Genomic DNA, 72089 nt, shown 5'->3' on the forward strand with positions numbered 1-72089 from the left:
GAATATTTTCTAGATTTGCATTTCATAAAAATCAGAAGTAATGCTAGATTTTTACTATGCAATATGTCTATAGGAAATTTAGAAAATTCAAAATTCAAAATAATACAGAGAAAAGAAAAATGATCTTTAATGTTATAGCTGAGATGTACAATTTCAAATGTTATAGGATTCTCTTCTCAATATATTTGCAGGGGTTTTATATGTTTGCTTGTTGTTTGGGAGGTTAAAGGTAGAGTTGTGTTCATGCTAGCCCTCTACCACTGGGCTACATCTTCAGTCATTCTTTTCTTTTCTTTTTTTTTTTTTGGGTCCAGTCGTGGGGCCTGAACTCTGGGTCTGGGCGCTGTCCCTCAGCTCTTCAGCTCAAGGTTAGCACTCTACCACTTGAGCCACAGCACCACTTTCGGCTTTTTTCTTTTTGCTTATGTGGTGCTGAGGAATCGAACCCAGGGCCTCATGCATGCCAGGCAAGCGCTCTACCACTGAGCCACCCTCCCAGCCCTCAGCCATTATTTTCAATATTTATATACAATTAAAATTATAATCTTATGATACACATACTGTAATTTTCATTGTACCGTATTATATTACATGTTCTGCACAAACAGGAATGTTCATAGCTATGTAATAATCCATCATGTGTTTTATTTATTTTTGAATACTCTCCTACTGATATTTCCAAAGAAGAGCTAGAATATATTATGTTTATATATCACATCCTGAGAAAAAGTTTTGTGCAATGATGTGGGTAGAAATGTAGGGACATATTAATACTAGAGATATTTATTTCTTACAATAGTATCACAAAAGCTATATCTGGGAAATTTCTTTGTGCAAACATATTACATGAACATTTTATAATATGCGAGGATTTGTTCTATGTACTTTCACACATACCAGTTTTACTGTGAATTGGTGTGTTTTTTGTGTGTGTTCTGGTCCTTGAACTTGAACTCAAGGCACTGTCCCTGAGCTTCTTTGTTCAAGGCTAGCACTCTACCACTGGAGCCATGACTCTACCTGTTTCTTTTTGGTAGTTAACTGGAGATGAGTCTCATGGACTTTCCTGCCTGGCTGGCTTAGAACCTCAATCCTCAGATCTCAGCCTCCTGAGTAGCTAGGATTACAGATATGAGCCAGTAGCATCTGACTTTGGTTTTTATTGTCTGCAGTCCTCATATTCTTCAAAGTCCCCCCTAACTCTTTGTGGTAAACACTCAACTTTGTTCCTCGGGGAAATACAGGATTAAGTTCCTAAATGTCTTTGGCCCTATTTTTTCCCAAGTAAATAGTGGATTCCTTTCTTTTATGTGTGTTTCTGCTAAAAGACAACTTACAGCTTATTGCTGGTTTGTTATCTTTGAAATCATAGCCAGCAGGACTAGAGTTCCTGCCCAATGACGCTCAGCTCACACTCATACTTTCTTCATTAGCCATATCACTGCCTTCTTGTTGTAGCAGTTTAGAATTGGGCACTTTAGAATTGGGGACATTTTAAACATTTAAATTACCAACGATATAGGGGGGGAGACTAAATAGACTGGGAATTTTTTCTCATTTACATAGTAAGAGCGGGAAGGCAGAATATTGCCTTGTTTAACTTTTACCTCTGTGAACACTCAGGAATAACCAGGAAAGCTCTAGAAGTACTGATTGTAGGTTTATAAATAAATGTTATTGAGTAGGCAGATTCACAAACACGAAATCTGGGGAAAACAAGAATCAGCTGCTCCAGGAAAAGTAAGTTCCCAGTGGTGAAAGAAAACAGTGTGGTAAAATTCTCTGTCATCTGATCAGATTGATCATTTCTGATACCCTCATAATACAGAGCACACACTTAAAGTTTGCATATTTTCAAATCTCTTTGGCTCAAAGTAGAGAGAAATCTACTCTCCCCTTGTGGGCCAACATTATCGATCTTTATCTTACAGGTGGCCAATAACATCCATTGAACTTGTCTAGCAGGAAGCTTGAGAGAGAATCTGGAAGGGGAATTCACTATTCTGGCCAAAATAACCAGAGAAAGCAGCGGTATTTAACTCCAGTGCCTGTTTGTGACTGTGTATATTACTTGCAAATCATTTTTCTCCTAGTACTATGACAGCCTCAAGGAGAAACAGAGGAGAACAGCAGCTCCTTCGCTGCAGCTAAAGCAGCACTGGTGGACGGTCAGTGCTGGGCCCTGAGCATTGCTCCAGGCAGTGATCGTCTCCAGACCCAACCCTCAGTGCAACCAGCAAACAGCCTGGAAAAGCACATTGAGTGACATCTGGAAAATAAACAATAAGCACAGTGTTACTTGGGGAAGGGTGCTGAAGTTATTGATATTATTACTGAAATCATAAGTACTTTACCTCCTAAGAAGTAATCTGAAAATGTCCCGTAACAATTTTCTTCTTCGGAATGTTAGGATACTTTTAGAAGAAATACATTTTCCCCATCATTCCAGAATAAGCACTCATCTTTATTTTATTTATTTTTGTGTAGAGCTTGAACTCATGGCTCACGACCTGGGCACTGTCTTGAGCTGTTTTCTGCTCCCTCTTCCACTTTGAGCCACAGCTCCACTTCGAATTTTTTTGGTGGTTCATTGGAAATGACAGTCTTACAGACTTTCCTACTAGGACTGGCTTTGAGCCATGATGCTTAGATCTCAGCCTTCTGAGGAGCTAGGTTGACAGGCGTGAGCCATCAGTGTTGCTATTCACACAGTGAGACCTGGGAACGCAGTGTCTGGTAGGCAGAGTGGACTACACCATGCAGGTAGAGACAAAGCTTATTAGGAACACTAAGGACTTATATATGGCATACACACAAAGAAAGTAAATCTTATGGTGAGCACGTGGCAGTTTCCCAAGGCCATAGGTTTATGTGGCCAAAAGGTTACCAGAGACATACAAGGCACAAACGTTTACCTAGGGGAAGTCTAGAGGGATGGCTGATGTGTTTTGTGTATATGGTGCTACTGGAAGGTGTATGAAGGGGTATGAAGAGCACATCTGGTGCCTTCCTCCAAGGTTGTGGCCGGGACTTCCTGACCGGCGCCCAGACTTGGAAGGAGTTTTCTCCTTCCCTGGAGGCTGCAGCTGGGTATCCCGAGCACTGCCAGGACTATGGAGGAGCTTTCTCCTTGTTTACCAGCACACATAAACCTTACACAGCACATGAATTCTCAGGCGGGGGTCACGGGAGTCTGCGTCTCAGACACACCAGTGCCTGGCTGCATTAATCATTAAAAAAATGATTTGAAGGGCTACTTTTCCCAATGTATTTGTGTGTCTTCACCTTGACTTGAATGAACGTATGACAGTCCCGAAAGTGTGTGTCTCTCTTGGCAAAACCCACTGTCTTCCTCCAAGCCATAACAACATGCGAACTCAGGGTAGATAGCGGTGCTGTCACCAGCCCCAAGGCTCTGAAAGAATGATTGCTTTCCATGGTCAGCTTCCCAACTGCACTTGAGAGGCTGGTACTTAAAACAAGAAATAAAAGATGCTGGAGTTGTTTTCACATTGTAACGTATGTGCACACGTTTAACAACATATTTTCCAATAAGGCTCTTACTAAGTTTTTTACTATAAGAAGAAAAGAGTAGGTGCAGGAAACCAGCTGTGTCCTGGGAGCAGGAACACCGTGCAAATACTTACTTGTTGCTGGTGGACAGGGAAGGAGAAGGCTCAGAGGAAGGGCAGCCCTTGGGACCAGTCAGACTTTTCAGCCCAAGACAGAAAACCTATCTCTGACAGGGCTGGTCCACAGGACAAACCAAAACTCAGGAGCTGGCTTCAAACACAGTTGGCATTGGCATGCCATCCCTCCATCCCCAACAGGCCTATCAGCAGCTCCAGTTTTGTTCCATCTCTTAGTTTTCCTGCTCAGTGATGACTCACAGCTACAATGCAGCCCAAGCAGCTTCTAGGCATGAGCTGTACTGACTGCTGGTTTCATAGTGGAAATGTGCCTGCTCTCTCTCCCTTACCTGGCCTTGCAAGAGTCTGTGGGTGTGTCTTCCTGGTGCCCTTGGGTTTGCTGCTGCAACCTGGGAACAGCTCAGGTCAGAAAGGGTTGCACAGGCATCAGGAGACCAAAGCTGCAAGACAGGACATCGGGCCGGATAGAGGGACAGACAGACATAGGGCCGGATGGAGGGAGGGACAAGCTCCAGCCATGCCACCTGGAACAAAACTGTGTAAAATCTTAGGATTCCTCTCTCAGCCTTCTCTCTTCATGGACAAAAATGCCCAGTTCATAGTGCTGTGATGATTAAAGAAAATAGCACAAATGCAATTCTGAGCAGAATGGTAGATTGCTTCTTCGTTCTTTCTTTCCTTTTTTTTTCTTTTTCTTTCTTCCTTCCCTCCCTCCATTCCTCCCTCCCTCCCTCTCTTTTTTCTTTTCTTTTTTTTTCTGACAGTCCTGGGGCTAGAGGTTTTCTTTTCTTTTTTTTGCTCTAGGCTAGCACTCTATCACTTAGCCACAGTGCTACTTCTGGCTTTTTCTGCGTATGTGGTATTGAGGAACGGAGCCCAGAGCTTCATACATGCCAGGCAAGCACTCTACCACTCAGCCACATTCCTAGTCTGTGATAGATTCTTAACGAGTTTTAAAGAGAAATTAATTCTTAGGCTTTTTTCCATTCTGGCCTTTCTGCATAAACAGCAATGACCACCAGGAACCACGAGGTGGCAGTGGTGTGCCGGCAGGCAATGGACAGAGGAAATGAAAAACTACTGGACAGACACATCTGGCAGTGGCAGGAAAGCATGGGGGACCAGGAGTCCAATTCCTGCTGTATGGAAACCAGGCCTTGGGACCTTGATCAAGGTCTGCATTGATCTGTGGCCTGAATTTTTTAAAGCAATCCTAGAGGCAGATTCCCCATTTGGCCTTTTCTTTTCTATAAAAATGAGAATCTTCTGTATTCTAGTCACCGTGACTATACTATCTCACAAACCAAAGACTACCCAACATCCTTGGTTGTTAATATATACTGTTTTAAAATATGGTTGTATGAGGCATAATCCATTCATTTATTCCTAAATGGTAGCTACCCAGGGGAGGGGCTGAAAGAGTTCATGTCATTTTGTCAGGTGACTGATGGGCCTGTGGAGATGCTATTCAGTTACATACAGCTCAGAAAATCATCCTTTGAAGTGTGCAATTTTGGAAACCTCACTATTAAAAAAAAGTCCTACTGAGCAAGCTTTAACAGTATTTCTTCATCATGTAATTATATTTTAATGTCAAGTTCTTAAAATGACTTAAAAGCAGCAGCTCAGGAGGAAAAACAAATCTCAGGTGTGAAATGAGTTAGAATATTTGGGGTAGGAAGAGGACTGGACAGGAAGTGGTGATATTTAATTGGGTTTAAGGACTAACAGGATGGCTCTCCACTTTTGCAAAAGACCCATTGAAGTTCTAAGGGGTCATCACAAATTTCTTTATTCTGTGGAGATTTCTGAATCCTTGACCTTTAATTCACAACATGCTTTCTGTCTGTCTGTCTGTCTGTCTCTGTATCTTTTTGTCATCCCAGGGTGAAGCCTACTGAATTCTTAAACCTGGAAGGTGGACCGGAGGATTTTCTGGGAGCTGTACAGCAGATGAGTTTCGCGGGTTTCCTAAATCCATACTGTGCTCTGGACAGTACCTGATGAAAAGGAAGAATAATTCACCAAGGCATTTTACTTTCATTTCTTCTGGAGAGGGACTGAATAATAATAATGAACAGTTTTGGGTTTTCCTCTGTATTATCCTTCCCTCATTTCAAAGAGGCAGCCAGGTGAACGAGGGAGCTCCTTTACCTCTGGGTCTGGGCAGTTGGTTGTGAAGTGACAGCAGAAAGCCCACATTCCATGAAGAGCCTTGGAGGGCTGAGCCACAGGACTGCACTCCCCACCCCACCCCCACCCCCAGGAGTGGAGTCACAGGGCCCAGGAGCCGCCCACCACAGGGCAGCTGCCCAACACCTGGAAACCTCCCTGGTCTTCAGGGAGCCTCAAAGCCAGTGTGTGGGAAGGAGAGCGGGTGCATTTGTTTATGGAATGGGGAAGCTGTTGAAACGGAAGGAGAAGTTCCCACAGTGAGAATGGATGTGACCAGAAGTGCTGGGCCCACAGCTCCCTCCTCAGATCATACCTGTAGGCCTGCACTCCTGACACCTGCACACCTGCACACCTGACACCTACACACCTGCACACCTGACACCTGCACACATCACACCTGACACCTGCATGCCTGACACCTGCACACGCTTACCTGACACCTGCACACCTGGCACCTGCACACCTGCACACCTGACACCTGCACACATCACACCTGACACCTGCACGCCTGCACATCTGACACTTGCACGCCTGCACACATGCTTACCTGACACCTACACACCTGCACCCCTAACACCTGCATGCCTGTACCCCTGACACCTGCACGCCTGCACACCTGCATGCCTGACACCTGCACACCTGCATGCCTGACACCTGCACACCTGCACACCTGCACACCTGATACTTGCTGGCGTCTGGCTCACTGCAGGATGTGCTTATCTCTAGACCCAATATGGCCTATCTTCCAGATTCTGTTCCTAATAAATGACAAGAACACCATTTAATAGATGTCAAGCAATATGTTTTAATTGGAGGTTTGATTGGGTACGCCTTATCAACTAGCCATAAGATTAATTAATAAGCATTTAAAGAAATGCAGATAAAATACCAACTCTTGCCCCTCATCAGGATATATGATTGGCATCAGAAATCCAACCATGAGCAAAAACAGCCAGTCCAAACAGCTCCTCTTAGTATTCTAAAGTTCCAACCTCTAGGCTCTCCTTCTTCTGGACAAGTGCTGACACTCTTCATTCAACAGTGCTTACTCATTGGCTGGTGGCACATTATTGCTTCTTCAAGACCAGCCATATCCCACACATTCCTTTGCAGCTGAAGTGAACTACAAATAGCTGAAAGGAAACCAGTGCATTTCAACAGAAAATTATCTGCCTTACCCAGTAGGGCAGAATCCCCAAGTCTCATACACTTCGATCAAAGGCTACTTGAACCCTGGTCCTGAAAGTCTCTTTGGTATGGGGACAAGTTCAAATCTTAAAAGAACGTGTTAAAATTTCCAAAGTATGCTGCTACCTTGGAAACATAATAGGGTTGAAAAATCTTTCTCTACTGAGATGCAATTTCTTTGATGGCTTGTCATCTGGTATGAAGCCTTAACACTCAACCACTGAGATACTAAAAATGTATTAGAGTAAGGACAGGAATCACACCAGGAGTCGCAGCAAGGGGACAATCCACACAAACAAAAAGGCATCTGAGACCAGCCTGAGGTGCTCGCAGTGCTGCAGGTGAGCAGCTTCAGAGATGAGATTGAGAGTGAGTGGTGTGAACTGTGGGTACTCGCAGAGGAATGAGTCACCGCTGTCATTCCTGAGCAGCTCAGCCTTGCCTCCCAGGACAGGGACTGCGTCCCAGTCCATAAAGTAAGGGTCCAGACTCCCCACCACAGATTTGCTCCATTCAATTCCACTCGACAGTCAATGAGAAAAGAACAGTTAGCTCAGTGAAAATCTGAACAATAATCAATAGGGGTAAAAGTAGAAAATGAAAGTGACTTTCAGGGAAGTTAAACTGCCCATAGAGCTGGTGTAAGAGGTAAATTCGCAAATGCAAAACCATGTTAGAGACATCTCTATTTTTGGTTTCATTCAAAAGAGCCCCTGGTATTCTCTCAAACTAGCGATGTGGGTCAATATGATCTACTTTTTAATTGTACTGTAACTTAGCTACAAAAACCATTCCACAATAAGAAAGTTTTAATAGTAAAAGTCTAGAGGTTTATAATACTGTATTAAAATACTTTAATATTTACAATTGAAACAAATATATAATTCGTCATCTCAGTGTTACTTCTTCAATTTCATCTTCTACATAATCAAATGCTTTCAGCGTTGGCTTATTATTTGCATGTTTCAATCGGTGTCTATTTGGATTAAAATTTCTTCCTTCACCAAGGAGGAAGTCTTCATCTTCATCCTGTTCTCTAACCCTGCTGTTTTTCTCCCCTGGGCAAAAATTCAGAGGGTCACAGTCCCCTCTGCTGGTAGGCAGAGAGCCTGGGTCGCTGCCCCTTGCGGAAATGGAGCTGCTGGGAGTAGTGCCAAATAGTTGCTCCATCAGGTTAGTTTTTCTCTCCTTTCCTGTGATTAAGTCCACACTGCCTTTACTGGAGTTATCTATATTGGTTTTTGGCAAATCTACAAGGCTACTTTTTTGGCTACGTGGGGTGCCAAATAGTTGCTCCATCAAGTTAGTTTTTCTCTTCTTTCTTGTGATTAAGTCCACACCATCTTTACTGGAGTTATCTGTGTTGTCTTTTGGGAAACCTACAAGGCTACTTTTTTGGTTACACGGGGTGCCAAATAGTTGCTCTATCAAGTGAGCTTTTCTCTCCTTTCTTGCCATTAAGTCCACACTGCCTTTACTGGAGTTATCCAGACTGTCTTTTGGCAAACCTACAAGGCTACTTTTTTGGCTACACAGATTGGACTTCCCTGACATTTTTACAAATGAAGGCACGTAACTCCCAAATGAAAAGTCATTTGGAGATGCTGGACTTCTAATGTTTCCTGGATTCAGAGCATCTCCTTTTGGTGTTGCAAAACCGATGTCCTGCAAATGATGCCCATTGAACGATCTCTCAGAGGGTTCAGGGGACATGTTTGCTTTAGTGCTTCTCACCAGGGCGCGCAGTTTTGTTTCCAACTCAGGGAACAAGGGTGCAGAACGATGTCTCCGGGGGGTCTGAGAATCTTGGAGTTCTTTGTTGATTTGGTCCATCTTAGCAAGGAGCATTTCCCTCTTGACTTCTTCCTCTTCTTCCAATTTGTCAACCTGTTGAAGCTGATATATTTCCATTTGGCACTGTCCAGTTTCCAACTCTGGCTTTTCTTCTGTTTCTAGTAAAGGCATCTTTTCATCTTGCTCTTTGTCAACCTCTTCTCTCTCCCATTCTATATGAAATAAAATTTCAAAGTTGGGATTTTTATAGAACTATTGCTAAAAAGGAAAACTCAATTCCTATCTTTCACAAAGTAATATTTTGAAATGTAACTTGGGTATTATAAGTACAGTGAGGATGTACACTTAATATTTCATTTTTGTACCTCATACTCTGGGATTAGGGAGTAATATTTAATACATCTTGCATTTAAGATTCACTTTTACAGAGAAAAACTTATTCTTCTATGGTAGATAGAGTCTCTTATTTTTATTTACTTATTTATTTTTACTGGTCATGGGGCCTAAACTCTGGGCCTAGGCATTGTCCCTCAGCTCTTCAGCTCAAGGCTAGCTCTCTACCACTTGAACCATAGCACCACTTCCGGCTTCTTCTGCTTATGTGGTGCTGAGGAATCGAACCCAGGGCTTCATGCATGCAAAGCAAGCGCTCTACCACTGAGCCACCTTCTTCTCAGCCTCCCCAGGTCTCTTATTTTTTTTGTTCCTTGTGGTACTTGAACTCAGGGTCTGGGTACTGTCCCTGATCCACTTTCTAGCACTCTACCACTTGAGCCACAGCCCCACATCTGTGCTGTTTTTTTGTTGTTGGTGGTCATAGAGCCTGAACTCTGGGCCTGGGTGCTATCTCTCAGCTCTTCAGCTTAAGGCTAATGCTCTACCACTTGAGCCATAGCGCCACTGCTAGCTTTTTCTGCTTATGTGGTGCTGAAGAATCGAACCCAGGGCTTCATGCTTGTAAGGCAAGCACTCTACCACTGAGCCACCTTCTCAGTTCTCTGTTTTTTTTTTTTTTAACAATAAATATAACACTGGTACATATTCTGATGGGTTGTGTGAGGGATGGATGGTTGCATGAATGGATGGATGGCTAAAGACTTTTATACTTAACTCTCTAGATGCTATATCCTGAGAAAGACATGACATTCTTTATGTAATATTCTGACAGCAGATACAGTAACTAAAATCTAACAGAAAACTTCAAACTCTAAATGCAGAACATTCTATTTTTAAACATGCATCTGAAACCATCAAAAATGTTAATCTCACAAAATAAAAATAAAAACCAAGAAACTGCTCCTAGACTACAAGCCTGGAGAGATATAAAAATGAAACATGATTTATGATATTTTCTAGGGGGGAGAAAATGCTACAAATAGCAGTATTGTGTCTACAATATGGATAATAGCTAAATGCAGTGTATCAAAGTTAAACTTCCTGAATTTGAAAATTATACTGGAATGATGGTAAGAGAATGGCTATGTTTGGGAGAACAACACATGGAAGTATTTAAGGACATGGGCACAAGTATAATTTAATTTTAAATAGTTGTGTTCTATTCTTGCCACTTTTCTATAATTTTGAAGTTATTTTCAAAAAAATTAAAAAATCGAATATGTAAATCTCCTAATGTCAGCAACTTGCAAACATTCTCACTGATGTCAGATCATTCTAGACAGTCTCCAAAAACAAAAACAAAAACAAAAAGGTTGGGCCAGGCATTAGTGGTTCATGCCTGTGATCCTAGCTACTCAGGAGGCTGAGATCTGAGGATCATGTTGAGCAAAGAAGCCCTGAGGTTAAGCACCAGGACTGGCACACACCTGGCACGCATGCACACACACACACACACACACACACACACACACACACACACACACAAACCACAAAAAGTCACTAAGCACAAAGATAAGATGGTCTTCTGCTATTTTATTCCTTTTCCTGTTGCCTAGAGGGAATTGAACATCTTTTTTGTAGTAGTGTAACACATGAAACCATCCTGCTTCACACATTAGCCAAGTGTGATAATGTAAATACATAGCTTCTATTTAAGTTATACTATGTTTAAATATACACTACCCCTCACACATACACATATATACATCTATAAAACAATGGGTCATAATTTTATGTTCCATGAACTTCAGCTCAAAACCATAATAAGCTGGGCGCTGGTAGCTCACACCTGTAATCTTAGCTACCCTGGAGGCTGAGATCTGAGGATGGCAGTTCAAAGCCAGACTGGGCAGGAAAAAAAGTCCATGAGACTCTTTTTTTTTGGGGGGGGGGGTCTGGCCGTGGGGCCTGAACTCTGGGCCTGGGTGCTGTCCCTCAGCTCTTCAGCTCAAGGCTAGCATGCTATCACTTGAGGATTAGCACCACTTCTGGCTTATTTTTTTTTTCTGCTTATGTGGTGCTGAGGAATCGAACCCAGGGCCTCATGCATGCAAGGCAAACGCTCTACCACTGAGCCATCTTCCTAGCCCTTATCTTCAATAAACCACGAGAAAACCGGAAGTGGTATTGTGGTTCAAGTAGTAGAGTGCTTGCATTGAGCTGAAGAGCTCAGGGACTACGCCCAGGCCCAGAGTTCAAGCCCCATGACCCACAAAAAGAAACAAATAACAACAAAAGATTTTTCTTTGAGCTGGATGTAGCATAGTTCTATACCACATACATTATATCTTCATATTATATACATTAATTATACACATGATAACTAACAGTCCTACTCTACTCCCTGGGTAACTAATACAGCGTAGAGTCTGGGATCCTTTGCTCATGCCTATCAGGCATTTTATCCAGACAGAAATGAGCTTAGTCCTGAACTTCATTTCCATTATCTACAAACTCTGTGAATTGGCTCACTGAATTTACATTAACTCTGAGCATATTAAAGACTTAGTTTATAAAGTAAAACCAAAGAACAATGATAGGAATGTATACAGGACAACATAACTCTCTGATGTTTCAGCTTAAGCTAGTCTGTGGACTACAGCTTCAAGGCCAAGCTCCAAACGGCAGCCGTCCTCCAATTATTTCTTCAAGTTTTACTTAAAACCAAAGCATGTTTTTCCTTTTTATCTAAGTTGTGTCTTTGTGGAATTTATCCACCTGAACTTGTCATTTTTCTTCTTTCCTTAAAAACTTTGTTTAAATGTTTGTGACTCTTGATACACTGCTTCCTACAACTGCACTTGCCTTTTTTTGTTCTGCACAAACAATTTACAGTTTAGTGGGAAGACATCAAGGGGCCCTGACCCTTCCTTTATCCAGGGACTCACACCCCGTGTAAACCAACTCTATTACGTACCACTCTCCAGCTTCTCCTCCTCCTGCTCTACGATGGGCTCTCCTTGATCTTCACCGGACTCTTCTTCCTCTACCGGTGAAGGTAGAACGGTGGGTTCATTGTGTTCCTCTTGCTCTGGGGACTCCAGATTCTATGGTGAATTTTTAAATGCAAATCCACACATAGGGGAAGAGGAAATATCAAATTAGAAATTAAAGCCAATTTTCAGTGAATAAAGCACAAATCACATGTTCTTCTGCTGCGAATCGCGCTTCTAGCTAAAAATTTAAGCATTTATGAACTACATCAGAGCCACAATAGTGGAATAAAACCAACAACCTACACAAAATTCTGAAGATAAGTTGCAGAAGAGCTGTTTCTTTAGGCAAAATAACTCAAATCTGGTTATTAATCAAGTTAACTAGAAATGGCTGAAGAGAAGCTGAAGAAACATGTAACACAGCTGGTGACAGCTGAACTGAGCTGTTCAAGTCTACATTATGTCCAAAGTCTCCTAATGAGGTTCTATACTATTTAAATCAATAAGAATGCTACATACTTAAAATTCCAGAAGGAATAGCAATTTTACCCTTATTATGGCTCCTTGCAAATATCTCTGTGTGTGATTTTCCTTAATAAAAATAAAGCATGGATTGTTAATATGTAATTGTCCCCTGGTATCCGTTTTCATTTTCTTCCTTTTAGAAACAATCCCCTGTGTGTTAAGCAGGGCACAGAGCTTCTCAGATGGAGACACTGTCAGCCACCCCTGCAGCTAGACAGGACCAGGGTGAGGCGGGTGGAAGTGCAGGTGCAACTCCAGATCACATTTGTAAGCACAGCTTGCCCGCTGCTTCCTCATTCCCTTTGTTCACTGGGAGATGAGGCCACTCCAACCACAAACATGAGGGCTACAGTCCCAAATGGAAGATCAGCACAGCAGCTCGCCAGCCCTGGACTGCACACTGATTTTATCCACTACAAGAAGAAGCGCCTTCTCTTATCTCAGCCCCATACTGGTGTCTTTCTAATTGCAGCATGAACTGGACTCTGGGCTGCCACTGGCTGAGGACTTATTCATGCAGGTTTCGGAGGAGCTTTAGAAACATCAAGGTTACTTACCACCCTTTACACATGAGGAAACTGAGGCCCCAAAAATTCATACCACTGAAATGTTGGCACCTGGATTCAATGAAAAAGCAGAGCCAACTCTAAGACCACACTCTTTCCAGCAGGGTGCTGGCTCTGAATCTTCTAGTACAAAAACCACATATTTTTAGCCTTTTAGAGTTAAGAATTACTCTCTGTTATTCTACATGATATCCTTTCAAAGACACAAATCAGCATGATTGGTTTGTTTTACACTGTGTGTGTGTGTGTGTGTGTGTGTGTGTGTGTGTGTGTATGTGCGCTGGTACTGGGGCTTGAACTCAGGGCTCAGATGCTGTCACTTAGCTTTTTCTGCTCAAGTCTGGTACAATACAACTTGAACCACACATCTAATTCTGGGTTTTTGCTGGTTAATTGTAGATAAGAGTCTCACGGATTTGTCCGTCAGGCTGACTTTGAACCATGATCCTCAGATTTCAGCCTCCTAATAGGCATGAGCCTCTGTACCCACCTGATGATTAAGTTTTAATAACAGTACAGGCAGAAACACAGAAGATAGAACTAATATATCTAAATTATAAAACAAATTAAATAATAAAAAAGAACCAAATTGTTTCTTTTTATACCATGGGATGGTCACTGAGACACTTGTAAGGTATAAAAATATTAAGCTGGATGCCCAGTGGTTCATGCCTATAATCCTAATACTCAGTAGGCTCAGATCTGAGGATTATGGTTCAAAGCCAGCCCAGACAGGAAAGCCTGCACAACTCTTCTCCAATTAATTACCAAAAATAGAGTTAGACATAGAGCCATTGCTCAAGTAGCAGAGTACTACCCTTGAACAAAAATGATCAGGAACAGAATCAAGGCCCTGAGTTCAAAGCCCCAGGACTGACACATAAATATATATATATACACATAAATATATGTGTATATATATATATATATACACATATATATATATGAGATGCATTAGGCCCTTGAAATGTTTTCTTTGGAAATTTAAACTGTAAATATTAAAGATAAAACCCTCTTTAGATAACATGAGCTTACAGTGACATGGTATTGAAACTCTTTTCAATAAATGTACAATACACAACCCTCTGAGTTTTACTCTATTTGAAATGGTACAAATTCAGATTAGCATTCATTTAATCTACAAAATTTAGCATTTATTTAACCAATAAAATTTTTCCTATGTAGAAGGCCAAAAATCTAAATCTGGGCAAATTCTTAAAAAATGATTTGAAAATGATCAGAGTTTCCTATTAAACATAAAACTTTGAGCAATATCTAAGATTTGTCTAGCTGAATAAAAGGTAACCTTTTAAGCAATTCCTGTCTTTTACCTCCAGCCTAGTAGAAAGCATAACCAGTCTCTGAAGCATCTGAAAAAATGCAACACGAACCAAAAGAGTAAATCCCAAAGAATTTAATAAAATACACAGGATATCTGCATATTCACAAAGATAAAGCACTACCTCCACTGCTGAAACTATACCAAGTCTGAGACCATTTTTAGGAATAACTTTAAACCTAGAGTTGGGTAGAAGTCATACTGCTGCACTCACCAAAGAAAGATGTTCTGATTCCTCCTCTTTGCTCATAATTGTCTGTGTTATAATGGAAAATTCTTCCTGTCCAAAATCTTCACTGGTTTGTACTCCCTTTGTACACAGGTCTGTAAAATCACTCTGGCATGCGGCTACCGTGAAAATTGAAAAAGAAGTTTTCTAATCTCATTCAACACTTCTAACATTTATTCAACTGGCATATACTTATCATCTAAATGAGATGACAGACATTTGACTCAGCTTAGTAAACACTCATTTTGTGTCTGGGATTTACTAACAGGTATATGATTTGGGAGCAATTCTTCCTGTAAATGGCCCTAAACTTTTACAAAGTTTATGTTTAAAAATTGTGCAATTCCTAGAAGGATTGTACTGTGCTAAAAATAGAGCAAGACTATCTGCATAATATAAAATATTGATGAATAAAATAATACACTCGATTTCCTCAAAAACATACTACCAAAACAAAGAAAAATAGATAAAATTGGCAAAAAGAGTATCTATTAAATCTAGGTAATGTATAAATGGAAGTTCATTACATCCTTCACTCTACTGAGTATGTTTATATATTTTCATAGGGGTTTTCAAAGTCATAGCAAGCAAATTTTTTAAGTTTTATAAAACATGGTTCTAGTAACCTTTCCTCATGTGTTAAAACTTACAAAAATTAGAAAACATCTAAAAATTATGAAAACTGAAATTAAAAAAAGTAATTTATATATTTCTATGAGATTCTGCATTCTACTTCGAAATATTAATAAATAATAGCTATAACAGTTATATTATAACAAAAACTATACTATAGTTATAATATTGGTGTTTTAATAATAGTAGCTACCATACCATTCTTTCTTGGAACAAGTTCTTTTTCTTTCTTTGGAGAGGACTTGGGTGGACGATTAGAATATATATTTTTTATATCCAATTCTGTCTCCTTTTCCTAAAAATAAATCCAATACAATGAAAGCAAGTAAAATGTTGGCTTAAAATAAATCACCTTCACTTAGTCAACTGACTGACAACTTCCTTGCCAAATGGAAATATACTGAGTTCAACTTCCCTATGTAACTACCAAACCACAGAAAGAAATATCTCCAGTACCCTTGGGTTAGGAGAGAGCGATGACTTCCCACTAAAGAAAAGCTACAAGTCCTGCCATTTTGGCGAGGGGGGAAGAAGGGGTGTTTAGAGGAGAGAGAGCAAATAAGAATAAAATAGATTTTAGTTTTCCCCACTCCTATCTGATAAAGCTAGGAACTCTGTCACCATCACCCAGGCTTAGAGACAAAGAATGAGTTAGTCTTAATGAGAGTTCTCAGTGATTGAGGATTTAAAAATGAGAGGCTGCGTGAGGTAAGTCACGTCTGATTCCAGCCAGTTACAAGAGAAGGCATAGCTGGACGGTAGTGTGAGGCTGGCTTCAGGCACAAAACTGAGACCCTTACTGGAAAAATACCTTAAGCAAAAAGTGATAGATCACTTACTTAAACAAGTATGCTTAACAAGTCTCAGGCCAAACCATAGTTCTACATACACCTCACCCCCAAGAAAAATGGCCATGCCATCAAACATTGGTGTACTTTAGCATTTGGGGGTTATGGCTTTTTCTTTTCTTTTCTTTTTTTTTTTTTTTTGGGTCTGGTCATGGGGCCTGAACTCTGGGCTTGGGCGCTGTCCCTCAGCTCTTCAGCTCAAGGCTAGCGCTCTACCACTTGAGCCACAACACCACTTCTGGTTTTTTTTCATTTTGCTTATGTGGTGGTGAGGAATTGAACCCAGGGGCTCCTGCATTCAAGGCAAGCACTCTACCACTGAGCCACCTTCCCAGTCCTGGCTATGGCTTTTTCTGAGAATTGGATTAACAGAAAGAAATCTATGGAAGACATTGGCCAGGTATAGTGGCATATATCTGTAATCCCAGCTATTGAGGAGGTAGAGGATTATAGTTTGTGGGGCATCATAGTTGGCTAGACCCTATTTCATGTCTATAATCGCAACTAGTTGGGAGGCTGAAGAAAATGACTAAAAGCAAAAGTGTGAGACTCTGTCTAAAAAGTTTTTTTTCTTTAAATTTTTTTTGGGGGGTCTGGTCGTGGGGCCTGAACTCTGGGCCTGGGCGCTGTCCTTCAGCAATTCAGCTCAAGGCTAGCGCTCTACCACTTGAGCCACAGCACCACTTCTGGCTTTTTTTCTTTTTGCTTATGTGGTGCTGGGTAATCGAACCCAGGGCCTCATGCATGCAAGGCAAGCTCTCTCCCACTGAGCCACTTTCCCAGCCCCTGTCTAAAATGTTTAAAACAAGAAGCTGAGGTGTGATTCAAGTATTAAAGTGTTTGCCTAGCCAGATACCAGTGGCTCAGGCCCGTAATCCTAGTTATTCAGGAGGCTGAGATATGAGGATCACAGTTTTGAAGCCAGCCGAGGCAGAAAAAGTCCCCATGAGACTTTTATTTCCAATAAACTACTCAGAAAAAGCAGAGTCCTAGCCTTGAGCACCGAGTCTCAGGGACAGCCCCAAGACCTGCAAAACAGAGAAAAATGTGCTTGTCTAGAAAGCACATGACCCTGAGTTCAAAATCCCATTCTGCCAAAAAGAAAACGACATAAAGTAGTGTATAACTTTGTATTAATTCTGTATGAAATTTCAACCATCAATGACCTCTAGATAAAATTAAGAATACCTGCCTTAACATAATTAGCTGATATGAATACTTTCTCTAGCAACAATGAAAATGAAGGACATTCTTAAAACAACTTTAAAAATAATCACATCTGAGGAAGAATATCAGATTATTCATTCATCCAATATAAACTCCAGTTCCTTTGAGTTTTTTTTCTGTTTATTTGTTTGCTAGTGCTTGGGCCTGAGTGTGTCTCTGAACTCTTTTGCTCAACCCTAGTGCACTATCATTTCAGCCACACTTCTGCTTCTAGCTATTTGCTGGAAATAAGACTAAGATAGATATAAAAAATAAGAATAAGATGAAAATTTTATGGACTTTCCCACAGAAGCTGGCTTTGAACCATAGTCCTCAGATCTTAGCCTCCTAAGCAGCTAGGATTATAGGTGTGAGCCACTGCCCCCAGATAGTTCCTATAATTTCCTGCAGAATTTCCCCTTACATTTGTCTTATTGCTGCATAATACTTTACTTTGTAATAGTGATTATATTAACAAATCTTTTCTTCTAAGTACCAAAGATAACATTAGAATTCTGAAAATTATATAAACTTTTCAAATGTGAATAGCGTTTTAGAATACTGGATTTCTGTTTAACTTACATGGTGGGAAAGCTATGCAATTCATCAAAGGTTTACCTTCACTTTGTGGTGCAGCCTTTGCAGCTCCTTTTGTAGAACTTTGTTTTCATCGTGAGCCGCATACGCTCTTTTCCTCTCAGCAAGCAGCTGACGTTGAAAACTGTTCGTACTCAGCTCAAGGCTTTTTGAAAGTTCCTATATGTACAAAAGACAGAAAAAAGTTAAGCCAATATAAAATATATTAAACAGTGCTAGAAAGATATTTTGGATGATGGTGCACAAGAATTACAATACAGGCTGAACTTTGTGGTCATGAACTTAAAGCCAGCCAGTAAATATGTTTACCAACCATCTAATAAGACACCAGTTTTTCATACTAGAAATACATTTTTAGGCATTTGTCTGAAACACATCTGTAGCCATTTAAATTGGGCGTCAAAGACAGCAAAAAGAAGAGCACAGGCTTTTGGAAATCATGATGTGGGTATAATTTAACAACATGACAGTTAAAACTATGTAAGTATTCAAGGTACAGAATACATTGAAAAGAACTGCCAGAAAACAAAGCAGAAATTTCCATGGTCCAAGAGGTTTATCAAAGAATTTTAAGTACTTTCTTCTAAAATCAGTTGTCAAAGCGCTGTTCTTAACTTGTGAATGAAAATAATGCCTCTTACTTATGAAATATTATCAAATCACAAAGAAAAAATAAAAAAAAGACAGTTGCAATTTCAGTACTATATGCTCATGACTGCCAACAAGGCCGTGGGTAATTGAGACTTTCCATATTTTCTTCAGTCAGCATCATAAATGCCTAAGAAGGTCCAGAGAGAAACGTCACCCAGAACCGGCCTTGTTCTCACACTTGCTTCTCTCAACGGCCTCCCTCCTCCAGCCCAATGATGTCCGAGCACATGCTGCTGAGAAGACTAGGAGGGAGCACTACACTGCGGGTGCTGATTCCTACCCTACTCCTGCTGGGCAGCACCTGGCCCACGCCACCGTCTGCTCACAGGACAAGTGCCCAGGCCTCTCCTGACCTCTCCTGCGGTAGCCAGTGAGGGAACCATGACTGGTGAAAGGCTGGTCTCAACAGTGCTGGAAGAAGTCCTCATGACCCCGCAGAAGCCACCACTCCCACTGTATGTGTAGTAGTTACTCAAGGTGTACTCCACATGCTCTGCAGTCTACCTCACACCACTGTGAAACACCGTGTCCACAACAACACTGGGTCACTTCAACAACAGCACAGTATGCTGTGTCCAGATCTCATTTATCACAGGCAAAGAACCCACAAGGGGATTATACAGTGAAACATACTCAACATGGAAAACAAACCAATATTCCAAGACACATCTTCAGGAGAAACCCACTTACTAAACAGGCCATCACATAAGAAATATAGATTCCAGATGATCAAATCTCGACATAGGAGCACAAGAAATATGAGGAAACCATTAATATAGTACTTCCTAAAGATCATAACTCTTCAGTAAAAGGTTCTAAAGACACTGAAGTGGACAAAAAGCCTGATAAAGAATTCAAATAAATTAATTTTATGTTTGTGCTGGTCTTGGGGCTTCAAGTCAGGGCCTAAGCACTGTCTCTGAGCTGTTTTTCTCAAGGCTAGCACTCTACCAATCAAACCACAGTTCCACTTCTAGCTTTTTGGTGGTTAATTGGAGATAAGAGTCTCCTGCCTGAGCTGGCTTCAAACTGTGATCCTCAGATCTCAGCCTCCTGAATAGGTGGTGTGTGCTACCGCCACCAACTCAAATAAATTATTTTTAAAATAAGATAAATAGTAGAATTCAGAAGGTAATGCTGGATATGAGTGAGAAAGTTATCAGAGATAGACAAATTTACAAAAAGAAATAATCAGATCTCAGAAACTCAGGAAAAAATTATATTAAGTGAAGTAAGCCAGGCCCAAAGAAACATAGGTCCCATGCTTTCCCTTATTTGCAATATCTAGTATATATCTGAGTCAAGCAGAAAAGGTCAGATAAGGTGATGTTAGGGAAATGAACCCTACGATGTGTATTCAAATGTTTTTTTTTTCTTTCATGCGATTGTTTCTAACACATTTATAAGATTATTTCTTTGTTGCTTGTATGTCCCTCCCCCACAGTATAACCCCTGCTTTCACTGTATTTGATGTCGTTATAATTTGTGGAGGGGAAGGGGAAAAACAAATCCTTTAAATAGGGATACAGGTGGACCAATTGCAACAATGAGATGTACAAGTCGTTATGTCGAAAACGAACTTTACAACTTTCGTGGGGGGTGGGGGGGAGGATGGGAAGGGATGGGAAGGGGAAACAAAGGAGGAGGCTACAATGCTTGATAAGAAATGTACTCATTATCTTGCCCATGTAATTGTAACTCCTCTGTACAGTATTTTCACAATAAAAAAAAACTCAGTTGAAAGCCTCAACAATAAACTAGACTATATAGAGGAATGTCTAATAGAGCTTGAGACATATCACACTTTTGAAATATCACACTGATATAGAAAAAAAAGAAAAAAAGGAAGGAAGGCTTTACTTATGATTGTTGAGACATTATTAGATGATCCAGGATCCATATATCTAAAGAGGCGAACAATGAAGTTCAAATGTTACCAATATAATAAACTTAATATAATAGACTTAAACTATATGTATATAAACAAACTGGTTCAATGAATTAAAAATAGGACACAAAAATACATTGTCCCTGGGTGCCAGTGGCTCATGGCTGTAATTCTAGTTATTCAGGAGGCTGAGATCTGAGGATTGTGGTTCAAAGCCAGCCCTGACAGGAAAGTCCATGAGGCTTTTTTTTAGTATATATATTTTTATTGTAAATATACTGTACAGAGGGGTTATAGTTACATGAGTAAGTTAATGAGTATATTTCCTATTGAGCATTGTTACCTCCTCCATCCCTTCCCTCCCCACCTCCCCAACTACTCCCTCCCCACCTTGAAGTTGTAAAGTCCTTTTCAACATAGTGTCTTGTACATCTCATTGTTACAATGGGTCAACCTGTATCCTAATTTCAGCTTTTTGTTATTTCCCTTCCCCTCTCCAAATTAGGAAAGTATATAATGTTTCCCTGATTTGCAATAACTAGTATATGTCTAGGACAAGCAGAAAAGGTCAAAAGCTATGTACATATGACCATAGAAGCTGATGCTAAGTGAAATGTATCCCAAGATAGGGACACAAGAGGTTTTATCTTTATTGCTGTTGTTTTTAATGTATTTATAATGTACCATGTGATTTTTTTTGTTTGTTTTGTATGTTCTTCCACCAATGGTATAATCCCTGTTTTTACTGTATTTTATTCTGGTGCCCTGCATCTTGCTTATATCTGAGACTCTTATCTCCAGTTAACCACCAAAAAACTGGAAGTGGCACTGTGGCTCAAGTGGTAGAGTGCTAGCTGTGAGCTAAAGGGCTGAAGGACAGCGCTGAGGTTCAAAGTTCAAGCCCCACTACTGACAAAAACAAAATACACACAGAAAAATGTTGCCTTCAAGAATATGTTATCTGACCAGTGAGGTCACACAGTGAAAGGTTGGAAAACAATACTCAAAACAATGGAATCCTAAGGCAAGAAGGACTAACTGCATGTATTATCTAACAAAGACAAACTATAAGAACAGAATGGTCACTACATAATGAGGAAAGCATTAATTCATCAAAAATACATGATTATAAATCTAATCAGATTACTCACTTTTACAAAACAAGCTATTAGAAATAAAGGAAGAGGTAGGCTTTGGTACAATTAAAGTTTGGGATTCCAATATTGCATCCACATTAATAGATAACCCAGACCTTCAAAAACATAAGAATAAATTATCAGATTTAAGCTATACTATAGATTATGTGCACATAGGCATCTATTCAAATGCAAAAGAACATAGCATATTTACATCAGTGCATGCAATTTTCTCTAGAATGCAACATATATTAGTCCACAAAATAAGTCAACAAGTTCAAAATTACTGGAATCATACCTTGTAACTTTTCTGGTCACAATAGAATGGAAATATGAAGAAATTATGAGTCACTACTCCTGATGAACTTGAGTGTAAACATTCAACACATTACTAGTAAATAGAACTGACTGGCATGAAAATAATGGGAATACAGGAAAGGGGGTTAATTTGTTCAGTTTTGTTCCATGCACAGTGTATATGTGTGGAAAGATCACAAAACTCCTTCATACTACAAATGCATGCAAAAATCAAAAAAATTAAAAAGCTCTTACACTGTAATTGAAATGGTTTCATTAAGGAATACAAATACAGTTCAACAAATCCAGATCAAAATATACAATATACATATTAATAATATGTTAGGCAAAATGATGTGATCATCTCAACAGATGCAAAAATATGTATAAGACCCTGAATTCGATCTCAAGGACCACAAAAAATTAAGCAGAGCACAAAAAATATTTGCTAAAATTTAACATGGTTTCAGGATAAAAATCCTAAACAATTAGGTATAAAAGAATTGTACCTCAATATAAAACAGGATATATAGTAAACGCATAGCCAACACTAAACAGGATGTGGAAAAAATGAAAGCACTTCCTCTAAGATAAGGAATAAGGTAAGTGTGTCCATGCTCAGTGATCTTATCAAATAGAGTACTAGATATGTTAGCAATAAGCAACTTAGCATAATGAAGCAAGAAAAGGAAATACAAGGGACAGCAATGGAGCACATCAGATTATCCACTTATAGCTGACATGAGTCTATAGCTACAAAAACATGATGATTCCAAAAGCAGACCATTAGAACTGAAAGCAATCAGAACAGAAGCAGTTCTAGCACACTCCTGGTTCTAGGTCAATCCAGTGACTAAATAATAAATATGGAAAGTTGTTTCTAATCCACAGCAACATCAGTTAGATTATAAGGAACAATAGGAAAACAAAGAACAGAAGAAAACAAAAACTTATAAAACTCATGTATAGTTTTCTATAAACACCAATGATTTTGCCAAGAAAGAAATCATAAAAGTATTCACAAGAAACACAGATGGACACACTACCAAGGAACACACTTAACTACGGAAGTGAAAGGCTGACATAATGAAAATTGCAACATGTTGATGAAAGAAACTGAAGACACTTAAAGGTACGTCTCCTATTCATGTGGACTGGAATGACTGGTTTACTGTTCTACGCCCATAATGTTCAAAGTGATCTAAAGAGTGAATGTAATCTCCATAGAAATTTCAATGACATTCTACACAGAAGCAGAAAGCAACATTAAATTCATATGAAAGCATAAAGGAGTCCAAATAGCCAAAATGACTATAACCAAAAAGAGCAAAACCAGAGCGACCACTAGTACTGATTTCAAACCATATTAGAATCATAGTAACAAAAATACGATAGTAGATATGAGTACAAACCCATAAACCAGTGAGACAGAAGAGAGAATGTAGAAAAGCCCAGGCATCTACATCTACAGCCAGCTGATTTGTCTCAAAGGTGCTAAAATGTACATGAGGAAAAAGGCAGCCTCATCTACATATGGTGCCAGGAACACTGGATATGCAAATGTGGAAGACTGAAACTTGACCTGTATCTTTCATTCTGTCCAAAAGAAATTAACTCAAAATGACCCAAAACCTTATTATAAGAGATGAAAGTCAAAAATTTCAGAAAATTAGTAGGGAAACACTTCCAGATAGGCAATGGGAATGATTTTCTTGGTTGGAGGCTAAAGCATAGGAAACAAAAGTAAATACTGACAAATGGAGTGCAAGCATTCTCTTTTCGTTTCCTGGCCTCTGTTCTGCCCTTCCTACCATGATGGGTGAAACTGTGGCCCAAATAAATCCTTCCTCCTTTTAAGGTGCTCCATTTGGTTATTTTGACACAGGGACAAAAAGCTGACATAGAATATTGGGATTAAAGAAGTAAGCAATTGCTCCAAGTAAACCTTGTTGTCTTTAAACCTCTGGAAACTGGTGTTGAGAAAAGTGTGGAGAATCATGCTGAAAAAGAAAGCCTACCTGTCCATGGAGCTAGCTGGGTGGCTGCCTAGGAGCTCAGAATCCCAGCAGAAACACAATGAAGTCTGTCCATACAGTGTCAGATGACAAAGAGGACTGTGTTGGGAATTGTGCTGGGAGCCATTAATGCCACAATAGTAAGTTACTAAACTTATGGAGGTTCTTGGAGAGACTGAATGCATTTTGCCTTGTGAGATGGACATACACCTATTGGGGGCCAGTGGTGAAATGTCCTGGTTGGATTGAGAAGTGCCCAGAGATTCATAAAGCACACACCATGGTGTGTCCGCCAGGGCGTTTCCAGAGAGAATGAACTAAAGGGGAGATCTCCCATCAAGGTGGGTAGCACCACCCTATTGACTAGGAGCTAAATGGAATAAAAGGGGAAAAAAGAAGAAACCCAGCTCAGGTAAAGCAATCTCTCTCTGCTTTCTGACCTCCAGAGGTGAGCTGCTATGCTCTCCCTGCTCTGATGGACTGAAGCTCTGAGGAAAATCAATCCTTCCTCTTTTAAAAATATTGACAGATGGGATTTCATCAAACAAAAGTTTCTGCACAGCAAGGAAAAAGAATAAAGAGAGTAAAGAGATCACCAAAGACAGTAAGCCACTTATCTTGGCAGATGATTAAAATCCAAAATATACTTTTTAAAATTCAGAAAACTGTAAACACCAAATAGTTCAGGTAAAAATGGATATGTGATCTGAGTAAGAAGACAACTTCTCAGAAGAAGAAATAGAAATGGCTAACAAATGTAAAAAATATTATCATTATGCACCAAGGACATGAAAATCAAAACCAAGTATCAGGGCTGGGAATGTGACTTAGTGGTAGAGTGCTTGCCTAGCATGCACGAAGTCCTGGGTTTGATTCCTCAGTATCACATAAACAGAAAAAGCTGGAAGTGGCACTGTGGCTCAAGTGGTAGTGCTTGCCTTGAGCAAAAGAAGCTCAAGGACAGTGCCCAGGCCCTGAGTTCAAGCCCCAGGACTGGCAAAAACAACAACAACCAAAAAAACCCCAAATATCATCTTATTCCACTTAAAATGGCTATTATCAAAGAATCAAAAAGCAATACCTGGGCCCCAGTGGCTTGCACCTGTAATCCTAGGTACACAAGAGGCAAGGTACACAAGAGGATTGTAGTCCAAAGCCTGCTAGACTCTTACCTCTAATTACAAGCTAAATGCCAGACATAGGGCTATCGCTCATGTGGTAAAGTGCTGTCTTGAGTAAAAAAAAAAAAGCTAAGGGAGAACATTCTGGCCCTGAGTTCAAACCCCAATATCAGAACCAAAAACAAAAATGAATAAACAAAAAAATCCAGTAACAAACATTGGTAAGGATATGAATAAAAAATGAGCCCCCATGGATACTGTGAGACGAAATATAAATGCACTCAGCCACTATGAGAAACATACAGAAGATCCTTGAAAAACTAAAATTAGAACAGATGATCCACATAGCTCACTCCTGGCTGTATATAAAGTTAGATTACAAAGAGTGACATGTATGCCCATGTTTACTGTGGCAATGCTGACAACAGCTGAGACAGGGACTCGGCCTAGCTACCCATGGACAAATGAGCCAATGAAGGCATTATGGTACACATACACAATGGAGTGTTACTTAACCCTAAAGAAGAATGAAGTCCTACCATTTTCAGGAAATAGAACTGGAGTCCATTATGGCAAGAAAAATAAGCCAGATTCAGAAAGGCAAGGATCACATGTTCTTTCTAATATGTGGAAAGAATAACAACAACAACAACAATAACAAAAACTCTACCAACCTGAAAGTAGAGAGTAGAAGACTGATTACTAGAGACTGAAAAGCATCCTAAAGGAGGGGAGTGGAGAAGAGTGGATGGATATAATCAATTCATAGTGTAGGCATATACAAAAATATCACAAAGTACAACTAATATGTTAACAAAGTACATTTTCAAAAACTTAATGACAACACATACAAAAATCAGAGGTAACATCAAGCATAAATTACTACAAGTAACTATAATGAAATGTAAGAATAAGTGTATTTATAACTAGTACATGAAATAAATAAGTAGGATAAACAAAGCCACAACAGCAAACATCCAAATAAGTATTAAATCCAGGAGTCAGAAGTAAAAACATGACAAATGCTTAGAAAAGAACTCAAAGAATTGACCTTACTGTTATTTATTCCTTATTAACAAAGTAACATTTTACATTTGTTAAAGTATGTCTATATACCTCAGTCATAGTAATCCTAGCTCAGTGTTGTAACTCAATTCTGAAAACTTGGAGCTGATAGAAATGCGAGGCCTGGACACTATCTCTTACACGTTATAAGAATGCTTCCCATGGTATTCCTAGAAGGTGCTGGTTCAGCCTCTATACAAATACTTCTAGGGGCAGGAAGCTTAATTATTCAAAATGTACTTACTGCATTGACAATTTCAGTTACTAGGAAATTCTTCCTTATAAAGGACTAGAAATCAGTTTCTCAGTAATAGTCATTAGGTTTGTATTGCCTCAGAACAATGAAAGCAAATGTATTTCTCCATCAAATAATTGAGTCAAATTTTCCTTTGAAAATGTTCTGGGCTCCATGTCTATTTAGTTGTTTCTTACATGCCCGTCTATATGACATCCCAGTTGTCCTGTTGGCTAAATGACACTTCATTGTCTGAAATTTTAACCTGTCCATAGATGAGATCTAACCAGTACAATTAGTTGTTATTACGTCTGAGGACCAGGGCATGACTATTCCATAAACTCTTTTTCCGTCTCTGACTTTTTGAAGCAGCAATATGATTTTAGTATATAAAATTTTATACTTTTTATAACTTTATACTTTTTCAAGCCAAGACTTGAAAATAATTGCTACCCATTAAATACTTTTTTCTTTTAAAGTGAGGACTTAATTTGATTAAATATCTTTTTGCTTGTCTGGGGCCAGATTTTGAGTCTGGGAGATCAATTAAATCTTGCTCTTGTCATCTGTCCATCAAGTTAAGTTGTCCTTTCTATCTTTGAACCTGTCACAAATGCCCCAATTTCACCAATCCGGCCATCCATTCATTCTTGTAAGAAACACTAATTCTGCCAGACACTGATGGTTCACACCTGTAATCCTAGCTCATGAGGCTGAGATCTGAGGATCACAGTTTAAAGCCAGGCCCAGCAGGAAAGCTGTAAAACTTTTGCTTTCGATTAACTACCAAAAAAGCTGAAAGTGCAGCAGTGGCTCAAGTAGCAGAGTGCTAGCTCTGAGCGCAGAAGCTCAAGGACAGCACCCAGGCCCAACACACTGAAAAACAAAAATACTGAAACAAACATTATTTCTATGTCAGATACACTGTCTAGTGTGTGCCTATGTATACAGATACGTAGACATATACACATATTTATACTGTATGCATGTTTAGGACATTAATCTTTTATATGACCCTAAATCCCTACCTACATTAAAAAAGGTAAGACTCATCATATTATGTGATGTACTTACACAATATTAGTTGTTTTTTGTTTTTGTTTTTTTGGCTTGAACTCAAGACCTGGGTATTCTTTGTACTTGAGGCTAGCACTCTACCACTTGAGCTATAGTGTCATTTCCAGCTTTTTCTAAGTAGTTAGTTGGAGATAAAGGTCTCATGGACTTTTCTGCCCAGACTGGCTTCAAACCATGATTCTCAGATCTCAGCTTCCCAAGTAGCTAGGATTACAGATGTGAACCACTGGCACCCAGCTAATATGCAGGTTTTTAAAAAGCACAAAACTGATAGTTTGTTTATAGTGTTTTAGAATGCTATGCACAAAGTGCCGAAACACACTTTTTGGTGAAAAAGCAGTGTTTCCAGCAATGTGCACAGTACACTAGCTAACAGATGTTAACTTGCACAGGTAATGGTAATTTCTCACAGTGATGGTCTTCTGGGAAGGGGTCTACAATAGGGAGGGACACTGACATTTCATCACCAGCCCCTCTATGTTATTTGAATTTCTTTTTTGGGTCCAGTCGTGGGGCCTGAATTCTGGGCCTGGGCGCTGTCCCTCAGCTCTTTTAGCTCAAGGCTAGCGCTCGACCACTTGCCACAGCGCCACTTCCAGCTTTTTTTCTTTTTGCTTATGTGGTGCTGGGGAATCGAACCAAGGGCCTCATGCATGCAAGTCAAGCGCTCTACCACTGAGCCACCTCCCCAGCCCCTGTTATTTGAATTTCTAAGCTCTTCTTTAGTGCCTGTATTACTTTTTCAATAGAAAAATTACCTAAACAATATTAACACAAAATTGCTTTAACAATTGTTCTGAGTGAGTAGTTTCCAACATCTCTCCAAATTTAATTTCTAAAATTATTTTAAACTTTCTTATATCACTGATCTCATGATTTTACATGATAGATATACACAGAATAAAAAAAAAAACAGAGTCAACGCTTGCAATGATAACAATTAGGAGGATATAAGTAAATGGTGTTATTTACGAAAAAATTATTTTTCAACACTAGAAAATTTTCATCTCTCTAACATTAGAATAATTTTCTTGTTAGGAAAGGAAATGCAGGTTTACCACTCTAAAAATATTCTGTGTATGTAAAAGGCTTAAAGATGTGCCCTTAGACCTCAGATTTCAGAATGAAAACACATCTCATAAACTATACCATTTACTTCTGCAGAAGAAGCACATGAAACTTGGAGGTTAAAAGACAGGCAGGTTAAAAGTAAGGGCAGGACAGGAGCAGAGCCAGTCTGCTAGTCTAACCTCATTATTCTGTCCTAATTAGCTCTTTAGTTAGAAATAGCACCAAAGTGGCAGATGTAGACCAATACCCTCCTCTAGAAGGAAGCCTGGCAGAGAAAGATGAAAGGAAACTGGCTGCCATGCCCATGTGAAAAGGGAGGACAGTGTGCTCACTGGCATCTTACTGTTGGAAATGTTTACACTGAGGAGAAATGTGATTTTGCTAATAAGCACTAAGCACAAACTTGGAAGAAGCTCGTGGAGAATCTGGTTGCTTATAGGGGATCTATCAGAAAAGAAAATTCCACTCAAAATGACTTTCACTGCTCTGATACTGAGTTCTGATAGGTGAACCATTTCCTAAAGTCCTTAAATATTTCTAAAAAAAAGGTGAGCCTAAATAATTCATGTGTTTCTGACAAGGTGATTTTGCTGTGTCAATTTAATGTTTAAAAATAGTTGGACACTTTTTTTGGGGGGAGGGGAGGTCCGGTCGTGGGGCCTGAACTCTGGGCCTGGGCGCTGTCCCTCAGCTCTTCAGCTCAAGGCTAGCGCTCTACCACTTGAGCCACAGCACCACTTCCGGCTTTTTTTCTTTTTGCTTATGTGATACTGAGGAATCGAACCCAGGGCCTCATGCATGCAAGGCAAGCACTCTACCACTGAGCCACCCTCCCAGCCCAGTTGGACACTTTTATGTACTAAGTGTATACTCTATATTTTACTAGAGTTTTTAAAAATAATTATGTAATTATAAAATTCTATTTTTGATCTTTTGCTTGGAGTTTGTAAGGTAATTCCTTTCAATGACTATGAATTCTTATAATTATGATTCATTGCTTTAGGACTCACAGCTGGCCATAGCTCTGATCTGCCACTCCCTCTACAGCAGGAAGACGGCTTCAGTCAGTTCGAAGGTTCACACAGAAATGAAGCCTTTTCCTGGAGCTCTGTTTAAGATGAGCACCAGGCCCAGGCAGAAATGGTGCAGGGGGTGTAGTCACTAAAAGAAGCTGCATATTGCAGCAAGGGCTAATGAAGCTCTAATTTACAGCAAAACAGGAGTTCCCAAAGAACAGTGGGAGGAACAGTAAATATCTCCAGAACACTCTGGGGTGTGTCTGGGTGAGAACTATTTTAGAAGCACACTATCTGCTGTTTTCACTATTGTGCTGTCTGTCCTAAGGATACAGTCTGAATCACAGGTGATATGCTACAGGGACACTTACCAACATTTGGGAAATTTGCACAGTTTAATTGATATTTTCCAAATGAAGAATGCATGATGTTACAAAATCATGCTTAGAACATTCATTCAAAGGAGATGAAAGCACTGCCTTGTTACTGAATACATAAAGTTCATTTATGTGATTTGATTCCATTTTGTAACTTAACTGTTGAGATATATAACTCAAGTGTTAACATAATAGTAATGAACACTCAGTTCTCTGAAAAAAACTATTTAAAAACTCTGCTATTTTTAAACTACTGTATGCATCTGTGAGGTTCAATTTTTAGCCTGTTTATCAACCACAACAGGCTGCAGAACATGACACAGAGGCAGATCCCAGGCCCTCACTGTCCTCCATTAACCCAGGTACCAAGGAAAGTTACAAGTGTATTAATGAGCCATTCCTGTCTGGACCTATTTTTGGTTTGGAAAATGCGGGTATTTGTGACTTTTAACTAAGTATCACTATTTCACAATACTGTGAAATATGTGAAATTTATGTAATCACCTACTTTCAATTAAAAAGTGAGAGAAGGGTTGGATTAGGAGCGATGGGTGGCAGTGCTGTCAGACACTTTGTATTCACATACTGTTTTGTAGAATGGGAACTTCTTTGTACAATTATTTAAAGATGATAAAAAATTTAAAAATGGAAAAATATGGCTTTGCACTTAAAAGTTGATCAGTAGCAGAATCTCTATAACATGATTGTCTTTGTGCTGAAATAAAGGACAATGATAGAAAATTTCAGAGGATAAACCAGGCAGTTTTTCTGACCACTGGTATATAGTGTGTTTAATAAAGTCACAGCCCCTGAGCAAGGGTTAGTTACTCTACAGAGTAAGCACTTATTTAAACTTCTGAACTTCCTTTGGGCCGAGTCTTAGAGCAGGCATTATTCCCACAATTTTTGGCTACTTTTGCTTTCCAAACTACTCATCAGTTCTGAAGCACTAGAACCAAACTCAAGCTTATGTTTGATACCAAGTATCACCTAATGTAAGTCTTGAAATAGGGCTCCTTTCCTTTCTTTCTCTATAGAAACAAGAAATTTTTCAATTGTACTGCTCTCAGACAAGTTACTAGTCTTAACCACTCTCCTATCAGCTTTTATTTTAGGAGGAGGAACACTCTCCAAAACCAAAGCACAGATGCTAACATCTATAATCCTAGCTATTCAGGAGGCTGAGATCTGAGAATCAAGATTTAAAACCTGCTAGACTCTTATCTCCAATTAACCAGAAAAAAGATGAAAGTGGAGGTGTGGCTCAAGTGGTAAAGCACCAGCCATGAGTGAACAAGAGAAATGACAGGAAAAGGTCCGGAATACAAGCCCCAGTTCTTGTGCATATCACATGCACACACACAGCATTATTCACAAGGAGTTTCTTACACAGGCCCTCAAAAGTCAATGTTATGGGTTGTGACAGCTTCATTTTCCATTTTGGAGGAAGAAAAAACCCAGGTAAAGTAATTCCCAAATGCCTAAAATCTGGAATTAAACAATTATCAGTCAACATGTGGCTTATCAATGTATACATTCCTTGGCATCTTGCTCTCATATGTGCAACTTTAAATTTTTCCTACTTTCTCTCTCAGGAAAATAGTAATGCCAAATGCCAAACTGCAACATGTTATTTAATTAGAGCACATGACATGCCCACAAAAACAAAATTAGAAGCCATGGTCTTTACCTTAATTCTTCTCTCGGTGTCATCTAGTTTTAACTCAGCTGACACTAGCTTCTTCGCCAAATCATCTCGTTCAGGCAGGTGTCTGGCTTCTGAGATCTTTTTCAGTTTTTGTAAAGAAAACTTTGTCCTAAACAGTTCACCTTCAGTGTCTTTCGCTTTCTTTTCTGTGTCTCGTTCTTTCTCTTGAGATTTTCTTAAGCATTCCTTGAGCACTGTAATCTCATTGTTATGACGAAGTATAAGTTGAGCAATTTCATTTTCATCTTCAAACTTATTCAGGGCTTTCTCCTGTCTATACTGAAGCCTTTTCAAAGCCTTATTTTCTTTTAGCAGCTGAGCTATCTTGACCTGGAGTTCACATACTTCATTCTGCAACGCACTGATTTTTAGCAGACTTGCAGAGAGAATGCGTTTTGTAACAAGATCAGGATCTTTCCGCAGTGGCTCTCTATTGAGATTCTGGGAGCAAAATCCCATTCGGCTGCCCTTTTTGTTTGGTACAGCTTTACAGCTTAGTTTCCTAGGAGCTAAAACAGAAACACTAATAGTGCAAAATGAGAGATAGACTAAATGTAATAAGAAAACAATAATGATGCAAAATAATAGCTACATCAAGAATACTCAGTTATTCATCTAACACACTTGGGTTCATAACATTTTTTAGTTATTTTTGCTCTGAAAAGACAACATTTAAATAATGGCTTTTATTTAATGTCTTTCTACTATTAAGAATAGCCTGGTACCTTCTAAGAAAAGATGAGAACATTCTGGCGCCTCAAGAATGGCATCCCAATAGTTTATATAGAATTATTCTACCCTGTCCTAGAATATAACAGTATCATACTCTAGGATGGCAAGTCAGATTCAAATATGAGCATCATCAGTATTAGTGAAGTGTAAGATAAACACTAGATCAGATGCAGTATCTAAGTCTTCTGTGCCGAGACAATTGGGATTGTTGTTTGGTTAAATGTGAAAATGTTTCCTCTAAATCAACTAGAATTGCTTTTCCTTATTTGGGGAAATAGGAAACCAGCATATCAACTAGTAAGAAGATTTGATAATCTGATTTGCCACTTCATAATTATCAGTACAATTCAATTAAACCATTCCACGTCATTTTCTTGACCCACAGAATGGAGACATCATCACCTCAATAGGAAGCCATGAGAGTAAATGAAGTATGCACAGAAAAAAAAGAAACCTCTGTAGCGCATTCTGTAGAATACTTATTCACTGCACACTATGTGGAAAATGAACTACACAACCTTTGGGTGGGGACAGAAAGGAATAAGGCAAGGGGTAACACTGAATACAGAATACAGAAATGTATTCTTTACCTGACTTATGTAACTCTAACCTCTCTGCATATCACCTTTATAATAATAATTTAAAATTAAAAATATTTATTATATAATTAAGAACTTATATCTTATTATCAGTCTTGAAAACCAGGAGTACAAGTATGCTTCTAAATACCTCCTTGGGGAATTTTTGTGTGATGTTCAAATTAAAACATATGACATAGTTTGAAAGAAAAAAAATTGCATTCTAAATAATAAGTATATAAAATCTCTAAAGAGTACATATGAACTTGTAAGAATTCTTACAAATTTGGAAGAATTTGAAGCTTCAAAATACAACCATCAGTTCTTTAAGACAGTGATCTGAATGTGCACAAGGTAAGAACAATGAACTGTAATCACCAAGGTGACTTGAGGATTATTTGGGTTTCCAGGAGGAAATGCATTCAGAATAAAAATGAAATGAAGGAAAACTAGAAAATCTAACTTTCCCTTCAGGTGGCACCAACCATGGATACCTGATTCATTATATAACCAAGAAATAGCAAAAACCCATTTCTACAATTTAACACCTTATGTTTCATTAAAAAGAAAATTTTACAGAGCTGTTATGAAAAACAGACTAGAAATTTCAGTTCTCAATCTTATTTCTATGCATGCTAACAAATCTGTGATGTATAAGATTATACTACTCAGACAAGAATTCATATAAATAGGAACTTATGTCATTAAAACCTGTCATTAAAACAAGACGAGATAAAAATTCCTAATATGAGATCCAAAAGTATTATTTAACATTAATTTTTCAAAATATAGCCTACTGAAAAATCAGCCTACTTCTATGTATTTTACCAAAAAACCCACTAATGGAATAGTTTCATTTCTATGAGTCTTACTTAAGTCCTCCTAAATGTCTTCTACACCCAAAGGACTCTTACATAATACTTACCTCGCTGATGCATTTGGTTATATGATACTTGTTTTTTAGTAGTTGTTTCCCTAGAATCTGTACGTAAAGTACTGACAAGAGAGGTCTGGCCAGAAGACTGTGGTGTAGTGCCAAAATCAGATGAATAGCTAGAGTGATGGTGTTTGCCACTTTTTATTTCTTGCTCAGTATCTGAACTTTTTTCTCTTTGCTCCATTGTTTGGAAAAATGGTCTTGTTTCATGTAACTTTACAGATTCGTGATAATACTGAAGAACAGTTTCATGGTATGCATATCTTGACAATAATATCTACATCTGTACAATTTTTCCCCACAATATATCTGCAATTCCACAATTCACATCACTAACCAACTGAGGAAGAAAAAGGAAAATTCATCAAGAAATTATAGAACTCTGTAATTAATTACAGTGAAAAATATGAAAAGCAACATAATATACAGATTATTATTCACTGATTTATTTGCTGGTACCAGGACTTAAACCCATGGCCTCACTCTCTCATAGGGCTTGCTTGCTACCGGCTGGCACTCTACCATTTGGGTCATACCTACAGTCACAGCCTTAAAAGCAGCAGGACTGAACTGAGATTTGTTCTTGCACACTTTTACCTTCTCTTGGTTTCACTCACCAGTGCTGTTGTGGACTAAATTAAGGAAAAAACAAATGTGATTAAAGCAATGTTACTAGTACTTAATAGCTTCTTCCCTCCACCTCCTTTTTTTTGCGGGTGGGGGGGGAGGGGAGGGGAGGGTCCGGTCCTGGGGTCTGAACTCTGGGCCTGGGCCCTGTCCCTCAGCTCTTCAGCTCAAGGCTAGCGCTCTACCGCTTGAGCCACAGTGCCACTTCCGGCTTTTTTCTTTTTGCTTATGTGGTGCTGAGGAAGCAAACCCAGGGCCTCAGGCATGCAAGGCAAGTGCTCTACCACTGAGCCACCTTCCCAGCCCTCCACCTCCTTTTTTACTACCAGAATTATTTTTAAAATAAAGTTGGCATTCTGCCAGAATTGATATTAGTAAAATTTGATAATCATTTGATTATACATGTTTATATGGTATATTCCTTGTTTTCTGGTAACATGAACATACCTTGATTTTTCTGAGGGAGTATATACCTAATTTACCTTTCTACATTTTAAAAATGGAATCATATTTCATTTTAAATAGTGTGATTAAGAATCTTTTCACTCACTTTTACATGGACCTAATAAGGAATAGCTTCAAATAGTATTACAATAGCCAACTACCTTTCTTTTATTAGTCCTACATTTCATCTTACTAATTTTAAAACATGAAAGTGAAAATGCTAAGTGAAAGCTAGGAGTTCAGGTTAATGATCAATACTAATAGAATGTGCTAAAAATGTTCAGACTTTAGAAGTAAAAAATATGATTGTGAAAACCATTTTGATATAATAAAAACAACAAAGAAAAGCCTCGTATCCACATCTTGGGGTTCATTTCACTTAGCATCATCTTATATGGTCATATGTACATAGCTTTTCAGTTTTCTTTCTCATCTGATAACATTAACATAGATGTATACTAATTACCTCAAATAAGGGAAACCATGGGACCAATATTTCTTTGGGTCTGGCTTACTTCACTTAATATGATTTTTTCCCAAGTCTTTCCATTTCCTAACAAATGTCATTCTTTCTGATGGAAGCATAGAATTCCATTGTGTGTATACACACACACACACACACACACACACACACACACACACACACACACATATAGATATATATACACACACACCACAATTTCTTGGTACATTCATCTACTGAGGGTATCTGGTTTGGTTATATATCTTAGCTGTGGTGAATAATGCTGTGATAACATAATTGTGCTGGTAGCCTTAATATGGCCTTGTTTGTGATCTCTGGTGCAAATGCCCAGAAATGGGATTGCTGGGTCACAGGGAAGCTCTGTACTATGTAATTTTTTGTTTCTTTTGTATGTTCTTCCTCCTATGGTATATCCCCTGTTATCAAATATGATTTTGGTACCCTGCATCTTGTACATACATTTATCTAATTTGGGGAGGGGAAGGGGAAAAACAAAATGCTAAAACAAGGACACAGGATGACCCATTGCAACAATAATACTCACAAGACACTATGTTGGAAATGAACTTTACAACTTTGTGTGTTGTGTGTGGGGGTGGATGGGAGGTAGGAGAGGGAAGGGAAAGTAGGAGAAAAACAGAGGGGGTAACAATGCTCAACAAGAAATGTACTCATTACCTTACTCATGTAACTTTAACCCCTCTGTACAGCATCTTTACAAGAAAATAAAATTTAAAAAAAAATTTTGGTGAAATAAGGTGTTAGGAATTTTTATCTTGAGTCTTGTTTTAATGAGGCTTTACAATCAGATCAAACAAGTTCTTATTTATATGAAATCTTGTCTGAGCAGTGTAATCTTATACAAAGATTTCTCAGCATGCTTAGTACCCTAGGTTCAAACTCCACATAAAGTAGAACAAGATTTAGAACGACTGTCTGAAAACAAAAAGGCAACACCAGTAAGACCCATATCCTATACCAATTGTACCACATATTCTATTCATCTCAGATACCACTATGGCCATCACATTATCAAAGAATTTTCAGCACTAACACTTAATGCTGCCAGAACTACCCTCAGGAGACGATTCATGGAGTTTCTAGAACAAGGGCTGGCAAAATGGATTAAGACATCATGCTTGTAATCTTTGACTACTAACTCCATTCCTGGACTTCAAGAAGTACCTCTATGGGCTGGGAAGGTGGCTCAGTGGTAGAGTGCTTGCCTTGCATTCATAAGGCTCTGCATTCGATTTCTCAGCACCACATAAACAAAAAAGGCAGAAGTGGTGTTGTGGCTCAAGTGGAAGAGTGCTAGCCTTGAGCTGAAGGGCTGAGGGACCATGCCCAGACCCAGAGTTAAGGCCCTACAACCAACAAAAAAAAAAAAAAAAAAAAAGGAAGCATCTCTAAAAATTGGGCAAAGTTGTATGCAAACGTCTGAGGCAGTAAAATGCAATTTTTAACAAACAGAAGCAACTTAAGTATCTAATCATCACAGATTAAGAAATGTACTGGAGGCTGGGCACTAGTGGTTCAGACTATCCTTGCTACTCTGGAAGCTGGAGGCTGAGATCTGAAGTTTGAAATTAAGCCAGCTAAGGCAGACAAATTAACCACTAAAAACCTGGAAGAAGAGGTTTGACTTAAGTGGCAGAGCACCAGCAATGAGCAAAAAGGGCAAGCAAGAGTACAAGGCCCTGAATTCAAGACTCAATACTTGCAAAAAAAAAAAAAGGAGAAGAGGAGGAAGAAGAGAAGTAGAAGAGAAAGATGAGGAGGAAGAAAGAAGGAAGGAGGAAGGATGCAGTTTAGATATGTAAAAAGAAGCTATGCTTCATCTAATAGAAAAAATGAAAGTTCTTGACTTAATGAAGAAAGAAAAATATCTTATATAGAGGTTCATACCTAAAAGACATTTTGAGAAGGGTACATTTGTTTTATTGTTTTACTACAGTATACTGTAATTATCATACTTTAATTTTACCAGTATAATCTCTTACTGTGTCTGACTCACTGTAGGTAGGTATGTGCAAAAAAACAGAGCAGTTGTGGGGCTCCCTGCTGCCTACAATTTCTGGGGTCTACAGAGGCCCTACAACATTCCCCAGCAGATAAAAGAGGACTACTGTTTGAATCTTGGACAATGAAAGATTGGTATTTAGATTTTATTTTAGATGACTGCAACAAGCAACTATATTTTGGTTACACAAGTTTTCTTCTTTAAAAAATTTCAATCATTTTTTTTTTTTTTTTTGCCTTTTTTATCCCTGAACTGGGGCTTAAAAACTAGACCGAGGCATTGTACTTGAGATATTGTGCTCAAGGCTAGCACTCTATCACTTGAACCACAACTCCACTTCCAGCTTTTTGGTGGTTAGAGATAAGAATCTCATGGACTGAGATCCTCAGATCTCAGCTTCCAGAGTAGCTAGGATTACAGGTCTAAACCTCATTTCTTCCTCTTATGATATCAATAATACTTACCAAGTTCTTCCTTGTATCAATGGTTTGAAACCTATTATATTCCTCTTAAAGACACTGTTCCTAATTTTCCTATTGGGGTAATTTCCAATTACTTTCTAGGCCTATTGTGTTATTCTGGACTTATTAGGCCCGATTGGTGTATCATTTCTTTTCAGCTATGTCATACTCTTTCTTAGTTTTTATGATCACATCCTTAAATAACTTTTTCCATAAAGGACACATGATTCAGGAAGCAAATGCTCTTAATTCCTTGCATTTTGGTGTTCCACTTGACAGTTTCTCTCAGAACTTTGAAGACACTGCTCCATTGTCTTTTAAACCCTCAATATTTTTTTCTCAGACATTTCTCATAGTCATTTTTTTATTAAAATGTTTTTGAGCTCTTAGCATATAATAGTTCTGAGTAAGAAAATATGAATGCGTGAAAATAACATAATAAAACCTGTTAACATTATTCTTTTAAAGGAGGAGGAAAATAAGAAAGGACAATTGAGAGACCAGGATCATAGAACATTATATCCACATACCACACTGAAGCCACTCTATGCAAGTAATACATGCTAGTAAAAAATGTGTGGAGAGGGGTAATGTATTTCATTTAGCTCTCAACTCAATGGTGATCAAAACATTAACTAGCTAAGAGGAAAAAGAAAAGTTAAGTCTTGCCAATTTCAATCCCTAAAAATTGTTTCTTTTTCTAAAATGACCAAGAGTACCAATGGATCAATACTAGAAAACTATCATGTCTGATACTTAACATTTTTCATCCAAAAATAAATGCTGAATAAAATCCCAAACAGTATAAGTGATGTATAACAGGTCAGAAAAAGAGGCTACATTGTGCTGCAGTTTCCTTGATATTCAGTAGCAAATGAGGTAGAAAGTAAGTGGTCAGTGATAGAGTCCACTGTATGTAATTTCACAATCATAGTCTAATTCATGTAAATGTAACAAAGGCTTTTAGTTTTAACCCTCTTTTCTTTTCTTGTTTTTCCAGGCATGGGGCCTTAACTCTGGGCCTGGGTGCTGTCCCTCAGCTCTTCAGCTCAAGGCTAGCGCTCTACGACTTGAGCCACAGCGCCACTTCCGGCTTTTTTCTGCTTATGTGTTGCTGAGGAAGCGAACCCAGGGCCATATGCATGAAAGGCAAGTACTCTTCCACTGAGCCACCATCCCAGCCCCCTAAATTTTTTTAATTGCTAATTTTCTGTCATAGTCTTGTGCCCAGTTTCTTTGTATACAATCCTGCTGCCCTGGCTAACTTTCTGCAGGCAAAGAACTCACAATACACAATGGAAAACAAACCAAGAAAGAAATGCATACGGAAACCATCTCCCCAGAAAGGAAATGAAATATTTAAGGTAAGCTCAACATTAAAAACAAAAGGATACTATACTGCTAAAATATGACTACAACTGTTACTTCAACAATGACCAAAGATTAATAAAAATAAAAACCAAGCTGTTACATGTTTCTGCACAATTCTAAGCATTTTCAAATATGATTACTGCTTTTATTTGCACCACACCTCTTTTTTTTTAATCAAGCCACATTTGTTTTTGTTTTTTTAAATTACACCTATGCCTGGATTTTAGGCTTGGATTTCAAATATGATGAGTCAGATCACTGTAAATGTTATCTTAAAACATAAGGTATGATTAACTTCTTTTAAACAGCATATTGAAACAATGGCCTCAATAAAAGCTATTTAAGAAAAGCAGTATGTACTCTCAAAGTTAGTCAAATGACAGCACAGAAAGTTTCCTCTTTCACTCAAAAGACATTTACTGAACAACTATTAAGTGTCAGACATGGAACCATGATTAGAGCTGAAAATATAATAAGCTGGGTGCCTGTGATCATGCTTGCAAACCCTAGCTACTCAGGAGGATGAAATCTGAGGATTATGATTTGAAACCAGTACATGCAGGAAAGTCTGTGTGACTACTTATCTCCAAAGAACTGGCAAAAAAAAAAAACAAAAACAAAAACAAAAGTTGTGACTCAAGTGGTAGAACGCCAGCCTTGAGAGAGAAAAAAAAGGACAGCACCCAGACCTTGAGTTCAAGTCCAGTATTGGTACTCGTGCACATGTGCACATATACACTATGCACAAGGGGAGCCTTCAGATGGAATAGTTGGCAGGGAAGATGATTAAGTACATTATCAGACACAATGGGTTTGCCATATCTAAGGGGAATCCACGAATAAATACCAAAACCTAGCTACTTTAATACTTCAAAAGTTTGCAAACCAAGGGAAAGAATGAACTCAGCTCGGAAAAGTTCACAGAATACTGGTTTTGAAGAAAAGCAATAAATGTTGGACAGAGGCAAAGGATCCCACAAAGGAGTTACTGACAGCAAGAAAACTCAGAGAGAGAGTAGCATTGAGTGAATTACAGTTTCCCATGTTGAAGAGAAAAGATGTGACTTTGGCCAAAGAGAAATCTCTTTTCCAAGGGCACATATGGCCTTTTGTATTTGAATGACACTTGATCATCTTAAGAGAACCAAAACAAGCTACAACTTCCTTTTAGACGCTTGGATAATATATGTACTATTCAACAGGCAACAGATCTCAAAGTGAAATGTGTAAAACAATAATGTAAAATTTGAATGTAGAACTACAAATGGGAAAAACACTGACTGAAGTAACAACAATAAAAAGACAGGAAATTTTCATCCATTTACCTTTTCCACAATGCAAGAACCCTTTCTCTGCAAAAGGAATCAAATGATGATCTTTGCGCTGAAGAGATCTAACCCTAAGGGTAAAGGTTGGGCATAAATGCACATATGACTAAGTATACTTTTCTACAGAGAGAAGATTGGGAGGAGAAGGGTTTGCTCTTCCATTTACTCACGTGCAGGTACGTGACACATCTACTTTTCCTATTCTCAAAATAGCAACTTATTAAGTGACTAACATCAGTGCTTTGTTCAAGGCAACCCAGGGATGAAGAGGATTTCTAAATTCAAAGGAACTGCTATGCACCCAACAAGAATCACAGGGTAGCCCCAATACCCACTTTCCCAACTCTCTTGGGCCAATAGGACAGATTTTTGTTGTCACAGAACCTTTATTCCTCATTTGATCCCTGCAGAACGTGTAATAAAAGAGGGTGACCAAAAGTTTTTCTTCTGCTGTAACCACAATCCAGTAGTAATAAATGTCTAATTATCCTTCCTCTCCCCTTCTCAGAATTCCTGCCTAGGCTGCTGTGCCGAGCACGCATATAGCATCACGCTTAGACTAATAGGTTTCATTCAATTTATTCAAACCCTTCAAATATAATCCACACCAATAACTAATTCGTATGCCTCATTCTACTAAACGTGTCCCACACCCAGGGAGCTCACGTGGCATGTCACTTGGTCCAGAGGTTCAGGGGAGTCCACAGAGGGTGTCCTCCCAGCTGCTCTGAGTCACTGGAGTGTGGTGGCTGCATTGCCGGGCTGAGTGCTCCAGTGGAGGGCCGGTCTGGTCAGACGTGGAGTCACCTCGCTTGGGGAGGCCCTTTCACTGAGTCTCTGCTCCTCTGGGTTTTTATATGTTTTCGGCTGGGCGGCTTCACTTCTGCCACTGTCTGGTTATTGTTCCGGCTGGGGATGCCTTGCTTTGGCCGAGCCAGCTTCTCCTTGGGGGCTGGTTGCCTTGGTGACGGTTCTGTAGGCTCCCTGGGTGTGTTCTTATCTCTATATTCCATAGTTCGAACTTCTAACTCCTAATTTTATAGCTTAATATTCCATACTATTTCACAGCACACATACAGTCAATACATTCCTATTCAGTAACTTACCAAGTTAGTATTCGATAACACGCCATATCAGTATTCAATTAACACACTATGTCAGTATTCAATAACACACTATGTCAGTATTCCATAATATTCACTAAGGTGCCAAGGTCCCGTTAGCTCTGGGCGACTTCCATCGCTGCTCCCCTGCACCCTAGATCTGCCCCCATCTCCCGACCCTCGCCCCCAACAGCCGAGCCCTGACTTGCTCTCGGGTGACCCACATCCCGAGCCCCAGGTCCTTCCTCCTCCCTAATCCGCTCCCGCCCCCGTCCACCCGCAAGCACCAGGCGGTGCCGCCGGCCTCCCGCCCGCATCCTCCACGCCCACCCGACGCCCCAAGGCCCGCCCCCGGCCCGCCCGGCCCACCGAGCCAGCGCGGCGCCGCCTCCTTGCCTTCGCTGCCTGTGCCCGACGTCCAGCCGCCGGGTCGATGCCGCGCGGGAGAATGCGGTTGGGCGCGGGGCGACTGAGGTGGGCGCGCACAGCCTGGACGCGGGAGTGAGGGGGGGGGGGGGGAGCAGCGCGCAGAGTCTGGACGTGGGGATGGCACGGGGGCGGGACCGGACGGCGACGGCGGCGACCTGGACTCCAGGGTAACGGGTGGAGGCCCACACTGCACCGCGGATCCCGTGGCCAATCATGTCTCTCCTCGCCTTCCTATTGGCCGGTCTCTCCAAGTCGCCCTTGCTATTGGCGTTGGTGGAACCGGAAGGCCGGACTATGGGCACGAGGGAAGGCGGCCATTGGCCTGTCGTGTGGGCTGCGGGCCACAGCGGAGAGGACCAGGCCAATGGCCGGAGCTGCGGGCGAGGCGGGGCCGCCTGAACCACGGGGTGGCATTCGGACTGTGAGAATGGCCAGTGTCTGAGACACCGATCCTGGCCTCGGGTCTTGTCCGACTGCTCAGTTTAAACGCCGCACCGGGGTGCCCCGCCTCGGCGCCCTCCCCGTCCGCAGCGCAGCGCAGCGCGGCCCGCACGCGGCCTGAGGCGGTCGGAGGTCGGGGAGCCGTCCGGGCACGCGAAGCTGTTTAAGGACGCCCGCGCGCCGCGCTCCCTGGAACGGTGGCGAGAGCCTGGCTGGGGACTCGCACCTGGTGCCCGGCTACTCAGGAGGCTGAGATCTGAGGCTCCGGGTTCGAAGCAGCCCTGACAGGAAAGTCCATGAGACTCTAAGCCGGAAGTGGAGCTGTGGCTCAGGAGGTAGAGCCCTGGCCTTGAGTGAGAAAGCTCGGGGCAGCGGCCCGGCCCCGAGTTCAAGCCCCCGTCCTGGCACTCCCACACGAAAAAGGCGATGGCTTAGGAACAGCGCTCACCAGAATCAGGGACTTCTTTCTGGCTGGCGAGGAGCGGACAGCCACCACTGTCCCTCAGCACCCAGAAGGCTCCGCAGTGCCATCCACCCTCACGTACGACTGTGGGCGACAGCTGACAGCCATTGGTTACACCTGAGGACACAAATTCGGAGCGCAGAGAATTTGCCTGGTGATTCCATAGTAGCCAACGGTAATTCCAAGACAAGCTAAGCCTTATTCTAGTCCTGCGGGGGCAGGGTCGGGTTTAGCCCCTTCAGTACATGGTTCACCCACAGGTGGACAGTTACTGTTAAGCAAGAAAATGAAACATCAGCAGTCTCCAAAAATTGTCTAATTGTATACCCTATTTTCAAGGTCCTAGAATGTGCAGTTTTATTCATCCTGCCATATTTAAAATAACTGTCACGGGCTGGGAAGGCGGCTCAGTGATAGAGCGCTTGCCTTGCATGCTCGAGGCCCTGGATTCGATTCCTCAGCACCACATAAGAAAAAAGCTGGAAGTGGCGCTGTGGCTTAAGTGGTAGAGCGCTAGCCTTGAGCTGAAGAGCTGAGGGACAGTGCCCAGGCCCAGAGTTCAGGCTCCACGACCGGACCCCCCCCCCAAAAAAAAAATAAAATAAAATATCACTATTTGACTTTTTTTTTTTTTCCGGCCCTAGGGCTTGAACTCCTCGGGGTCTGGGTACTGTGCTCAAGACGAGCATTCTACCACTTGAGCCACAGCGCCACTTCAGGCTTCTGAGTAATTTATTGGAGGTAACAGTTTCACGGACTTTTCTGCTAGGGTTGGCTTCAAACCGTGATCCTCAGATCTCAGCCTCCTGAGAAGCTAGGATTACAGGTGTGAGCCACTGGTCCCTGCCACTATTTGACTTTAAAAAAAAAAATCAAAAGAATTTATAAACTACTAGAAGTAAAGACAGATTTATTGAATTAACTTTTTGAAAGTTGGTGCACTGTATGTGATAATTTCAGAAGGTTTGCACAATATTATCTGGTCTTGATAGAAGTCATTTTTGTTAGGGCTAGAATTTTCTCAGATTAAAACATTTGCCATTTCATTTCATAGTATACTACCAAACAGTCATCCTTTCTGAAAAAAAAAATGAAGCTACATTTTTGTTGTTGGTGGTGGTTGTTGGTCATGGGGCCTGAACTCAGCCTGGGTGCTGTCCCTCAGCTCTTCAGCTCATGGCTAGCGCTCTACCACCTGAGCCACAGAGCCATTTCCGGTTTTTTCTGCTTATGTGGTGCTGAGAAATTGAACCCAGGGCTTCATGCATGCAAGGCAAGCACTCTACCACTGAGCCACCTTCCCAGCCCGAAGCTACATTTTTTTTTATATTTCTACCAATTGAAAGATTTTTTTTAAACAGGCTTACTGGTTTTTTAAAGTTCATACTAATGAAATATTCTAGTAATGACAAGTAATTTGGAGTTTTATTTCTAATGACCCTGGGCTTCTATTGCAATTGCAACAACTCTAGATTTGCTATCTTGCTAACTGAACATTCATTTTCTGCCTTCCCAGCGTTGTCTTCTTTATGCCAATGAGAGGATATTAAAATTCTTCTAAAGAAACAGATTTGTTTAGAAATTTCCCAACATTAACATAGGCAGGGTGATAAGTACTCTTCCACCAATTTCTAGATTGGCTAAACTAGAAATTACAATGACCTTAGATCAAAGCCTCTTGAGTAGCTAGGATTATAGGCGTGAACCACTAGCACTTTGCAACATTAACTGTTGAACTTTAATAGTATTTGTTTTATATTGTTGGTGCTGTCCCGGAGCTTTTCTGCTCAAAGGTAGTCCTTTACCACTTGAGCCCCAGCTCCACTTCAGGCTTTGTTTTGGTGGTAACAGAGGTAAGAGTTTCATAGACTTTCCTGCTCAAGCTGGCTTTGAACTACAATTCTCAGATCTCAACCTCCTGATTAGCTAGGATTAAAGACATGAACCATGTGTGCCTGGTTCTAATAGGTAAAAAGCAAGTGAGTACCTTAGGAAAATTTGGGTTGGCTATAAGATGTAGTACAATGAAACTTTGTGGCTCTTATGCAAACTTAGTCTATTCTAATTATTGTTGCTTGCCTTTGCAGTACAGAAAGCTAGAATTTTTTCATTATTGCTCTGTATAAAGGATGGTTTTTTTGTAGGTTTGGTGGAATTAGTTAATTATTTTGGTAGTGGAAAGAGAAGTTATACCATTGAGCTTTTTACTAGTAATTTTCGTATATTTTTTAAATTGCGGATGAGTCATTAACAGGAGCTGAATTTCATGGAATGGATTTTAATTTCTAGTACTTCTGCTTTTGTCTCACATCCAAAGAACTGAACCTGAAACTGGTTTAAGTTATTTTTAAATACAAGTTATCAGATTTCATTACTGTACAATTACATCTTTAACTTTTCCCAAGGGTCAATGGGACAGAAATAGCATTAAGGAATATAAACCATAGCATGTCTGTATGAAGTGTTTTAGGCCTGAAAGGGAGAATGTCAATATGATTTTCTTAGGACACAACTGCTTATTCTCAAATAGAAATAATCCACAGAAAATTGTTAAATTGACAACAAATATGCTATATAAAGGAAAGAGAGATTTTAATTGTTTTGGTTTGGGCATGCTAAAATTTCCCTTTATAACAGGAAGATAGCATAGAAAATTTGCAAAGGAAAATTACTATATTAGAGACTTTCGCTCACTCATTAAAAACATACTGAGCAGCTATTTAGCATCCTTTGTAGATTAGAAAGATGAAAAGTAGAGACTTTCATCTCCTTATCCCTCCAAGTGTTGACTAAAGAACAAGGAAGAGAAATGAAACTCTGGCTGTAAGAACTGTGTAATAATAAGAGTGATTATTAAGGTGTCCTTAAGTTGCCAAGGGACTTGGAAGAGAAAGACAGCTTACCCAGATAGTCCAGGTAAGTTTTCTCAGAAGAAAACTTTGGGGGGATGTATGCTATGGGAGAGCTAGTCAGAAAGAGATGAAATATACGAGCTAGGTAGAGAAAATCACTTAGTCAGACATAATGGGGAAAGGCAGTGGGTGGAACAGGATCCCAGAAGTGAGCAGTTTATGGCTTTCAGAGAGCCAGATGCTGGTTATCTACCTTTTTATGAAACTTGTTTAATCCCCGATACCATACCATAGCATAGATAAGACTAATGAGTTTCTTTAAATAGAGTCTGATAAAGATTGGGTCTTCAATTTAGAAAGATGATCTCAGAGGTGCCATGCAAAGACCAGAGGCACAAAGCTTTAGAAAGGGCTCTGCACCATGGGCAGGACCTGGGGAGGACCTGGATGGACACGTGGGGGCTGAGCAGGACCTGCTCCTGGCCCACAGTTCCTCATCTTCTGTACTCATTTCAGTCCTTACTACAGCTCCTTTTCTTAGTACAACTCAGGATGTTGTGTTTTTGTTACAAGTGAAGCCTGGGGCTGTGCATATTTACAGTTAGGAAACTAAAAGTGGAGGACTTAAATTCTTGTCAAATCCAAGACCTGAGGTTGTAATCATTATGAATCATTAAATCAATTTGCATTCGATGACCATGTGGATATAGAACAAAATTTCAGAGTATATTGCATACATTAAGGATAACTAAATTTTGTGAAACTTCTTCGTCTTGGTAGTATTGGGGTTTGAACTTGAGGCCTCACACTTGCTAAGGCAAGTTCTGTCACTTGAGCTGTGCACAATGCCTTTTATTTTTCAGATATAGTCTAATGCTTTTCCTTGCACTAGGATCCTCTTATCTCTACATTCTCTGCAGCTGGGATTATAGGCATATACCACCAGGCCTATCTCTATTATTTTTATGTTCATTTGATATGCAGTTCTCAAAAGTTTTAAAAGCATTTGAAAATGACCGCACTATGTTATCCTGCTGTCCTAGTGTGGAGAGAAAGTGGATGTCTACTACCTGTGTTATAAGACTAGGTAGATGACAGGAGGTATATGTGAGAGGGTGATTGGAGAAGAAGGAACCTAGGTTGGTATTAAATGTCTAAGAAACTTGACAGCGTCCCCCAAGGCAGTGAGTACAGAAAGCATGTAAAGTTAAGTCACAGTAATGAGCAGTTAGGAGTCCAAGTTTGAGATACTTATGAGACAGGCAGATGAAACACAGATGGCAAGATTCTTAGGAAGTCAAACATACATTTCTAGTGTGACTTAGTAACGTACACAGAATAAAAGCATGTATTAATACTTTACCAACAATGATCATAGCAGCTTTATATTATGCAAAATAGGAAGCACAGTGAGAATGCATTGTTAAAATAATACCATTACAATACAGTTAGGCATCCATGGCTCACACCTGTAAATCCTAACAACTCAGGAAGCTGAGATCTGAGGATCAAGGGTCAAAGCCAGCCTGGGCAGTTAAGTCCTAGAGACACTTATCTCCAATTAACTACTAAAAAGTTGGAAATGTCACTGTGGCTCAGAGTGGTAGATCACTAGCCTTGAGCACAGTGCTTAGGCCCTAAATTCAAGCCCCAGGAACAGCATGTGCGTGCGCACTCACACGTGCACACACACACACACACATACATACTCATACATATAAACCTTTACAATGTAATGCTGATTGTCAATATATACTGATAAACATGGATAAATTTCAAAGCTATGATAAAATCAGACAGCAAAATGCAGTCTATATAAAATATTATACTTTGTCCCAGATATATGTGCAATCGTGATGTTGTAATTTTTAGAGTATGCTTCATTATGTTACTACATGGTTTAAAAAGTGGCAAAATTGCCAGGCACTGGTGGCTCAAGCCTGTAATCCTACCTACTCAGGAGGCTGAGAGCTGAGGATTATGGATTAAAGCCAGTCCTGGAAGGAAAGTCCATGAGACTTTTATGTCCAATTAACCACCAGAAAACCAAAAGTGGCACTGTGGCTCAAGTGTTAGAGCACTAGCGTTGAGCTCAGGAGCTCAGGAACAGTGCTCAGGCCCAGAGTTCATGCCCTATGATGGACCAAAAAGAAAAAAAGAAAAAGTGGCAACATTTATCTAGACTAATAAAACTCACAATTGCCAGTAGGATTGAAAGTTACTTTTGGGGGTGTTATCACTATGCCATAATGTAAGTTAATCTCTATCAAAATATTCATATTTTGCCACAAGTGAACTTTTGCAGTTTTTAATATATTTATATGTATATAATAAAAATATGTAGAAACAAACAAGATCCATGAATAATCGAGTTAATCTAACTGCCTTATATCATTAAATTTTTGTATTCTCTTTATCACTTAGACGTGCTTCCCTATTTCTTTTTAGTAGTATGGCCACTAAAGTTTCAAACTTAAATTCTTTTCGGGCGACGGGGCAGTAGGGAAACGCCACAGCTCTCTCCAACCAAAAAGAGAGTTCGAGTTCCAACCTTTAATCTCCCCAAGAGACCGACAACAACAAAAAGACGAACACTCAGAGAAAAACCAGAGGTGGAAAATAACAAAAAAAGAAAGAGAGGAAAAGAAGAATTTCAGAACAGAGAAGAGCGAAGACCCCTCCCCCAACCTTTACTGGCCGCGCGGCAGTGCGCCAAGCCGCCGGCCAGCCGGCCCGGCGGGGGCTGCCGGAGCCACAGAGACACAGGGGGCTGCTTGCAGATCACCAGGTACCGGATTGCAGAACAGCGGATCGCCAGGAACAGAGAAACCTACCAGCCGGGAGTCTCCAGGAGGATCCCACCCCACCCATCACTCTCCACCGGAGCGGAGAGGCTCCATCCCGCCAAAGCCGCCCGGCACCAGCAGCGCCACAAAGGGACCTGTCGCGATCGATCGCAACGACCCGGCGGGGGGCCGCCCAACCCAGCCCGCAACCACCCCAACTGAACTCGGACTGCAACAACAACTGACGGACTGCAACAACAACTGACGACCTACAGGGTGAGTACCCATCAGGGGACAGGGAATCCATCAAGGGAGACCAGAGCTGGAGGGAATCCCCAGACCCTGACCTAGACTCCCTACCCCAACACCCGGACCACAGGACCCACTAAAACTGGGAACTGTTCGAGAGCCCCACCAGCCGGTGGAGCACACTCTGCTGGCCAGGCCAGAGCAAGAGCGCCCCGGGAAGGGAGCTTAAATGCTCAAGCCAGGAACAGTGCCCCTGGGTCAAGACTACCAACAGTAGAAGAAATTTGAACTGTGTCCTCCAGGCTGCATAACCAAGGTGGTATACACATTAGCACAGGCCTAACGAGCGCGCTCCAGGCTGGGGCCGGAACCAGGCCAGGGGACCGGCGCCTGAACAAAGCAAAAAGGGTCAGAAGTGGGGCTGTGGCTCAAATGGTAGGGTGCCAGCCCTGAGCTGAAGAGCTGAGGGACAGCACCCAAACCTAGAGTTCAAGCCCACAACCAGCCCAAAACAAACAAAAACACATCAGGAGCCCATAGCAGACTCCAGTATTTGGGAGAGGGCATCCAGAGCATCTGATCTTCCCAAGAGCACCCGCAGGAGCAAACACAAGCAGTCTAGGCTGCTCAACCCTTCCAAAGGCGGGAATTGCTACAGCAGAGAGCTGAGAATCCTAAGTGAATAGCAGCTGGAAATAGGCTCCCAACAGAATCCAGATCAGACACAGACTCTCTCTACCAATAGAGAATCAGCAACCAAGCAAAGACAGACACACCAAAACAAGATTGAAGAGCAGTCTCCTGAACCCCCATGCGAAAATCACAGAGAAAAATCACAAGGTTTACCACTACCCAGGACAGCAAGCTCACCTCAAAAGCCAGCAGCCACGCAGGGGAGAGCCCCAGTGGGAGCAAAGCAGGAATGGAAGACAAAAACTACATCCAAGGGTTGCTGGAGGCAATGACTCAAGAAATAAAGCGAGAAATGGATCAGAAATTGAAAGAGCACAAGGATGAACTATCAAAAGATATACAGGATATCAAACAAAAATTGGATGCAAAAATAGAAGCTGCACAAACCTCAGTAAGAAGTGAGATAAACGCCAAATTAGAGGTAATGCATACTGATATCACCTCATTGAGAGGTGAGATCAGTACTCTGAGAACCAACATTGAATCCATAAAGGGATCCATTTCCATCATGCAAACCACAATAGAAGCCACGGTCAACAGAGTGAATGAAATGGAAGGTAGAGTGTCAGATACAGAAGACAGAATACACCAACTGGACCAAAAAGTGACAGATATGGAAAAATCACTCAAATTAAACCAAAGGGAAATTCAAGAGCAAGCAGATAATGCTAAAAAATTTAACCTTCGCATAATCGGAGTGGACGAAGGTGAGGAATTCCAGAGCAAGGGAATGCAACACCTATTTAACAAGATAGTCAATGAAAATTTTCCCCACCTCAAAAACGACCATCTTAACTACATCACAAAAGCTTATCGAACACCCAACAAGCAAGATCCCAGGAGAAACACTTCTAGGCACATAATAGTAACAATGATGGATCTGAATAATAAGGAAACAATCCTGCATGCAGCAAAAATGAAGAAGGAGCTATACTACAACGGGAAAAAAATTAGAATCACTGCAGATCTCTCCACACAAACAATGAATGCAAGAAAAGCCTGGGAAAGCACCATACGAGCCCTGAGAGCCAATAACTGCCAACCCAGACTGATATACCCGGCAAAGCTAGCATTCACATTCGATGGAGAACTGAAAACTTTTAATAGCAAAGAAAAACTAAATGAATACATAAACATTAAGCCAGCATTACAAAGAATTCTAAGAGGGGGGACACAACCTGAAGAAAGCAACCAGGAACTGGGACCTGCCCCAAACAGGCATTACTCAAAGTCTAACTGAGCAAGCACAGGAGGAAAGGAAAGAAGAAAAACTTAGGAAAACGGAATGGCAGGGACAACAATGCATCTCTCTATACTTTCTCTTAATATAAATGGGCTGAATTCGCCAATTAAAAGAAAACGAACTGAGGACTGGATCAGAAAACAAGACCCATCCATCTGTTGCCTTCAGGAGACCCACCTCTCAGCCAAACATACAAACAAACTCAGAGTGAAGGGGTGGAAAAGGATCTACCAATCAAATTCCCCCAATAAGAAAGCAGGTGTAGCTATCCTGATATCTGACAAAATAAACTTTTCATTAAAATCAGTACAGAAAGACAAGGACGGACATTACATATTAATAAAGGGAACAATCCAAGAGGAGGATATAACCATCATCAACTTATATGCCCCAAATATCGGTGCACCCAGATATGTTAAACAAATGCTCTCAAACTTACAGAATAAAATAGATCCCAATACGATAATACTAGGAGACTTTAACACGCCACTCTCACCAAAGGACAGGTCTACCAACCAGAGGATTGGCAAAGAAGCTACCGAATTAAGTGAGGCCATACTTCAAGCGGAATTAACTGACATCTACCGAGTATTTCACCCTAAAACAACACAGTACACATTCTTCTCAGCAGCTCATGGAACTTTCTCCAAAATAGACCATATCATAGTTCATTCAAGGAACTTAAGCAAATACAAAGGGATCGACATAATCCCCTGTATCCTATCTGACCACAGTGGAATCAAGCTAGCTCTCAATAACAAAGCATACCGCAGAAATTTCTCTAATACATGGAAATTGAACAGCACACTCCTTAACAAGGCCTGGGTAACAGAAGAGATCAGAGAAGAAATAAAGCATTTCCTAGAACTCAATGAAAATGAAAACACCTCACAAAGAAACTTGTGGGACACAGCAAAAGCAGTCCTGAGGGGCAAATTTATTGCCCTCAGTGCCCACATCAAGAGAATGGAGACAGACCAAGTAAATAATCTCATGTTGCAACTAAAACAGCTAGAAAAACAAGAAAAAATGGGACCTAAAGCTACTAGACGAAGCCAGATAACCAAATTGAGAGCAGAGATTAACCAATTAGAAAATCAGAAAACCATAACCAAAATAAACCAAACAAAAAGCTGGTTCTTTGAAAAAATAAACAAAATTGATGGCCCGTTGGCAAGATTAATTAAAAAAAGAAGAGAGGAAACCCATATTAATAGGATTAGGGATGCCACGGGAAACATCACAACACGTACCCAAGATATCCAAACAATTCTAACAGACTACTTTCAAAAGCTATACTCTCTAAAGGAAGAAAATCTGGCGGAAATGGATGCATTTTTAGAGAAATACAAGTTACCCAAACTGAGCAAAGAAGAAGTTAACCAATTAAATAAGCCAATATCCTATAATGAGATACAGGAAGCTATCAAAAGTCTTCCAACAAAAAAAAGCCCAGGACCAGATGGATTCACAGCAGAATTCTATAAGACCTTTAAAGAAGAACTAATACCCATACTCCTCAAGCTCTTCAGAGAAACAGAGAAGGAGGGAGCTATCCCAAACTCATTCTACGAAGCCAATATCACACTCATCCCCAAACCAGGCAAAGACCCAACCAAAAAGGAGAATTACAGGCCAATCTCCTTGATGAACACAGATGCAAAGATCCTTAACAAGATTCTAGCTAACAGAATCCAGAAACACATAAAAAAAATAATACACTATGATCAGGTAGGCTTCATCCCAGAGACACAGGGATGGTTTAACATACGTAAGTCAATAAATGTAATCCAGCATATCAACAGAGCCAAGGTCAAGAATCACATGATTATCGCCACAGATGCAGAAAAGGCCTTTGATAAAATTCAACATTCATTCATGCTAAAAGCTCTGGAGAAAATAGGAATAGAAGGAACATTTCTAAAAACAATAAAAGCCATTTATGACAGACCAATAGCCAATATTATACTTAATGGGGAAAAGCTACAACCAATCCTCCTAAAAACAGGAACAAGGCAAGGATGTCCACTGTCTCCACTCCTCTTCAACATAGTCCTAGAACCCTTAGCCAGGGCAATAAGGCAAGAAAAAGACATTAAAGGGATCCGCATAGGGAAAGAAGAAGTGAAACTATCCCTTTTTGCAGACGACATGATACTATACCTCCACGATCCCAAAAACTCCATCCCCAAACTTTTAGAAATCATAAGTCACTTCGGCAAAATAGCAGGATACAAAATAAACCCACAAAAATCAGTTGCCTTCCTATACACTGATAACGCACAGGAAGAGAGGGAAATAAAGGGAGCAACCCCATTCACAATAACCTCCCAAAAAATAAAATATTTAGGAATTAACCTAACCAAAGATGTAAAAGAACTATTTAATGAGAACTATAAAAAGTTAAAGAAAGAAATTGCAGAAGACACTAGGAAATGGAAAGACCTCCCATGCTCCTGGATAGGCCGACTTAATATAGTAAAGATGGTGATACTTCCAAAATTAATATACAAATTCAATGCAATTCCTATTAAAATCCCAATGACGTACATCACTGAAATACAGAAAACAGTCCAAAAATTTATATGGAACAACAAAAGACCTAGAATAGCCAAAACAATTCTAGGGGATAAAGACAATATGGGAGGGCTATCCATGCCGAACTTCAAACTCTACTACAGAGCTATAATCACAAAGACAGCATGGTACTGGCACAAAAACAGACCCGAAGACCAATGGAACAGAATAGAAGATCCAGATATAAATCCACAGGCCTACAGCCAGCTGATATTCGACAAAGGAGCCAAAGACATACAATGGAAGAAACACAGCCTCTTCAACCGCTGGTGCTGGGAAAACTGGGCAGCCACATGCAGAAAACTAAAAGTGGACCCCAGCCTATCACCATGCACCAACATCAACTCAAAATGGATTAAAGACCTTAACATTAAACCTGAATCTCTGAAACTACTGCAGGACAGAGTAGGAGAGACACTTGAACTAATAGGCACAGGAAGGAACTTCCTGAACAGAGTCCCAGGGTCACAACAAGTTGGAGAGAGACTCGACAAATGGGACTACCTTAAAATAAAAAGCTTCTGCACAGCTAAATCTATCGCAACTAAGCTAGAAAGACAACCAACTAATTGGGAAAAAATATTTACCAGCAATATATCAGACAAGGGGTTAACATCCTGTATATACAGGGAACTCAAGAAACTAATCCCTCCCAAACCTAACAAACCAATTACTAAATGGGCAAGGGAACTAAAGAGGGACTTCTCAAATGAAGAAATAAAAATGGCAAAGAAACACATGAGGAAATGTTCATCATCCCTGGTGGTGAAGGAAATGCAAATAAAGACAACCCTGAGATACCACCTTACCCCAGTCAGAATGTCCCACATCCACAAATCAGCCAACGACAAATGCTGGAGGGGATGTGGAGAAAGAGGAACCCTATTACACTGCTGGTGGGAATGTACACTTATACAACCACTTTGGAAAGCAGTCTGGAGGGTCCTTAGAAAGCTAAAGATTGACCTCCCTTACGACCCAGTCATACCACTTCTAGGCATCTACCCTGAACAACAGGAACCAATATACAAGGACACGTGCACCTCCATGTTTATTGCAGCACTGTTCGCAATAGCTAGGATATGGAAACAACCTAGGTGCCCCACCACAGATGAATGGATCCAAAAATTGTGGTATCTATACACAATGGAATATTATGCAGCCATTAGAAATGACAAAATAATGGCATTTGCAGGGAAATGGATGGAGCTAGAAGGAATCATGTTGAGCGAGGTAAGCCAAGAACGAAGAGACAAACGGTACATGGTCTCCCTCATAAGTGGATGCTAAATCCAAAAGGTTAGTGATACGACAAAACTAACAGGACTTAAGAAACAAAGAACTCCCGCTCATCTGGTTGAACCACTACTAAATATCCTCATGCTGCTGATCACAAATATGGTATATAACATGTGAACACTGTTATATATTACAGACTGTGGTAGACAATTTGCTCCAGGGAAGTTAGAATGAACTTGTGACTTTGAAATTATGTAATCATTTAATCACAATCAAAAAAAAAAAAAAAAAAGAACCTCGGGGAAGGGAGGGAGGGAGGGGATGGTAGGGGGAAAACAATGGAGGGGGTAACAATGTTCAAGAGGAAGTGTACTCATAACCTCACTCATGTAACTGTGACCCTCTGTATAGTAGCTTTACAATAAAAAAAAAAAAAAAAAAAATTCTTTTCACCTAAGGATATAAATGAACAACAAATACCTCTCTTCTGATTGGTCCTGTGGTAATTTTGACATTAACCCAGTCCATATCTAAACATGAATTATTGTAGCCAAGTGGTTTCCTGGTCTGGAGAAGTGGTTTTCCAAAAGAATGCTCTTACTAGAAGTAGTACTGAATCAAACTAAATATATGTCTCAAAAAAGGGGGGATAATAATTTTATTCTAACATATGCATAGTCCAGTTTTGTGTGCTTGTCTTTAATACATGTAATTTGAAGACTGTCTCTCCAATCTGTGAGTATAAGCCAGCCAAATCTTGTCATCTTCTGACTGCTTTTGCTTATTAATCTCTTCCCGCAAAAGTTTCTACATCCATCCTTTCTACAACTTCTTAGAAAATGTCTCAGACTTATGGACAAGTCTGCCTTCTCCATGAACAGCAAGGCTCTGTCAGGTAAGTCGCTCTCTCCCTCTTCCTTCTAGAAGCCAATAGTTTCCACTGATGGCTGTCACTGAGTGCCACCACTTAGATCATTTCCAAGACAGCTGGAATTGTACCTACAGTTTCTCAGACCCTAGCACTTTTCTATATTCTGTTTCATGATACTGGAGCTAAGATTGAGCAAACCACAGTTCCCAGACTTTCTTGCTAGTTGGCTCATTGTTGGGGCTGCCAAAAGCAAGCACTAAAGGAGGGAATGAAAGAGAAGTTTCTTGAGGGATCTGCTGTATCCAGCAGCAGCTGGTAGTAGTCTAACATTTCTTTTGCTCATAGTATATTTAAATGAGATCAAACTTCATGCTCCTTACATCAAAAACATAGATATAAATACAATATGTACATATTCAGATATATAGATATAGATATAGCTATTCACACACCCAAAAGCAAAACCTCACAAATTTTATACCACCATGTAGGAACAGCTATCACAGTGGATGAGCAAGTGATCATTAAGCAAATGTGATCTCACATTTGTGTAACACTCTGCAGAGCTCTTTCACAAAGATGACATCATATGATTGTTAACAACCCAGAGAAATAGGAAGGTCAGGTATCTTCCATTGTTAATCAATGAAGATACTGACCTGAGGTTAAAGCAGACTTGTCTAATGAAAATAGAATATGAACCACATGTCAAATTGCATATTTTTGTGGTAGTCACACCAAATTTTTCAAAAGTTAGCTATTCTATTGTATTTTTAAATATCTAGAGTATTGTTTTAAGTTGTAATCAGTATTTTTTGATGATCAAGGAGAAATACTTCACATTGTTTTTAATAAAAATATCAACACCCAGTATTTCTTTGACAGTTACAGCACCTGTCAGTTCAGATCAGCCACATTTGAAGTGTTCACTGGTCACAAGTGGGTCATAGTGCCTCATGGGACAGCTCAAGTGTGTACCCAGGGGTACAGAGCAGGTTGCCAGCTTCTGCAAAGAAAAATAATGTTGAGTTGGAAATCTACAGCCTTAATTCCACACACAATTTTGTCTCACTACTTGTGAGACAGGTGGACAAGACATTCTATAAAGCTTGATTTCTGTTTCTCTTTAAAAGAAAAATGATATATCAATCGGTGCCCCTCCAGTCTTGCATAATCCCTTTTTTGAAACAAAAATTTTATTAAAAGAGATCTACAAGCTGGGCATCAGTGTCTCACACCTGTAATCCTAGCTTCTCAGGAGACTGAGATCTGAGAATCATAGTTTGAAGCCACCCTAGGAAGAAAAGTCCTCATAAGACTCTTCAAATAACCACTCAAAAACCAAAAGTGACAATATTGCTAAAATTGGTAGAATTCTAGCCTTGAGAAAAAAGTGCTTAGGGACAGTGTCCAGGCTCAGCGTTCAAACCCTATGACCAGGAGAGATAGAGAAAGACAAAGAGACAGACAGACAGAGAGAGACCTACATTCAAAGAAGAGGAAGCTGATTTCAAAGGAACTGCTTCTTGGTTGACCGAGTACAATGGACAAACTGGCTGTAAACTACTTCACACACACACACACACACACACACACACACACACACACACCAAGTACGAGGGACAAACTGGCTGTAAACTACTTACACACACACACACAAGTCATCATCGGAGGGATTTCTGATGAATCCTTTGAGCATATCTGACATCCTCTGATGAAATCTCTTAACACTCTTCCCATTGTAAACAGGTCCTGATTCTGGGAATACACTTTGACCTAGATGTAGATGTCTCTTTTAGCCTGTATTTAAGAGTCAATCAAGAATATGAAAGCATTATAGTAAGTCCACAGAAATCAGAACATTGGTATTGGATCAGTAATTTTAGTTTCACAGCATCAGTTTATAAATGCAAGTGGACACTTTAGATAAACTACCCAAACAGTTTTCTAATGTTACCGTTTTCTCTGTTTTTAATTTTATTTTATTGTAACAATGCTATACAGAGGAGTTACAGTTACATGAGTAAGGTAACATCTTGTCAAGATGTTACTGTTTTCTTAGTACTAGACCTTTCACTTCAATCAATACCTGCATAGATATAAGGTACCCTGAGTTAGAAATCAGGAGTGCCCTTCATTGAAATGGATGTGAGGATGTAAAACCCCAACAATTCAGCTTCTGTCAAATACCCATTTCCATAAGTGGTCCCCAACAATCATCTCTTGCTTTTCTTAGAGAAAAGCAAATGCACCATTTTGCAACTAAAGTTTAAGCCCAGCTCCCAACCTCCTTCCTTAGAAGAGGGAATTCAAACTAAGAATTCCACCTTTAGTTTGTGCCAGTACTGTACTTTGACATTTGCGAAATTTTGGAAGCCAACTGGTGTTACACTAGCCTAACTAAGGGGGAGAGTATGAGTACATTACAAGAATCATCTTCTCCCAGAGGCAGTTGTTAAACCATATTTGTGCCAACAAGTCAAAGAAAGGCTGGATACATGGGATTGTATTAAACTGCAGAACTTCTGCATGGCAAAGGACATAGATAGCAAGGTAAGTAGAAAGTCCACAGATTGGGAGAAGATCTTCACTGGCTATGCAACAGATCTTATATCAAAAATACACTTAGAACAAAAAAAAAAATAAACGCCCACAAAACAAATCCTCAAAGAAATAACCATCTCATTAATAAGTGGGCTAAAGTATCAAAAAGGAGACTTCTCTGGAGAGGAAATAAGAATGACCAATACACACATGAAGCAATGTTTGATATCTCTTGCCATTAAAAAATGCAAATCACAACTACATTGGGATCCCACCGTGCCCCAGTTAGAATGCCTATTATCAAGAAAACCAGTAATAACAGATGCTGTTAGAGATGTGGCCAAAAGGTAACACTACTACACTGTTGGTGGTAATGTAAACTGCTTCAACCCCTCTGGAAAGCAGTATGGAGGTTCCTTAAAAGACTAAACATAGAGCTCCCCTCTGATCCAGCAATCCTACTCCTGGGCATTTACCCAAATGATCACAAACAAGGCCACAATAAAACTACCAGCAGAATTATATTCATTACAACATTATTTACCATAGCTAAGATATAGAATCAACCCAGATGTCGTTCAGTAGATGAATGGATTAAGAAAATGTGATATATGCCCCGTGCCTGTGGCTCACGCCTGTAATCCTAGCTACTCAGGAGGCTGAGATCTGAGATCACGATTCAAAGCCAGCCCAGGCAGAAAAGTCTGTAAGACTCTTATCTCCAGTAAACCAAAAGAAAACCAGAAGTGGTGCTGTGGCTCAAGCAGTAGAGCGCTCGCCTTGAGCTGATGAGCTGAGGGCCAGTGTCCAAGCCCAGAGTTCAAGCCCCATGAACGACCAAAAAATGTGATATATATATATATATATATATATATATGAGTTATATGCTTTCATCAGAAAGAATGATATTGTCCAGTTCATAAGGAAATGGGAAGACTTGGAAGAAAATAGTAAGTCAGACCCAAAGAAACATAGGCTCCATGGTTTCCCTCATTTGTAATCATTTGTGTATGTCTGATGTCCTAGCTGAGGATCACAGCAACCCAATAGCTATGTATGGATGAACACATAAAATGATGCTAATTGAAATGATTTCCACAACATGGAAACTAGGTTTTTTTTTTTTTAAATTGTTTTAATGTGCTGTTTGCAGTTATTTCTTTTGCCTTTCATTTTTTTCTCCTCTGGTTTATTCCCTGTGGTCACTTTCTGATTTCAGTATCCTTTGTCTTGTCTCTCATTTGGGGAAGGGAAGGAGAATCACAGCAATGGTGGGATAAAGGGTGAATCTATGAAACAAATGCTTTCGGCCACTGTGTTGGAAATGAACTTTACAACGTGGGGGGAGGGGAATAGGAGGGAGGGAAAGTGGTAGAAAATGAGGGAGGGGCTACCACTGTTCAAAAAGAAATGTACTCATTGCTTATGCAACTGTAACCCCTTTGTACATCACTTTTACAATAAAATAAAATTTTTAAAAATGTGTGTGTGTGTGTGCTGATTCTGAGGCTTGAACTCAGGCCCAGGGTGCTGTCCCTGGGCTTTTGTTCTCTAGGCTAGAGCCTTTACCACTTGAGCCACAGTTCCACCTCTGGCTTTTTTGGGTGCTTAATTGGAGCTAAGGGTCTCATGGACTTTCCTGCCAGGGCTGGCTTCCAACTGTCACGCTCAGATCTCAGCCTTCTGAGTAGCCAGGGATTACAGGTGAGAGCCGCCAGCGTCCACAGGCTGCTGGCTCTTAACCCTGCACCTGGCGATGCAGGCTCCTGACTTTCCACAGTGCACTTGGTACCCTGGGGATGCGCTGCCTTGTGACAGACAAAACCAAGGTGAACACAAATAAACCCACGTGGACATTGTGTGTGTGTGAATTAGAGCCTGAAGTAGCTTTCCTCAGCACATTCCACCTCTGCGGGGTGGGTGGGTGGGTGACTCGGGCGTTATCTGGAAGGTTCCAGAAACATGGGGGAGGGGCTGCCTTTTAACACACGAGCCAGGCATGTAAAAGCTCGTTGTCTTTGTGCTTTGGTCTACGTGTGATTGCACCTCGATCGCTAGTGTCCTGCGGTCGTTTTCTAAAGGTTTACAAGTGCAGCCGTTTCCGGTCATTTACAACAACCGGGAACCGTCGGCGCTGCCGCGGGGAGCGGCCCACGGCGTCTACCTTCTCTCCGCCTCGCCTTGCTCTAATTCCGGGTGAGGTCACGGAAGGTGGCGGGAGGGCCACCCGCTGCAGCCTCTCCGCGGCGTCGGGTCTCGCGTCGCCCGTCTTCAACCTCCAGTGAACGGCCGGCCACGCCGCAGGACGGCGGGGCCCATCCGGGCTCCTCTGCCACTACGGCGGCTCTGGGGAGGCTGCGCCGCAGGCCAGGCCTGCGGGGCGTGCCTGTGACGTCACCGGCCTGCGCCTGCATCCGCGTAGCCATGGTGACAGGTGGGCGGGGGGGGGGGGGTGGTCCTCCAGTCGCCATGGTGACGGGCCTGCGGTGAGCCGCTTAGCAGACATCTCCACTTTAATCTGCTCAAGAATGCTAGTCCAGTTCTTAGGTGATTTCCTGCCAAGCTGACAGAAATCTTCAACTGATGAGGAAGAATTAACCTATTTTCTCCTCTTTGCTTTTTCTTCTTTTTAAAACCCATTATTTTGCCTTGTTTAATCTATAGTGTCCAAAACTATCTTAATAACTAAATCAGTAGGAAAATACATTAGAGATGTAGGATTCCAAAGGAAAATTAACTATAAAAGGTCCTATTGACCAGACATCCGTGGCTCATGCCTGTAATCCTAGCTACTCAGGAGGCTGAGACCTGAGGATCGTAGTTCAAAGCCAGCCTGAGCAGACTAATCCAAGACACTCCCATCTCTAATTAGCTAGCAAAAAGCTAGAAGCAGAGCCGTGCCTCAAGTGGTAGAGAACTAGCCTGAGCACAAAAGTTCAGGGGCAGCTCCCAAGACCCTTGAGTTGAAGCCCCAGGATCGACACCAAAAAACTAAAGCTCCCTCTTGGTACATATACATAACTGTAAAACTAAGTAAAACTCAGAGGATCTACTTAATACAAGGCAAAATAGGACAAGAGATGTTTACAGGGTAGTATTGCCCAAGATGTTGGTTTCTTACCAATAGAAGTACTTGATGCTGTTTTGGTTCAAAAGGCTACAAATACAATATTAAATAACTGGCTTCAGGTCTTCCTGTATTTAGGAGACAGAAAATCTGGGCCTGGTGGTAGCAACTTGCTCATATGTACCATTTTAAAAATGAAAAACGGGCAAGCTTTTGGCAGATGATGTCACATATCATTACATTTTTAAAAATCATGTAATACATAGCAGAAAGAAAAGGTGGGGCTGGAGATATGGCTCCTGGAACAAGTACCTGGGCAAGAAGAAAAGACTGGCAATTGTACATGCCTTGATCCAACTCATAGCAGTATTACAATTGGTAATAGAAGCAAGGTAGAGCTTGACGCTCTGACACTACTGAAGATACTGAGAAAACTCTATAAAAGCTGGATGAATTAAGAACTTTCTCCCATCACAGATACCAGTTAAATAATATAGATGATTAAAATTAATTTTACTTGTTCATCTTATTAGTGTATATTTATTGCAAAAATGGTTTTACTCTTTTTAGCTATACATGTATGCAATAAACCCTATCGAATCCTCTTTCTTATCCTTGCCACACTTTAAAGCAATTTTAACTGGTTTAATCATTCTATTTTACACATGCATCTGAAAATCTTAGGTACCTTTCCCCCACTTTACTCTCCTCTTTAGCTCTCGCATCTCTCATTGGCTCCTACTCCCAAAACCGCCCCTTCATCTTGTACCCAGTGTCACTGAATGAGGTTTTGTTTTTGTTTTTTGTTTTGAGGTCTCAATCCCTCATATGACAGAGAAGATGAATCATTTTGTTTTTCTCCTTCTGTTTGTTTTTTTACTTAGCATGAGGTTTTGCAGGCTCCATTTATCTCCCTGCAAAGAACATAATTTCAATCTTCTAAATGGTCGAATAAATCTTTTCCATATATTCATCAATTGTTGCTCATTTAGGCTTAATCCATAGTTTGACTATTGTGAAGAATGCTGCTGTAAACATCTCAATTGTATGCAGGCTTATTCTTCAGACTGAGACTCAGGAGGAGTTTAGCTGAGTCATGAGGCAGTTGTACCTTCAGTTTATCAAGGAACCTCCAGACTGATATCCATAGTGTATGCATAAATTTACATTGTAGTGTGGTAAAAGTTACTAAGATTGAAAGCGCTCAATTCTTTGCCTTCTACTTGCTGGGATGATGGACAGGCTTCTTCCTGTGCCTCAGAATTATAGCTTTGTCCAAAAATGAGTCATTAATCAGTAAGATTCAATACTTCCTTCAAGGCCTAGTTTACAATCCATCTTAGTAGCATCGACTATCTCCTAAGGATATCCTCTTCATCTTTACCTCATCAGAAGAGAGGTTTGCATGAGAAAGACAGAAAGAAACATTTCTGGAGAGGGTTTTTTTAACCTTTTCCAAAGCCTAGTTTGTCAATGAGAAGAGAAAAACCAAGAGAATGATTCAAGATATAGGTAGCTAGGGCTTCTTGAAGCCAGGGCAGTTGGCATCTCACTCCAGGATGGCTGCTATTTATCACTGCAGCTTTGTTGTTTTTTAGCTTCATGTGGCTATTGGAAAGAAGCACCTAAGGGAGCTCTTGGGAGAGTTTCCCAAGGTGCCCAGGGTATCCCTAGAGACTCATGTACATTTCTAGTCTGCAGACATCTTAAGGTGGGTGTGGAAAGTGCAGTGAATAAGATGGAAGATACAGTGTCCCTCAGAAGATGAGAGCTTTGCCCCCAGTTTATTTCTCCTCGGTGGTGAAGGTGGCAATGCCCCTGGCAAGTTTCATGATTCTATGGGGGGGGGGGGGGAGGGAAGGGGCTTCCCCTGGGGGCTTGTGATAGCAGCTGTACAACCCAGAGAAGAATCTGGAAGGGTGGGGGAAATGTCACTACCTCACAGTGAGAGAAGGTACCTTGGTAATGCTGGATGTAGCCCCCAGGAATCCTGGTGGTTCTGCTTGGAGGCCATTGCAGCCCAGAGGACCCCATGGGACCAGACCCAGTGACTCCTCCTCATACTCCCACCCCCAACCCCGAGGGCCACTCATGTGGGAAGCCCAGACCTTCCCTCCCCACCAGGGCCAGCAGCATCTCCTCCCACAGTGGCAGGAGTCTTCAAGCTTCTTGGCTCTGCCTGCAGGGAGAGGAAAAGAGACTGAATGTAAAATGAGACAAATGTTTCAATATCGGACTGTGTCTCAGAAGCTGAAAGAACCAGAATATTACTGAATTTGTCCAAAATATTATAATGATAGGAATTGAAATGCAATAAAGCATCACTGAGAGTAGAAATGGGAGGGGGGATGATTCAACTTTTATCAAACCCAACTGAAAATTCTCAGTCAGTGTATGTATAGATCCCCACCATATGCATAATTTTATATTATGAATCATCATTTAATATATAACCAGTTTATCGTCACCTTAAAAAAACCAATATAGTACCAACTGATCTTTGGATAAAGATTCTATTTGATATTCCATTAAATGAGAGTTTTGGGAGATCAGATGCTGGTGGCTCATGCCTGTAATTTAGCTACTGGAGAAGCAGAAGTCAGGAGGATTGCAATTACAGACCAGACCAGGCAAAAAAAAAGTTGGCAACACCCTATCCCAGCAGAAAAATCTGGGCATAGTAGGCCTTGCCTGTTATCCAAGCAACAGTAGGAAGCATAAACAGGAGGGTCTTGGTCCAGGCCAGCTCAGGCAAAAAGTGAGACTCTTATCTTAAAAATAAGTGTAGTGAAAAGGGCTGAGAGTATGGTTCAAGTGGTAGAATGCCTGACCAACAAGTATGAAGGCCTGAGTTCAAACCTCAGTAGCACAAACACCAAATAGTCCATTTGAATAAGAGATTGGAGTAGAGATCATCAAGCTGGGATTTTGATGATGTTTAGTGGGTTGGGTCATTTATCACTTTAGTCTTTGCTGGTTTATGAGAGCTGATAGCTGTGGTTCAGTAGGAAATAACCTGCTCCTACTTTCTAGAGTACAGGCACCATGAGGACAGCAGTTTCCCCTTTCACTGTTTGCAGTAGGCTTATTGCCTAGAAAAGGGCCTTGAACAAGGGAGAAAGTAAACAAACCAATGTCATTGCCATATTGGGATTGAACTTGGGCCTTCCTGCTGGCTAGGCAAGGGCTCTCTGATTCGAGTCACATTTTTAGTACTTTAGCTTTTAATTTGTTTTTCAGAAAGGGTCTCACATTTTTCTGAGTTGTCCTCAGACCATAGTCCCCTTTGCCTTCTGAATATCTGACACATCACACCACACTAGACTGGTTTTGTTGAGATGAGTTCTCCTCAACATTTTGCGCCAGGCTAGCCTTGTCATATGACACGTTTCTCAGTCATTACTAGACTATTCCTATGGAAAAAATTGCATCATCTACATAATCTGAGGTTGAGAGGAAAGACAGCATTCCTGGTTGATGTGAGTCAAAGAACAGCTCTGGATTTACAAGTCATCTTACCTGTCATGGCCTCTCAGTCCCCAGGTTACCATGACTCAAAGAGCAGAATGTAAAGGTACTAGAAGAATGTGTTGTCACACGTGGAAATACTTGGCAAGGCTGGATTTCAATGGACCTCTTCAAATCCACAACAAAGATACACAGTTGTCCAGAGAAGCTGAATGCAGGAGAGCACATCACCTCGTGAAGCTCATCCATGCTGTGCCCATGAAGAAGAGAGACCCAGTTTCAGCATGTGTTTGGTTTGGGTCTATTTATTTTATTTCCATACATGAGCATGCAAGCATGATGCAGTACTATAAGAAAAATGATTTTTGCAGCCACCAGAACACTAAGATCCTCAGTTGCCTTGTATGACATCCATTTTCATCTTTTTCCTGCAAAGTATAATTGTTAAGCTAAAGTTTCCTGAGAAAATTATATGGTCCAATCTGTTTTTCAAAGGACTCTTCATCTTAAAATAGTACTCCATGTATTACATTTATTACACATAACATCATAGTGTATGATAGGGTATAGAATCCTATCATATGTCATATGTCATGTCTCTACCCACTACTTGATTATGTTTTCAGTTACACAGTCAATGATATTGATTTCATATTGTGCTTTTGTGTAGCCATATGATGTTCCGTAACCATGACACTGAGGAGCTCCAGCTCAATTCCTAATGGCCATGGGAAGGCAAAAGACCCATCTTTCACTCTAAAAATTCTGTTGTGACATACATTAATACCATAGCATTATGATGATGGTCTAATGTATAACAAAAGATTACGTTGGAATTTGTACAAGTTTCTGGAAACTTTTTATTAAAATAAATTGGAGAGGGAGACAATTTCTAAGTCACTAAGTTGGTGCTACAGGACATAATGTATGTAAAATATTAATAGAGCTTTTCTAATCTTCTCTTGACAAATTTGAGAGTCATTTGAGAGTTCTTGTTTCTGAAGAAGTCTTTGAAATTCAATAGAAGATTTACTGAGAAGTCTGCAAGAGGGAATAAAGAATGCTGACTTGAAATTTGTAATTCAAATGTGCTTTTCTCTAAATCCTAAAGTTCAGTCAAAAATATAAAATTCAGTAGTTCTCACATTTTGGATTGGTGTGGCTGAGGGCATAGAATTCAGACATAAGTCAGAGAAAACAGGTCTTTAACTCACAAGCTGCAAACTGGTGGAAGTTTCTAGTTCTCTAAGTTTTACTTCTTCTCTTTGTAAAATGGAAAACATAGTATCTCCTTCTTTAGACTATTTTGAACATTAAGTAATTTGCTTAGTAAATTCCAAGGCTAATGAATGTTGGTATTATCTCCTTAGAGAGCACTCAATATAGATATTAGAGTGTGGACAAATATTATTACTACTGATATTGTTCCTTATATCTAGCACTATCTATGTATGTAATGTAAAATAAAAGGTATTTCTTTGGTTATAGTCATAATTTATGACCTACATAATCTAAAAATATCTCACATTCCTAGAAGGGAAAACTGAATAATTCGAAGGTGTCAAGTCTTCTGAGATTGATTTACAGTCTAATTAACATTACAAAAAACTCAATAAATATTTCAAAATCATTTTTAGAGTATTTTGAATTTAATTATATATCATAAAATATTTAACTATATTACTATTCATGGTCTTTACTTTTTTGCTTTACACATTATTTTAATTGTAACTTTTCAAAAAGAATTCTAAAAGTGGAATTACTGGGCAATACACAGTACCCTTAAGACTCTTTGATCTATTAGTAACAAATATTGATTTCAAACCAATATCGCAAAGACTATGAGAATTATTGTCTTAGTATGTCTTTACCAGCACTCAGTATTTTATCCTGGAAATTTAAAGTGGGGAAATAAAAGATAAATCCATTTGTATCTAATAATTTAATTTTGCTTTTTTACCTATCTGAGAATCATGCAAAGTAACAACTGTCAACCTGTGTTTCTTCTCTGATCACAGGCACAAATAACAGATGGCCAAATATAATAATGCTACACACATTTCAATGTAAAACCTTTTGAGATATAACAACAGGTTAAAGAATATTTAACTTTTGTTGTTGTTCCAGTACTGGAACTCAAGACCTTTCCCTCTGGTTATCATTTTAGCTCACAGCTGGCCATCTACCACTTGCATCAAACCTCCTGTTCTAGCTTTTTGCTAATCACTTGTAGATAAGAGTCACAGATTTGTCTGTCCAGCATCTTTCTGTCCAAAATAATTTTTGATTAGAGTCTGGAACTTGTCTGTCTAAGACCCTGAGATGCCAACCATTTGAGCAACAGGTGTTATAGACCTAAGCCACTGGTGACAAGCTTAAGGCTCCTCCCGCCCCCTCCCACTCTTCTTCTGAAATAGGGGCTTCAACTCAGGGCCTTATTCTTTCACTCAAGGCTAATGCTCTGCCACTTAAACCACCCCTCCAGACCTTTCATTTCTAATTTTTATAGCACTTTGTAGATCATATGAAAAACATGATAAATATGAATGATTGGAGAAAACATAGAATTACAATTATGGGTTGCATTGTAATTTGTATGAAAATCATTACCTATCTGTAATATTACCTTTATTTTTTTGGCCTGTTTTGAGGCTTGATCTCTGGGCCTGGGTACTGTCCTTTAGCTCTTTTGCTCAAGGCTAGCACTCTATCACTTTGAGCCACAGCACCACTTCTTATTTTCTGGTGGGTAATTGGAAATGAGAGTCTCACAGTTTCTTGCTCATTCTGGCTTTGAATTGAGACCTTCAGATCTCAGCCTCTTGAGTAGCTAGGATTACAGGTGTGAGCCACCAGCACCCAGTTCTTTTTACTTTTTTATTTTATGATAACATGAATAGTTTATAACAAGAAAAAGTAATTTGTGGCCGTGAAGATGTTGGTTTTTTCCCCCAGATTATTTAAATATAAAAGAATTTAATTCTTATAGAACAATGAAAAACATCCAACACAAATATTTAAAGAACATTTATAATGTGAAAAAAATTGTCACTATTATTAGAGGAATTGTAAGACTGGAGCTATTCCATTGGGAATGGTATGGATCGCAACAGCCATTAACAAGGAGTGACCTTCAGGGATAATTATATTTGGGATATTTGCATTTGGACCTCACATGAGCCTTAAAAGAAAGTGCACTATATTTAATAGTGGTTAAGCTTGCTAGGACACAATCTTACTTCAGCCAGCAAGCATTAACATGTCCAAAGAATGTCCTTTCTCTTAGCGAATTTTAATATTTTACAAGACAGTTATGCATTTGTGTTTCTCATTTGGCATGCAAAACTTATCTCAGCATGCTTTTCCAGGAGAAAAGTTACTCTAATTCAAGCAAGTTTGGAATTAATCAGACTGGAAGAGACAAGCTATTATGTATACTATAGTTTATTATTTTGAACCTTGCTGATTTAATGACTTATGATCACTCAAATCTGACTGGGCCATTGTTTCCCTTGGAACTGTCAAGGAAGAAAATGTTTACTATGCAAATTAATGTCATAAATGAGACTCTCCTGAGAGAGAAGACCAATTTCAACATTTCAGCACATTGTGTTGCTGTCAGAGTCAAGTAAGTTTCACTGGAACAAGCAATACACACAGGGAGGAGAGGAGGACGTAGCCATGGGGAATGAATGGCAGGTTGGGTAAGAAGATGTATGCGCAGAATCCACTGCTAGAAGTCAACTACTCAACTGCACATGGATACTGTGGGATGGCACAGAGTGGGTGCAAGTCATCTAAACCCAGAAAAGCAAGCTACCATAAAACAAATGTGCTTAACATGTTGCATACATGAGGATAGCCACTAGACCTTGGTATTAAAACCAGCTTTCATGCTTAAATACTTCATAGACATGTCTCTTGTATAATCCTCTTTGAAAGGCAAGTTTTTTTGTTTTTGTTTTTTTTGGTTGTGGGCTTGAACTCTAGGCCTGAGCGCTGTCCCTCAGCTCTTCAGCTCAAAGCTAGCACTCTACCACTTGAGCCACAGCACCATTTCCAGTTTCCTGAGTAGTTTATTGGAGATAAGAGTCTCACGGACTTTTCCTGCCCAGGCTGGCTTTGAACTCTGATTCTCAGATCTCAGCCTCCTGAGTAGCTAGGATTACAGGTGTGAGACACCGGCGCCCAGCTTGAAAGGCAGGTTTTTAAATCACAGGGTCCATTCACTAAATATTGTCATGTCTTTATTCAGAACAAATAAAGTCTCCACATGAATTCTCTGTGAAATATGTGCCACAAGACTGGCCCTAATTGGCCTTCAGGCCACTGGTGAGACAGCTGGTGTTCATGAATACATTCTGGAGATAAACTGAAGTGAACCTATGGGGTGCATTTTTTGGCATTTAAGGTGTTTTCTAGAGAAGTTAGGGCAAAAATCATAGGTGGTCTGAATTAGGATACTGCAGCTTTCAGTGAAGACCAGAGTCTGTCAATGGCAGATCATAGACAGTAGATCATAGGAAGCAGAAGATGTGAGAGGAAAAAACGAAGGTATTGAAGAAATCGAGCAGAGGTTAAAGAAAAGCTAGACAACACTCTCTTGTTTCTTGGTCACTTCCTGTGAATCCTGTCAGTAGTTTTAGTCTCTATTTGTACACAGTCCTAATGCAGTAAAGGTTTTACAATAAGATTCTGTGCCTTGCCACAGACTCTTAGGTGAGAAAATTGTATATGTTTTAGAAATACTTGTAAAAACAGGGTGCAGCCATTTTAATATAATCATCCATAAAATGTATTATATGTCCTAAGCCTATAGTAATGTTTAAGTATCTGAAATCACTGTGAAATGATCAGAAGCACAGTTTAGGTAAATCTCTTTAGCTCTCTGGGCACTGGTAAAATGAAAAATTGAACTGGATTATCAGTCTCCAATTCAATTCTGATATTTTAACATTAGCCTTTTCCATGCCCCTGCCAAAAAGAAAATATTAATTGTTATTTTGCAAGCCTTCAGATAGGAGAGATTATTAATTTTAGTTTTTAAAATCAGTACTGGAGCTTGAGCTAGGAGCCTTGCATGCTCTCTTAGGATTTTCCCCAAGATTGGTGCTCTACTGCTTCAGTCACATCTCTGCTTCTATTTTGCTGGTTACCTCAGAAATTTTTCTGTCCAGGGGCTGGCTTCAACTCTTAATCTTCATATCTCAGCCTGTGAGTCACTCATGCCTGGTTTAATTTGCTAACTTTCAAGTGTATGGTACTCAGAATTTTTTCATTGTAAAAATTTTCTCTGTCCACTTCTTAGATAGTCTCATCCCCCACAGACTCTCCACTAGGCCAAGTAATTCATTTGAAAAAGGAAAATATGTATACATACATACATACATACACAATACATACATAAATAGATACTAAAAATGGTCACATATTTAAACTTTCTCTTGCTGCTTTTGAATCTCAGCAACTGCCAGTAGATACAATAATGAAAAAAAAAAAGATTGCTGGAGACACATAGGCATTGTCAAGAGACACAAGGGAGAAGGCTGGGCAGATCCCAAAAGAGAACTCCCAAGCTTTCACCATTCCCTGCCTCTAACTGATGGGAGAATACATGGTATCTTGGGGCTATTTGGGCTCACAGGTCAAAGGGCACCCTCTAGACCAAGCAGATAACAGGAAATCTGCATGTAACAAAGACCAGGCACGCAAAGGGGCAGACACACATCAAGCCTTTGGATCACTGCATAATGTCAAGCACTCAGAGTCCTGTGTCTTTGCCGCCTTTGTTGTACACACAGGATAGCAGAGAAGAGATGGCAAACACAGGTCAACAGTTTGCAGCAGCATCAGGTTTTCTCTACACACTTTCTGCATCTAGTCATAGCCCTCACCAGGCCCTAGGATCCCCATGAGCAACCACATGAAGATGTCCAAGCCATTGTTCAGTAAGATTATCTAGTAATGAATTGCAGGGTCTCCTTACTAGCTATGTGAGCGAGGCTATGCCTAAACAACCATGCCCAAGGGGCATGCTGCTGAATGAGTGTACATAAGACCAAGAGAAGAATTTGTGCGTCTAACCAACATTTTCATTCTACAGAATTGTGACCTTTGCAGAGATTGGCATTAGCATAGCTGGTTGTAAACAAAACTAGCAGTTATGAAAGATGTATCCCTACAGAGGGATGTTGGCACAAGAAATAATCTCTTTTGTGCAACACTGGCTTTAAGACAAGACAGTCAGAACTAAAGCTGGCCAAGCTGGGAACTGAGGTTGTTAACCAAAGACCAGAACAACAAGAAAACTGTCAGCAAAGACTGGAAACAATGTTGAGCCAGCTCTTAGTGCAGGTGCTGGCTACAGAAAGAGAATTACTAAAGCAGCTATGGAAAAGGTAAGACATTATATAATAGTGAAACAATTGGTAAAGCTGTCCCCTGGGGTACCTTAGAAAATAGAAAATGCAGCTAATAAGATTGTAGAGCTTAGTGAAGAATTTGTAGGTAATGTCAACTGTTTTCTGCTAGCAGTGTAACTAGGTACTTACAAGACACAGATGAGCTTTCAAAAGGAATTATTCCATTTGCAAATAGAATTTCAGAGGAATGACCTTCATGTCTGGCAGAAGAATTCCAAGAACAGAAGATGCCTACAGGTTTTTATTCAATGTTTCTATGTTTTGGATTCACTATTGTCTGTACTTTACTGAGAATTTGCAAATGCTATGTCTAATACTCTTCCTACTTCTGGCTTTTTGGTGATTAGAGATAAGAGCCTCATGAATTTTTCTGCCCAAGTTGGCTTTGAACTTTGATCCTCAGATCTCAGCCTCCTGAGTAGCTAGGATTACACACATTAGCCATGGGCACTAAGCTTGTCATGATATTTTATTAGGAAAAAAATCAATGCTAATCTCGGAGACCACCAATGAGGCATGCAAACCTAAGAAATCTGCCTAGTCACACAAGCTGTAAAAACCAAATTCTATCCTGAGCTTTGTGGCTTCCAAGTTAGCATTCTTAACAGAATGCCTTTTTCTTTCCTCTATTCCAAATTCTTTCAACAAGAGCTTTCTAATTTACAATAAATGATTTAAAGTGTATGCTATGCATCTGTTTTCACACAGTGTAACATTCAAGAGGGATAGTAGAATGGTAGATCATATGAGAGGTCTAGAATTTGGTTGAGAGACACACACACACACACACACACAGAGAGAGAGAGAGAGAGAGAGAGTTAGATTGAATTCACTGGAGCCCGGGCACTGTGCCTGAGCTCTTTTGCTCAAGGCTAGTGTGCTACCAATGAAAGCCACAGCATCACTTCCAGTTTTCTG

The 72089-nt window shown here is 40.2% G+C and overlaps 1 protein-coding gene across 1 annotated transcript; it reads right to left on the bottom strand.

Moving 5' to 3' along the window:
- Positions 1-7737: 7737 nt before the first annotated feature.
- LOC122100760 (lebercilin-like) lies at positions 7738-34170 on the bottom strand. The gene is made up of 7 exons (XM_042671123.1): positions 33975-34170; positions 31722-32248; positions 18104-18241; positions 15630-15726; positions 14784-14917; positions 12121-12250; positions 7738-9019 (listed from the first exon to the last, which is right to left on the bottom strand). Exons 1-7 carry the CDS (start codon positions 34168-34170, stop codon positions 7902-7904), a joined length of 2340 nt encoding a protein of 779 aa, XP_042527057.1. The 3' UTR covers positions 7738-7901.
- Between the last annotated feature and the right edge of the window lie 37919 nt (positions 34171-72089).

The sequence above is a fragment of the Dipodomys spectabilis genome, unplaced genomic scaffold, assembly GCF_019054845.1.
Source record: "Dipodomys spectabilis isolate Male_0828 unplaced genomic scaffold, ASM1905484v1 ptg000600l, whole genome shotgun sequence".
Classification (NCBI taxonomy): Eukaryota; Metazoa; Chordata; class Mammalia; order Rodentia; family Heteromyidae; genus Dipodomys; species Dipodomys spectabilis.

What these genes read in the sequence shown, in the direction of transcription:
- LOC122100760 (XM_042671123.1), bottom strand. Translation starts at nt 34,170, where the DNA reads ATGGAGCAAAGAGAAAAAAGTTCAGATACTGAGCAAGAAATAAAAAGT. An exon ending in GGCTGCACCACAAAGTGAAG is followed by an intron (nt 15,727 to 18,103) that starts GTAAACCTTTGA and finishes ATTTATTTTTAG; the next exon opens with GAAAAGGAGACAGAATTGGA. An exon ending in GGAGGAGAAGCTGGAGAGTG is followed by an intron (nt 9,020 to 12,120) that starts GTACGTAATAGA and finishes TATTTCATATAG; the next exon opens with AATGGGAGAGAGAAGAGGTT.